The sequence below is a fragment of the Cibotium barometz genome, chromosome 53, assembly GCF_041138505.1.
Source record: "Cibotium barometz isolate CiBa-2024 chromosome 53, ASM4113850v1, whole genome shotgun sequence".
In the NCBI taxonomy this organism is placed as follows: domain Eukaryota; kingdom Viridiplantae; phylum Streptophyta; class Polypodiopsida; order Cyatheales; family Cibotiaceae; genus Cibotium; species Cibotium barometz.
The window spans coordinates 11,536,088-11,608,176 of record NC_141098.1 but is presented as its reverse complement, the minus strand read 5'-3'; the positions used below and the strand labels follow the sequence as shown (position 1 = coordinate 11,608,176).

Genomic DNA, 72,089 nt, shown 5'->3' with positions numbered 1-72,089 from the left:
GCAAGAGGATTAGCAAGAGCAAGACTCAATTGCACAGTGGGAGAGTATGTTGTATTATGAGAGAAATTCACTTATACATGGCCAAAAGTGTTCACACTCACTTAAATTGTGGCTGTCTGGGCACTTTAGGCCCCTAAGAGGCCCAATGCTATTACAATGACTACTCTCATAATATATCCATGAAGTACATTAATTAGGACTTCATCCTATCTTGCTACCACATGCTCGTGTGATGAAGCACGATTCGCCCCATAAATACTCCAACTACGGGCACCCGTCCAAGTTGTAGCTTTGGACACTACTACTTCATATCTTGAATGTATGACCCTTTGGTGTATCTATCGTGACTCCTTTTTGATGTAAAATAATGGCGGCAGATCTTGTTAACCCTAGAATTGGGTTAACAGAAGCCACTAACAATACCACCTTTGAGCCCATTGAGTCAAGCAGTCCACCATGTTAGATCCTAAGTCACTATGTGATTGAGGGAGAACACACTTGAATAACATGGCCAAACGACCACCTATGCAATGCTATCATTGTGCGGGACCTCATCGAGTAGCTGAGTGTCCGATCAAGAAAGGGATGGCTAGTACTCCTTTGAGTACTTACACCTTAACTCCCTTATGCACAAGGTGTGGAATAGACCATATTTACAAGGATTTTCCATTGAGAATGAGAATTTGGTAAAAATAAAATGAACCCTTTTTCTTTTTAAACTTATAACTTTTTTCAAAATCCTTTAAATAATACCCCTGTCTAAATATATTTTTGTAAATTTATCTCAAAAAAAGAAATAAAGAAATTCATTCACTTGAACTCTCGTGCTATTTCACATATTCTTAAAGTGAATCCCCGAGATTCTTCTTGCTCAAAGTGGTGGGACAGGCAAACATCCCCCCGCCCACTCGATTGTAGGCCAAAATATCGGAGCCGTCAGATGTGTAAAGCCCTTGATTTGGCACTAAGGGGAAGGCACATGAGGCTAAACCTAGCACCAACATTAACTTGATGAGTGTGCGAGATGGCTACATCCACACGGTGCCTCTAAATGCAGTTACCAGAATGCAAAGTAGAAGGAGAGTAGCAACTCACGTTGCCTCGCCGCACTGAGGCATCTACGTTGCAAAATCAGGGAACTTAGGGTCATGCAAGAATTATATCCCCTAAGGGAGCCCCTAAACAAGCATGTGCAACAAAGCGCTCACGAGACAGAAAAAGGCCACAAAGATCGGTAAAGGGGATAGTCATGTGGTCATAAAGAGTGGGTCCGATGATGGGACGACCACCAATGTGTCATCTTCCTCATTTGATGATGGGACGACCACCAATGTGTCGTCTTCCTCATTTGATGAGGAGAAGATGCTACCCTCAATCCCTCAATAAAGACAAAAATAGATCCCAATTAGCTACCCTGAAAGTTAGCTGAATATCCGAACCCCATTGAAGAGAAGGAAAGGCTGAAGGCTGCTCAGGATTTGATCAAGGACTATCAAGCTCAATTAGAGGAGTAACCTCAAGCAACACACCTCAAGCTCAATTAGAGGAGTAACCTCAAGCAACACACCTTGTAAAATGTCCCCCTATTCCAAACATATGACTAATTGAGGAAACCCAAGAGTGTAATAGAGGTCTCAATGACCAAGCACTCCTTGAGAGACATCCTCAAAATATAGAACCAATAGCCATGGCAACCCTACACTAGGTAGACCCTGTTAAAAACTTGAGAGGAGACAATCACCCAAAAAGAATAGACACAAAAGCTCATGTTACGATACCCTACACCCGCAAAAGCCTAATCACGAACAAGTATGATCCAACTTAAGAAACCGCATGTGCTCCGAGAGACATTACAGGTCTTTCCTCCTTCCTTTCTTCTTAAATCCAAATCCCCATTGGCACCTTACTCCAAGGAAGCCCCAATTTATGGAAATATTTGAAAGATTGGATGGAAGGATGACTTGGAGCTGGAATGGAAGACCTCGCAGAACTAGGAAGTTCCACGAGACCAAGGAGGATGGATTCGTAGAACCACATGGAATCACCGGTGTTCCCATGGTTCAAGTAAACAAGTTAGGGTAAAAGCCTAATCACGAACAAGGATGATCCAACTCAAGAAACCGCATCTGCTTTGAGAGACATTACAGGTCTTTCCTCCTTCCTTTCTTCTTAAATCCAAATCCCCATTGTCACCTTACTCCAAGGAAGCCCCAATTTATGGAAATATTTGAAAGATTGGATGGAAGGATGACTTGGAGCTGGAATGGAAGACCTCGCAGAACTAGGAAGTTCCATGAGACCAAGGAGGATGGATTCGTAGAACCACATGGAATCACCGGTGTTCCCATGGTTCGAGTAAACAAGTTAGGGTAATACTTTGAAGGAGATGAACTTAATGCAGCATTGCCCTTAACTTTCGATGACTTTCAAGTCACCGCCATCCTAGATGGTGGAGCAGGAGTGCGAATTGTTACCAAACAATCCTGGGAGAAATGGGGAGAACCTCCCATGGAGTTGTATTCCAGAATACACGGCTTCGGCAAGCTGTGTTTTACAATAACCCAAACTCAATGTAAACCATTAGACGCTCTCGAGTTCACGTCGCGCGCGCGTGCGACTAAAAAACAGCAAATTGTAGTTTTAACATAAAAAACGGAGGAGGAGCGACCCGGGAGTATTTCGATCAGGTGTCCTAGGGTTTTACCCCCCTTTTGAAGCCAACGGAGCGGTCAGAATCTCCATCAGAGCAACGTAGCAGAAGATAGATTTTGGGGGTAAATTCTTCTCGAATTGTGTTCAAGAAAGAGGTTCTGTAAGTACTTTGGTGATAAAAAGGTTCCTAATTGTTTTGGGTTTGATCTATTCATCTCTTAGTGCTTTCTCCTCTCTTTTATATCTCTGTATTGTGTTTTGAAGCTTCTTGTGAGTTGTATTATGGAATACACGTATATCTCGTGGGATCATTCATCATCTGGTAGACAACAACAAACGGAAGTTTCTTGCAGCTAGAGTTTTCTCTGTAGATTTTTCGCTTGAAGAGATGAATCCTGTTTCTACCCAGCAAGAGTTTAAAGATGCAATGATTACTCGCAAATGGGTATGGATGTCTTTCTCTTGACCTTTTTTTCATTAGTATTAAAAAAATTTCATATCTTTGTGTATTCTGGAATATGTAGAGAACTGTTATTCTTTTTCAAGTTTGTTTGAGTCATGTCCTTCCAGCTGATATATTGGAATACGTAGAGGTCTAGTCAACTCTAGTTTGCATGTATTCTAATATACATGAAGTTTGTCTAGTCTAGTTTGTATGTATTCTAGTGTACGCATAGTTCATAAAATTTCTTGCCTTTGTGCATTCTAGAATACATTGAGAACTATTCTTTGTTTTTTAGTCTATTAATTCTTGTCTTTCTAGCTCATATCTTGAAATACTTAGAGGTCTAGTCAAGTCTAGTTTGCATGTATTCTAGTATACAAGAAGTTTGTCTCTGCTCTAGCATATGCTAGAATGCATTCTAGTATACAAGAAGTTTGTCTTGTTTAGTTTGAAGGAATTTTAGCAAGAAGGAAGTTTGGCTTACTTTTTATGTCTGGTTTAATGAGTTTACCATGTATTCTAGTATACAGAGAGATGGTTATAGTAATCTTACTTTTGCATAAGTTACGCTTTGGTTCTTACTTTTAAGTTCACTCTATCAAGTCTTCAAATCTTCTTCTACTTAGAATGATTTTTTCTTTTTTTTAATGTAGTCTTTTTCTGAAGCATTTTAAGAGCATCATGACAATTTGTACAATACCAACCACTCCACTATGAAGGTATAGACATAGATGACTCAGAGGAAGATGTTGAAGTTCTTGAAGAGACTTCTGGGTCAAAGTCTCAAGATGTGAGTGATACTTTGCTTTCTGGACCTGGAGCTCCAAAGTTTGATCCTTTAGAATCTTTTGGCCTTAATACCATAAGAAATAAAGCCAAAAGGTTTCATATGGTTGATGAGAGACCCTTAATTTTACTAGTGTCTAACATAGAACGTCCTCCATTGGATCCCGTGAGACCACTAGAAGTTCGAATCATTGTCCCTGGACATGTGAGTAATCTTGAAGTAATGATGAAGGAGAAACCAACAACAAATGTTTTACTCCTTGGATCCCGTTTCAAATAAGAGACCACTAGAAGTTCGAATCATTGTCCCTGGACATGTGAGTAATCTTGAAGTAATGATGAAGGAGAAACCAACAACAAATGTTTTACCCCTTCTTGTGTCTTGTGTCTTGTGTTAACAAAGAGAGTTTTGAGAGATCAAAAATCAATCAATACAAATACTTTGTCTTGGGGGGAACTCACTCTCTCGTTGCTAAAAAAGAGTTATGTACTGAGTATCCTCATATAGAGAGCTATAAGACAGTTCTAGCATGGGTCTATGCTGGGTTAAGTGATGATGATGCAAAGCTACTTGCCCTTAATCACAACATTGATTCCGAGATGTGACTGTCCATGTCTTTCTTACAAAAGATAAGATTTTTTCACAACAACGAGTGGATCAATCATATTCAGCAAGGTCATAAAGTTGATGAAGCTTTCAAAATTAAGCTTTGTGAGCAAGTTTGCCTTGTCATCACAAAGAAGTCAAGCAAAGCTGGACGCTCCTGGAAAAACAAATGTTCGAAGTCATGACAATTTCTTTCAGTTGGCCTTTCGTGATGGAGAGATATGGGATCTACAAGAAGACATTTTCAAGCTTTGGGAGGTAAAATCAAAGGGCAAAAAGTAAAGCTCCCACCTAGAAGTCAAAAGGGCAAAGGAACAGGGAATGAGGACACTTTGAAGCCAATTCCTGAAGAAATGCGTATCCCAAATTGGCGAGCAATGCAAGGAATACGCGAGAAAAATATTATCATACCCATCTTGGCATGAGTGAAAGGAGGTTCTTTGACACTCGATGAAATGGCAAAGGAATTAGAACAGTACGTTGCTAATTCTTCTTTTTAAATCTACTTATTTTATTTCATCTAAAGTTGTTTTTTCATTTTGTGTTTTTTTGAAATAGGCAAAAGACTTTCTTGTTCATACAAAGAATCATGATTGAAAAACTTAATTGCAAGGATTGGAACGAGGTTCAAATGTTTCATCCCATCACTAGTCAGCCAAGCTCCTTAGAGCGTTTCATTTATCTTTTCAAAAATGCGATAAGTAAACTACATATTTGAATAGATTTTTTTTATATTTGAGTGTTTTTGAAGGTTTTGTAAAAATTTAGATCAAATATTTCAAAAAATTGATTTTGATTTTTGTAATCCAGTCAATGTGTATTCTAGAATACATTTAATGTTTACTTATTTTCATTTTAACAAGTCTCGAGCACCTCGTGCTCCCATAAAGAGCATTCCTCAAGAGTTTGAGCAACATTTGAGTCGCGCAAGGGCAGAGCGGAAGAGATTAGAAGAGGCACAAACTTTGGAGACCATTCATCTCAAGAGGCAAATATTTTCATTTCTGACGATGATGTGTCTGCAGAACCAGTTCAATATTTTGTTCATGAAGGCAAAGTAGAGAACATGGAATCGTTTGTGACTGCACAACATTTTACTTTAGCCATTGCTGATGCTCCATATGGATTTAAGGCACCACACTCAATACACGACGAAGTAAAGTATGGTGTAAGTGCATATAAAAGAGTCATCGACGCTTTCAAGAAGATCACAATGGTTGAGTCATGGGCACTGGTAATATATCATGCTCACGATCAACTCTCTGTTGCAGAGAAAGCATTCGTTGACAATCAAATGGTCCATCAGCTATGCATATGGTATGTTAAATTTCAAGGATTCTTTTGTAAGTTATAAAAGCTTAAGTTAAAGCCTAACTTTTTCTTTTGTAGGACAAAGCCTAACATCAAAGGCTATAAGCTTGACAGACTTTCTTTTGCTGCCGAGTTTGCTACCATTGGTTTCTGGTCTCCTGTGGGTTTGAATAGTAAAGGAAATTTTAATTTTGCTTTGAAACCTAACCGAACAAATATTTTTGATAGACCAGGCGTGTGTCAAAAGCTTAGGGATCTTTCTGGTGATTCAAATGAGATCATGAATCCTTATCAAAAACCATAACTTTTAATGATGGATTTAATTGAGCTTCTATCTTTAAAAGGAGAGTGGATCATGGATCTTTTTGCAGGGACAGGTAATCATGCAACCTTAACTTTTTACATATTTTATATTGCTCATTTAAGTGAGCTTTACCATGTTGATTCTTTTTTTCTCAGGAACAACCACTATTAGTGCTCTTAAAAAAGGAAGGAATGTTGTTGCTGTTGAGCTAGATCCAGTTCAAGTTCGTTTTATTCAACAACGAGTCACTACAATGAAAGAATTGCCGGACGAGTTTCAAGAGGTTGGAATGAAAAACATGGCAGCAAACCGAAGAGTGGTGGATGCGTCTAGAGAACCTCAGCCTCCCTTTGGACTTGATGATGAAATGCAGTTTGCAGATGTTGAGCCTTATGAAGATCCACATACTGTGGATATTGATATTCCTCTTATGGAGTCAACACCACTCATTGTAGGATGCAAGAAAATTGATGAAGAAGTCAGTCATGAAGAGGAGGAATTTCCTGTGCTAAAATAGATTTAAACACTTGTAGTTTCAAACAATTTTTGGTATTTAAATCCTCATTGGGGGTGTTCAAGGATTTCTAGATTTTGAGAGTGTTTTGAACAACGTTTGTTTGTATTCAAAACTAGCATCACAAATCTTTTTGAGGAGCTTGCGTTTTGAGATTGGTTCAAAAAATTGGTCAAATGTTATCACTATTGAAGCATTTATAGGAATTGTTTCGTAATTAGACTTGTTTTTTAATCAATGAAGATTAATTTAATCGTGACATTGAAGTTGTGCGGTAAAAGTACTTATCTTTTGCTTTTTTCTAGTAACGATAGCAATAATTTTGTATTCAAAATGAAGCTCTTTGTTGTGAGTCTCTAATGCAACTTTTGTTTTATGTCTTTTTGTTTGAAATATTCTAAGATTTTGTAGTTGATAGGCTTGTACTTAGACATCAAATAGTGAAAAATTTGGTAAACTTTTAATTTAGCGAATGAATCACTTGCAAGTATGTTTTAAGTTAAGCAAAAAAGTCTCTTTTTAAAGTTCTACTTTATTGGGTACATCAAAGATTCTTTTGGTGCTAGATTTGGATTGTTTTTAAAGGATTTTTTTGGTGTCTCAAAACTACAACTCACGACCGGTTGTATTTTCAAATGGCTGGGTGTTATCCTAGGACGTCCCCTCATGAGGGAAACCAAAATGATCATGACTGGGACACGGATCATATCTACATCTGAAAGAAAGACCAAACACTAAAGGTCAACCTACACACTTGGAAATTCCATCCTATGAGTGGGTGACCCTTTGCAGAGGATTTGGTATAACGACCAGATCCATTGCATTCCACGTGTGTCAAACATGCCATAAGATGATGGATGAGGAATGATATTTTGTGGAATTTGCACCCCTCCTAGAGCGAGAAGACTTTGAGAACTGGATGCATATCCTTGCTACCCTGGACATACTTTCAAAACACATGGGTACCAAATTTGGTATGGCTAATGGGCAAGAAATCACATCCCTCTATATGCTCATGCATGCCCGATGCCACAAGCCATGAGCCTAAGCATCAAAGAGGAAGAGGGAAACCATTCATGCAAAATACATAAATCCAACGGCTTTCTAGGAAAAGAGGCATACGTCTTCCCAATCAAGTCGAAAGAACATTGGTTGAGATACATTGAGGCCGTCGACACACATGCATATTTCTTCCAAGTTTGGCAAAAGGAGCTGGACAACATCCCCATTCTAGTTAACATTGTAACCACAAAACTAGAAGAACCAGCCGCCCGCCGCCGCTGAACCTCAAAGCTTTTCCGCTATGTGCGCAAAGCACAAAGCAAAAAGCTGGCGCTAGCTGCTGCTGAGAAAGAATCCAAAAAGCTGATGGAGGAAGAAAGAACTAAAGCTAAGGAGACTAGACAAGTCCCCAAACACTTCAGGGCCTTCAAGGTTACAGACCATTTTGTATGATATGACACGGCCCAAAGAACCCACGATGGGAAGCCAAGAATATCTGAGTGACATAAGTGGTGGTGGAGTGATCCCCTAGTTGCCTCACATGAGGGAGTTAACCCTCGTTAGGGTTTGCTAGTTTCCAAACCGACCCTTGCATATTCTTCTTTCTCTTCTCCCCACCCTTGCATATTCTTCTTTCTCTTCTCCCCACCCTCTCTTTTGTGCAAGGAAGCATATTGATTTTTGTTAGCATCCTATATTGTAGCATCCTTAATAAAGCTTATATTGTGGCTTTTCTCCCAATGTCAGCCTTGACACCATCCTCCTCTTTTGCCTAAAGCAAATCAATGTGGAAACCCCTTGAAAGATGAACATTTAGACAACTTTATAGTAGAAACAACCCATGTTCAGGTAGTAGATGCAGGACACACACAACAAGGGGAACTCAAAGTAGACACTCTTCTACATGTAATCAATAAAGAGTGTGAAGATGGTAGTTGACCTCGGGCTAAATTGAGGTACACCTGCAAAATTAAGCAACACCCAACATGAACATCATAAAGTTTTTTTAATAACAAAGGTGCAAATTATTTTTGCTACTAAGCACCCTCTTATGAATGTAGACCCTCTTATGAATGTAGACACACATGTAAGCACAATGTTTTAAAAACCTTGGCATATACAGGAAGTTAAAATCAACGGATAAGAAGACATACCTTGGAAGAGGAATTGGAGTTGTTTTTGTAGCTAAGGTCTCGGCATAGCTACTACTAGTGAAGAAGCAAGATGGTAGAGTCCATCACCCTACATTTTGTAGATGGTGTCTACTCAACTACTACTAGTGAAGAAGCAAGATGGTAGAGTCCATCACCCTACATTTTGTAGATGGTGTCTACTCAGCTACTACTAGTGAAGAAGCAAGATGGTAGAGTCCATCACCCTACATTTTGTAGATGGTGTCTGCTCAGCTAAGTTGTCTAAGCCTAGGCCTACACCTTCATATTCTCCTGCTCCTTCCTTGATTCCTTATAGAAGCTCTTAAAATTCTGTGATAGAAATTTGAAATTAGCCTTTGCAGATTGATACTTTTATGTAAGATTTCTCCCTTCAACTTTTGAGGTGTAAAGGAGGAAGAACCTTCCCTTCTAATCTTATAATTATTCCCCTCTCTGAAATAAAAGAAAGATCTTGTTTTACTCTGTTTTGGCATGGAGAGAGAAAATGTCTAGAGGGAGGTAATCCAAAATTGAGATATTTTTTGATATAAAAATCCTCCTAGTGTCTAAAATGGTTTCCCATGGAAACAAAAATTCAAAAAGAACTTTCCAATGTGAAATTAGAATCAATTGAAAATGTGTATAAAGGACCTTAGCCTAAGGGTCTAGATTTTCAAAAATTTTTGGATTATGGTCCAATTAAGGTTCCTATGGTGGGGGGGCCAATAGGATCAATCCAAGTGTGGGGAGGAGATAAATCCAATGAATAAAAGAAAATATCCAAAAATGAGTAAATTCCCACATAAGATGAAGAGTTGACTGAGTACAAGGTTTATTAGTAAAAAAACTATGAGATATTACTAAAAAAATGAGATATTCTGGGTATAATGATACATTTTTGACACCTTGGTAAGGAGAAGGGGGCACTTCAAGGAGGCACCTATTTCACACATGTGGTGGAGTTTTTAACTCAAAAATATTGTGATATTTTTATCTCTCCTCTCTCCTGGATCAAACCAAATCAAAAGGGAGCCAAACTAGGTCCAAATCTTGTCCAAATTCAGCCAAACTGAACCTGGAAAATTCTAGAACCTAGTTGGACTTGGTTAGAGGCCTCCCTCACCTATAAATAGATCCTTAGTCCTTTGTAAAAAAATTTGTGAGCTATACCATGCCAGTATTATACTAAAATAATGATATTTTATATTATCCTCTAAAAATCCTCTACAATTTTGAGAGATTGGAGCTTCTCTCTGTCTTCAACCTTCTTTGGAGCCTTCCTCAGCATACTAACCAATTGATTGGTTGGGGGCCTCTCCAGTGAATAAAGAATCAAGCAAAACAAGAGGTAAAGTGTGATTTTATGGTCTTTTCCTTAATCTTCTAAATGTTTTTCACTTCTCAACCCCTCTCAAGCTTGATAAGTATTCAATTGAATGGTTCTTTAATGCACATGAAGCTCTCTAATGAATTTTAGTGATACATCACATAAAGTTTACATTTATGCTTAAATTAGAATGCTTTTATGTTTATCTCTCTCTCCCCCAAAGAATGGTCATTCCTATGACCAATTCTCTATTCAATTAATGCTTCTCATGGAGAAATTCTCTATTCACAAATCAAACTCTAGGCTTGCAAAGCTAGAGGTTTAAGAAAATGGTTTTTATACTTATATGCTTGAAAAATATGGTAATCTAACGAGATAAATCCATAAATTGGATTTAAGGCTAAAAGATAGTTATACTATCATAATTACTTTACTATGTCTTAATCTTTTTATAAAAATAAAAAATTGCCAGTAAAATAGCAGCAGCGGAGCTATGGTAAAATTTTTAAGAAAATTGATACATAATTCATTCTTATGCATAACATGAAAAGAGGACTTCCTACCATATTCTAGGATTGAATATCCTAGGCTAAAAGAATGGTTTTTGTCACATTCAATGGAAAACTAATTTTTAAGTTTATGTGTAATTAAATAATTAATAAATGAGAAAATTATGGTAATTATAATAAAATGATAAAAGAGAAATTCCTATGACATTTGGAATTCAATCATTTAGATGGAAAAAGAGAAATTCCTAACATATTGGAATTAATGGATATTTTATTTAAATTCAAAGATGAATTTTAGATAAATTTATTTTATTTATGAGAAATATTTAAATGATAAAAGAGAAATTCCTATGACATTTGGAATTCAATCATTTAAATGGAAAAAGAGAAATTCCTAGCATATTAGAATTAATAGATATTTTATTTAAATTCAAAGATGAATTTTGGATAAGTTTATTTTATCTATGAGAAATATTTAAATGATAAAAGAGGAATTCCTATGATATTTGGAATTCAATCATTTAAATGGAAAAAGAGAAATTCTGGAATTAATGGATATTTTATTCAAAGATGAATTTAGATAAATTTGTTTTATCTATGAGAAATATTCCTATGACATTTGGAATTCAATCATTTAAATGGAAAAAGAGAAATTCCTAGCATATTGGAATTAATGGATATTTTATTTAAATTCAAAGATGAATTTTATATAAATTTATTTTATCTATGAGAAATATTTAAATGATAAAAGAGGAATTCCTATGACATTTTGAATTCAATCATTTAAATGGGAAAAGAGAAATTCCTAGCATATTGAATTAATGGATATTTTATGAATTTATTTTATGAGAAATATTTGATGATAAAAGAGGAATTCCCATGACATTGGAATGCAATGCAAAAAGAGGAATTCCCATTATAATTGAGGTCCAAGAAATTAAATGAAAAAAATAGAAATTTTTAGTATAATTCGATTTATGATTATTTATCAAAAGTGGGAATATGGGTAGAATTGATTTTTGTAAATCCCATGAATTCTTTTATTCAAAAGAGGAATATTAAATATAATTCATTTGAGGAATTGAGAAAGAATATGGAAATAGTCGTCAAGAAAAAGAACCTTTATCTAGGCCAAGCAATTGGCAAAAATTTAGAAACAGTCCCATTATCGGTATCAAAGTAGTAAAAACTACTAAATGGGAATAGGATGTGGAACGAATGTGATAAGATGTAAATGGGATGTGATAAGGTGTAAATGGGATGCGATAAGATGTAAATGGGATGTGATAAGATGTAAATGGGATGCGATAGGATGTGAATGGATGTGAAAAGATGTAAATGGGATGTGATAAGATGTAAATGGGATGTGATAGGATGTAAATGGGATGTGATAAGATGTAAATGGGATGTGATAGGATGTGGTGTAATGAAAATGAATGTGGATGAGAAGTGAAGTAAATTGATGTGGATGTGAATGATGAGATGAGAGGATATGTGAAGGGGTGAGACGGAAAGTAAATGGAGGTGGATGTGTATGTGCAAGAATGTGATATAAATGAATGTGGATGTATATGTAAAAGAATGGATGCGGATGTGTATATGAAAGAATGGATATGGATGTGTATATGAAAGAATGGATGTGGGTGTGTATGTGAAAGAATGTGATGTGAATGAATGTGCTGGATGTGAATGGATGGATGTGATGTGATGGATATAAATGGATGGATGTGATTGGATGGATGTGATGTGATGAATGTGAATGAATTTGATGGATGTGAATGGATGGATGTGATGTGATGGATATGAATGGATGGATGTGATGTGATGAATGTGATGGATGTGATGTGATGGATATGAATGGATGGATGTGATGAATGTGATGGATGTGAATGGATGGATGTGATGTGATGGATATGAATGGAATAAGGAATAAGAGTTGTTTTCTCAATTCGGACATGGATCTGGTTGATTGACCTTGATGGTCCTCAACGGATGAGTCCATGGCTCTTTTATATGGATCTGTTGGTTAATCTTGCTGATCTTCAACAGAGAGTTCATCTGGATTTTTATAAGAACTATTAAAAAGGCCCCTTAGTGGATAGGTGGTGAGCATTTTGGTTGCCATAGGTACACCAATGAAGGAATGATTGGAAATTAGAATTCAACCGGATATTTTGGAAGATTATGATCAGTGATACTATGGTTTCATTAAAAGATTATTTTTAAAGACAGCTGAATCTGTGGAAAAAGGCAATTTCATATTGCGTGTGTAAGTGGTGTGAGTAGCTTGAAATTTGCATGAAGATCCGGCTAGGGAGCCTGGGAACTCTTTTCCCTGGTACTCAGAGACAAAACCTAACCAAATGGATCCCATCACTACAGTGGTTGGGCGGTTGGCTAACCCATGGGACTGGATGGGGTTAGGCTGGACTGATGGATCCCTAAAATGAGACTCAATTCCGTTATGGTGTACGATAGATGAAGTAAATCCCGGATAGAAATTGTTATATGGAAAAGAATCAATGGCAATGCCTCTCAATGAGGAAAAAAGCCTTGGTCTCTATGATCCAAGTGCAAGTCTTTTCCTTGATTTGACCATGGGACTTACGGGTTCGGTCGGATTAGTTCAGTTAGTTAAAGGCTCTTGACTACATATAGAGTAAAAATATCCCGAAGGAATCGCCCGTGCTTTCCGGGCGAGGGAAGTTTTTTCGAGTTGTTTCGGAAGAACCAAGGGATTAGTCTCTTGTCCTGATATCCGTGGGGGCAAGGCCCTGAGTGAGGAGCCCCGCCCCACGCAAGAAGTGCTACTTCCGCTGCTAGCACCTCCGAAGCTCGTTGCGTGGAGGGGGCAGGGATCTTTCAATTTACAATTGAAAAAGACGGACTTATTTGAAAAAATTAGCCCACTTGATACTGAAGGTCTGATAGCAGCTCCGAGGAACAGTTGTAATAATTGGTGTCATAGTCTTCTTGCAATCTCAGTAGATCCTTGACATATAATTGCACAAGCTTTCAAGCGAGTATATTTTTTTGGCGAGCATTTTTGAGCAAGCGCTTTTTGGTGTTTAGGCAAGCGGTTTCTCTCCCTACACTTCATTCTAAGTGTCTATCAGCTCTCTATGGTCTCAAACATTATGACTCATGGTGATAGCAGAGGAGAGGAGTGGATGGATACAAGAGTACTATACACATTGCAACTCATTTACAACTATCAATGCATATCAAGTTATAACTACCATTGCAACTCGTTTACAAAGTCACCATATTATGATCTTAAACTTCCATTTTATATTCCCTAGCAAACTTACAAGGCCACAACATTACATGGCAAACACCTATGACATGACACGATCATTTGTACTTCTTTACAAAGATACCATATGAAAGCATTTTGGGCCTCAACTATTATCTTTGCCTTTTCTGTTGACCCTAGCTTGCGAATGAAGGTGGAAACTTCAGCTCTTAGAGGATCCTCCTTTGCCTCTTCAATGATGCCGAAAGCTCTCCACATCCCAATGGGCTGAAGCTGCTTTCACCTCTAGCATGTTCTTGTTTGCAAGGTCTACCACTTGGCATGTTTCAACTTCTTGTAGAGCTCAATAATTCAGACTTTTTTCTCCATGCCTCCAAAACGACATCTAATCTGGGTTCCTTTTCTTTGAGTTGCATGAAAGATTTAAGAGCTTTACTTAAGATGGTTACAAACGTTGTAGTATTAGAGGGACTACTAGATGAAGCCATAACCATAGAGTTCACAAGGACTCTGTTGCAATATGAAGCCTTATAAGGGGAGAGTGGTATGGGATATATCTAGAAGACGAGTGTCTAGAAGAACATGGTAATCTCTACTGTTTATATAACTTCAAAAGGAATAAAAATTTACTTTTTCAAGAATTGGAATTCTTATTTTAAGCATAACAAAAAATACTTGAATCACAATTGTTATTGTTTTAATATCTCCATCATACTCTCTCTCTCTCTCTCTCTCTCTCTCTCTCTCTCTCTCTCTCTCTCTCTCTTTCTCTCTCTCTCTCTCTCTCTCTCTCTCTCTCTCTCTCTCTCTCTCTCGTGTTGTTGAGATCTCACTCCAATTGCATCATCTCTCTCAAAAATCTAAGCCATGAAAGAAGCAAAAAACATGGCCATTGTCATAATATGAGTGAACAACAACAATGTCTAAAACCAATAAATTTCAAACATTACAAGCTACTAAAATACATCAGTATGGACGTAGGACTCCCGAGTGGAAGAAGGGAGGTAGTATGGGGTAGGGACCTCTACCAAATGGTGCAAGTGCGGGTGGAAAAAGTGGCCTTGCAAAATCAGGCCGTGGTGCCCATGAGGGAACTGCAAATGAAGCTACGGGGGATGTATGTGGCAAGACATGTCGATATTGGGGCTCCATTGGAACACCAGGTGGCCATGACGAAGCACTAGACTGTGTTGGGCTCATGGGTACCGGGAGGACTGGATGATATGGTGCCCCCACGTCCACCTGCTGTTCTCGCTAAACAATCTCACTGACCTCACCCCTGAAAAACTAGTTACCCAAATCATCATGCACAGCGGCAAGTGGTTATAGACATGAACTAAGGCACACCTCGTCACTCTCCATGCTGATGCAAAGTCATTTACAGTGTCCTACATACTCTAGCCATGGACCTAGTACTAGAAACGCAATCTAAATAATGTCCCCACCCCACAATCAGTGAACGTCCCGAGTAACCACCTGCCATAGTAGAATCCCACAATTACCATATGTACAAATGGACGACAATGTCTAAGACATTGATTATATAACAATTTCACTACTTGAATCATGCACATGATTACCTTGCCAAAGGCTTACTATGCTCAACAGTATATCGGATGGGATCCTCGTCTACATCCAATTAGTATGGGGAGGTTTCCTCCTATGCTTTTGGCTCCAAGAAGATATCATCGCCAACCTCAAAACCTCTGCAATCTGCAACTACCTCGCCTCCCCATCTATCATACTTTAGACAAGTGGACGTACTCTCACTGGGGTGCATGAAGATAGCGAGATGACCAAAGCAGAGACCTACTTGTTGCACACACTAGTAAGTACTTTCGGGAGGGAAATCATTGAGCTTGACTTTCACAAAAACCAAAGACTCCTGCACTCACCTCTTCTTGGCCATCTTCTGATATGACAGAGATATCGCAGGACACATAAGAACAAAGTCCTTTGCAATGTGAAGTTCCAAGTTCCTGCCTCTCGCACAATAATCCCCAAGTTCTCCGCACGTAAAGTGCACACCATAGTGCCATCGGCATGTAGGAACTCTGCGGCAAGCACAAAAGCTGACTCCACAAGTATCTCCCAAAAAACATTCCACCAACGAGGAACCTCTAAAGCACCCTTGTGGAGACATGTATCTGTAGGAAAATCAGCCCACACAAGCGCATGCCTCCAAGGCTATCGAAGGTGTCCATGCTTCCCCACCTCGTCAGAGATCCCATGAATCGTTGCAATACTACAAGATTCCTAGAACAACAAAGCATGTAAGGGGAGTGCAAATCCTATAATGGCGATGAATGGAGAGAGTCACTCACACTTCTGAGAGATCGTACTTGTGTTTTTGCTTTCCCATAAGCGCGAGACAGAGGTGATCAATGTTCAAGCTCAAAACTAAGTGCAAGGGGTTCACCACAATGGGATGGTAGTCTACATTTACACAACACCAAATACATGTTATGAGCATTGATGAATAAATGATCTAATGAATCCTTTAACACGTTATCTTTTGAACTCTCCAACCCTTTCTCTTGGGTCTCACCATGCGAAGGGTTCACCTGCTCTTTTCCCTATGCATGGGACTGTCGCTCATCTTCATGCTCATCATCCTTGGAATGGTTGTCCTCAGATTCCTCATATGAGTCATCCCCTTCCCAGTCTGGCATTGAACTTTTTTGGGACGATGGAGGTGTGGATTTCTTACCCTTTTTCTTCACGGGGTTAGTTCTTGCTCGGTGGCAGGCTTCTTGCCCTTTCTAGCCACTGCATTCAACCAACATTAGAGCTATAAACTCCCAAAAAACAGGCTTCATACCTTGTAAAAATTCAATAATGTGCACAAGGAAACGTACTTTGAAATTGCTTTGCCTCCTCTGGAGGGAAATCCCCCTCTGGGTAGTCTAACCACCATGGACAAAGTATCCATGTTTCCTTACCCCAAAGCTCATCGATCCACTCTTCGAGGTACAATCTTGTCTCCTCCACCTCAGACAACACCCATGCGTCTGAAGGGTGCTCGGGAATGTAGACCCGATCACGTACACTACTTCTCCACCACCTAATACACAACCATTAGAAAGGTCTAAGAAAACAATATAAGAAGCAGGAGAGCTTCTCCACCATGCAAGGCAAAAAAAATAAAGAGTTGAGGTACTTTATACCTGTACAAGAAGCGTCGTGATGTGCATGATAGGTGTGGTTGCTGGGGTCAAGATCCAAGGTAGCACGCATTTGTCCTTTCCACCTAACAAATGCCTTCTCAAAATGAGACTTCATGTAAGATTTCAGGGCATCCGTGATACCTACTCTAGAGTCTTTTGTGGCTCTTTCATGCATGCTAGCTAATGCAGGTGAACCCGCCTCCTCCAGCTTCACGTACAGTTTGAGCGTGTACTCGGTCAATTGGAACTAGTACACATGATGATGGATCCACATGAAGAAGGCTCTGTCGGATGGCGGAATCTGCGCATCCCTCATAGCAAACTTGCCACTAGCCAATATGTCAAGCAGCCTACATTTCCTACATTGTAAACAAGCACTAGGTTTCTAATAACTTTAAAAAAAATGTAATGCATCAAGAGAGCTGAAGATCTTACTCTTTATTTGAAACATGTGCTTGAGCAATCTTAGCTAGCTTCGGTGTAGTGAATTTGCTAGCCTTTTCACCCCACCCTTGGTACGAGATCACTTTTTTAAAGAATGCTTTCCCACAATTGGGGTTGGCAATTTGTGCCAGCTCATGTCCCCTTTTAGTGAAGAGTGCCTCCATCTCCTTTAGGGAATCCCTATAGCTCTTGTCAAACAATTCTGCATCCATTATGTATTCTCTACTCCCTCACTCAGGCAAGCCACTGATCTTGGCCTAGAAGGTGGCATCAAATTTTGACTACAATGCATTCATATTTATTTAAGAAATATACTTCGAATTGAAAACATTAAGAAAGATATTTTGAAATCAAAACATACTACAATGCACACACACCTTGAAAACTAATTGTGGTAAGAGTGCCATGGGAAGCTTCAACCACATCTGTTGGGTCCCTAATGAGTAAGCGCTTTCTGGACCCATGCATGATCATCATCACTAAACTTTGACAACAATGATTGTGGATCGGCAAGACCCACACGCTACATCATAAATATATCATGTGCCATTGTGTTTGGCACATGAATGGTGGTGACCCCGAAAAAATTTGCATGCATTATAAACAAGGCAAAAGATGACATACACAATGTTTCTTCATTTCATATACACATTTTACAACGCACTTACTTGTTGATCATGCGCAGCACCAACAAGAACTCTACCTCCTCTTCCTCAAGGAACCAAACCACTCTCTGCAATTCACCTTGGTAATCCTCTCTTTTTTTACTCGATTGGTATTCACCCATTCTTGCCAAGCTTTGAGTCGATGGTTGCCATCCCACACAATGAACATCTTGCCAACCATGTGTTTCCATCCTTCGGTCTCCTCCAATATCGTATCAAATTCACGTGACAATGATAAATTGTGGCCGGCTACACTTCGACAATCAAATGGAATGGGAGATTTGCTTGGGAATTCCTCTAAGACAATGAATGCTACCATTGTCGATTGGTACTTTCTCTCCTTGATGCTTCTGATCAGTCCCTCGACAGAATCCTTGTTCGTGTAGATTGATGGGTTTGCAAGGAGGCGACAAAGCAGCACTCTAGGAAGGTGGTTTTGGTTGTTGACCAAGTGGTCCTTCACCCAATTTGTAGAGATGGGTCGATCAACCACTTGGACAAAACTCTCTTTCACAGAATCCTCTTCTTCTACAATCGTGGCACTAATAGTGGCCACACGATTGTCGAGGCAGCGTTGAAGAACCAACTTCCATAGTCAGCTGCAATTGTGAGGTGTTTGTCTCCTTGCTTGATGTGGCCACTTGTGACATGCCCACATCTTGTGAGAGAATAATCTCATCTTACGATCCGGTGAACCCTTTTGATTCCAAACGAGGCCTTTTGTCTTGAATACACATCCATATTACCATCAATACTTGTTAAATTAGTCTTTTGTCCTTTAACATGTGATGCAATTATCTTAAATTTGTATTTAAACTATATTAATTTTTTATTCCAATTGCATGTGATGCTATTAGAATTGTTATGCTATCCATATGAAATCTACATGGAGAACTTTGATGATTTAGAACTCTTCCTTTGACATTTAGGGAAAGTGATGACCGTTACTGCTTGAGGACGTTCCAACCATTCAGACCGCTTCCAAAACCATTGAGGCGCGCTTGTTGAGAGAGAAAATACGTCTCTTTATGGTGGGAGAGAGATCTCGACTCTGTGGGGAGGAGTTGAGAGAGAGAGAGAGACGGCAGCTATTGAGGGGTTAAGAGAGAGAGGGGAGCGAGGGAAAGAGGAGGGTGAGCGAGGGAAAGAGGAGGGTGAGCGAGAGAGGGGGGCAAGAGGGGGAGTGAGGGAGAGAGAGAGAGAGAGAGAGAGGGTGAGTGAGGGGGGAGTGAGAAGAAGAGGAGGGGGAGCGAGGAGGGGGACAAGAAAGGGAGCGAGGGAGAAAGAGAGGGCGAGTTAGGGGGACAAGAGGGGGAGAGAGTGGGCGAGTGAGGGGGACGAGGGAGAGAGAGAGGGCGAGTGAGAGAGAGAGAGAGAGAGGCAAGAGGGGGAGGCAAGAGGGGGGAGCGCGAGAGAGAGAGAGAGAGAGAAGCGAGAGGCTGTTGAGGGCTCTTTCATGAGCCCTTAACAGTGGCTATGCAATAGCTTAATAGCCATTGCATAGCCACCCACATGGCCATGCAATGTGGGCCTGTGTAGCCCACATTGCATGGCCATGCTGATTGGCCTACGTGGCCAGCTCTACGTGACCTGTGTGGCCTTTGCCGCATGCCACGCATGCGGCAAAGGCCACATGCCTCGTGGCAAAGAAGCATCATGGCCTTTGCCACGCAGGTGGTAATGGCCACATGAGGCCGCCGTGTGTAATGCCTGTATGCGCGGGCATTACACTGCAGCGTCACCACGTGGTTAGTCCATGTGGACTGGCCAGGTGTAATGCCCGAGCGCGGGCATTACACTTGGCCATGCCATGTGGACAAAACAACCCATGTGGGCTGTTTTGTCCACGTGGCACCACGTGTAATGCCCGCACTCGGGCATTACACGTGGCGTGTACATGTGGCTCGCCATGTGGACTAAACATCCCACATGGCAGTGCCACATGTAATGCCCAAGCGCGAGCATTACATGTGGCAATGCCACGTGGCCAGCAAGGCACACGTGGCACCATCTAATGAGTGCCATGTGTACCTAGCATGGTGCCCACGTGGACTGGGCCACTGCACAGTCCACATGGATGCCACGTGTAATGTGTCGTGCACATGGCGCCACATGCACAACACACTACACGTGGCTACTACCACGTGTAATGCTTGAGTGCGAGCATTCCACATGGTAGCTACATGTGAGGCCCATAATCTACGGCATGGTGGAAAGGGTAGCTATCATCCTCTCTCTTTCACGATCGAGTGTCCACCACTGGCCGGGGGAAGGGCTATTCGCTTTTATGTCCTCTTAGGGGTTGCGCATATGGCACTTCCCTATTATGCTTTCGATTTGATCTCACTACATCCGAATTTGTTTGTGCAACCATGGTGTAATTCCGTAGAGATTTCTTACTGTTTGCAAACGAACCAAAAATCTAGAAAGCAAACATCATTTTCTTTTCTTTAATCGATTTCAGATCAATAGAACACGGGTTTGCTGCCCATTCGATTTGTCCCTCGATTGGTGAATCAAATTACACATGCTATGTGATTAGATTGGGTCCTTGTACACCCCTTCATTGTTTTGGGTACATGGTAGTACCCGACTTTGCCAATGAACTTTTCAGCCACTTTCCATGGAGCTTGAAAAACCAACTGCGAAGCGCGTTTCCCAAGGTCCTCAGGGAGGAAGGGGGATTGTGGGCCACCATGCAGTCCATGTGGATGCCACGTGTACAGCACACTACACGTGGCTACCACATGTAATGCCTGCATTTGGGCATTACACATGGCTGCCACGTGGGAGGCCCATGATCGTGGGCCTAACATGTGGCACCACATGTACTACCTGAGTGCAGGCATTACACGTGGCAGCCATGTGTAGTGTGCACTGCACAGTGGCCCAATCCACGTGGGTGCCATGCTAGGTACACTCGAGCATTACACGTTCCTACCATGTGTGAGGCCCACGATACACGTGGCAGGAACGTGTGAGGCCCACGATCGTGGGCCCAATACATGGCAGCCATGCGTGGGCATGTGAGTGGCCATGCATGGCTATTTCAACCCTCTTGAGCCCTCTCGGCCCTCTCGAGACCTCTTGGCCCTCCTCTCATGCTCTCTTGGCCCTCCTCTCGCATCCTCCTCTCGGCCTTCCTCTTGCGCCCTCCACTCCACCTCCTCTCGCTCCCTCCTTAAGCATCCCCTCCACGCTCAAGTGCTCCCTCTTCGAGCACGTCTTCCTCAAGCGCCTCTTCAACTCCTCCCAAGTGCCCACTTCTGTGTTTATTTACGCATCATGACCATGCCATCGTTAGAGGAGATTACCATGGAGTGTATCATCTTGTAAGGATACATGGCACTTGATGAGATGTACAAGAATGACTCAATCAATCTCGACTTGTACCAAGCTAGAGATATTTTGGGGAGTTTATTATTGGAATTGAAGCAAATAATCCAAGGAAAGGATAACGACTTGGCAACAATAGATATGTTTGAGCTCAAAATATCAAGTGTAGTTGCTTATTGGAGGACATACAGAGTCATTAACGATGAGAATGAGTAATTAATTAGGAATACGGCCCAAAGAAACTTATGAGTGTCTTTCCTACTAAGTTTTGAGGTTGGTAATAATGTTGGCATTCCTTCATAATGCAACTTCTTTGATGTAGAAACTTCATAGTGCCAGCTTCTTTAATGTATTTGTTGAGTTTTTTAGATGGTTATGTTTTTTGATGTTCATCTTGTAAACCATGATGAAGGAGAGTACGGAGAGAAATAGGAGAGAGATCATTGGATGGTAATTTTAAAAAAAAAAATTAAAAAAAGTTAATATATATTTATTTTTTAGATTTAAAATAATAAAAAATATAATTAAATTATAACGGTCTAATTAAAAATGACCAACTTGCTTAAGGGTCTTAATCACCATTCAGTACTTGTGTACTCCCTACCTCTTGTACCATTCTTTTTTGTTCTTGTGTACTTCATTTTTGCTCCTCTTTACAATGAGTTGCACAATCACATTCCCATCTTCTAAGAAAGAACTGAGTTTCATCAATGGATGGGTTATGGTGGTGAGTGCAAAGTTTTTACATGAGCAAGTAGCTCCCCGCTCATTTTGTGGATTGCAAGCCTTAGTAAGTAATGGGACCCAAGAGTTGCACATCCCTCTTGAGGCAACCTCTAATCATGAGGGAGAGGAGTTCTACATACTTGAGGACTCTCTATCAGCCAACTACTTGGCAATAGTTGATTCTTCATTGAAGTCAAACCCAGAACCAATAGCCATCTTAGACAGCCCGCCCGCCGCCTAGAGGCACCTAGAGGTTTTCCAACTCTAAAGAATGTGATAGATTTATGCAGTGCCTTTCAAGATAACAAGAATATCGATGCATCAGGCTCATCCAGTGTTGCAAGAGGACAAGGTAAGAGCATTTTAGAATACCTTTTCAGCATGAAGAAGGGAAACACATTAAGAAAGATTTTGCTAAATGTCAAAGACGTTATCAAGGCCGTGGGTATTCCTAGACAATACAATGGTGATATTACATTTGAGTTCCCACCCCGACCATGGGAACACGCCCAGGAATGGACTCCATGGAGCATAAGTATGATCCCCACTGGTGGTCAAAGCTGCAAACCTCTAACATTGCTTTCCTTGGAGTATGTCGGCGAAGCCATTGTCTAGGTAGTTTGAAGTGTGTTAATGAACTTTGCCCACATTTAAAGAACTATAGGGTATCAAATACATCACATTTTACTAGAAGCATGCTAAAGGCACCAACAACTGGAGAGGAGTGCAAAAATGCGTTTGGGAAGCTCCTTTGCCATTACTACTCAGTTCTAATGATGTGCATTACTACATGCAATTGCTACATCTATTATGTGATGCCCTCCGACGAGACACTGAGCAAATTAATGATACACATCGGTGCCCACCATCAATATAATGTACGTGCAGGCACATCAAAGGCACTAACTGCTGATAGGACCACAAAAATGGTGTCCAGGGTGCTAGGGGTGGATCGCAATGCTGGGGCAAGGAACGTTCAAATGTGTGCGGCAAAAGAGATAGTCATGGCAGCACTAGTGCAAGAAGGTGTTTCCTCTCATTTCATTGGGGAACAAGAGTTCATCAACATTGCAGAGGAGATGGGACCACTAATGGAAGACAACTGGTAGGCTAATCTGGTTGGCAAATGTGGTTGACAATTGTTAGGCTAATCTGGTTGGCAAATGTGGTAAGTGTTAAATAGTTATTAAAATCTTGATAAGATGCATTGTAATATTTGAACAATTTATTTTTTAGGTTTCGGAGGTCAGTTGCGCTACCGGCAAGGCCCTTCAAAGGAGAGTTTTGGATTGGATGCACTTCTAAAGCTAAAGCGAGAGTGCACTTTATGACTTCTTCCATAAAGCAGGTTCCCAAGTCAAGGGTCCTCAGGTGAGAAGTGCTATGTTTTCAAGATGTCCACCATTGGACCACTTTAGGGTTGGATTTGGTGAATAGAATGCGATGAACCAGCTTTGGCGACCTACGACATACATGGATACAATTTGACCACAACCCGATGAACATCAGCCGATGAACATTAGATTGGGGGGTGACCATGGCTTGTAAGATTCCTCCTTAGCCTGAATATTGAATAAGCCTTTACTTCAATCCCTTGTAATCATTCCATGTTTCTGAATACAAGAAAATATTATTTTTCCTTATTTTGCCTAGTGAGATAAAAATTTCTGAGAGTGGTAAATCAATATTGAGATATTTTTGGATATATAAATTCTATAAATATCAAAAATATGTTTCCCTGAAATAAAAAATCAAAATAAATTTTCCAAGGTGCAATTGGAATTAATTAAAAATGATTTAAAAGACCTTAGCCTAAGGGTCAAGATTTTTTGAAAATTTTGGATTATGGTCCAATTAAGGTTCTTATGGACCAATAAGATTAATCCAAGTGTTGGGATGAGATAAATCCAATGAATAAAAAAAATACCCAAAAATAAGTAAATTCCCACATAAGATGAAGAGTTGACTAAGTACAAGATTTATTAGTTAAAAACTATAAAATATTACTTTAAAAAATGAGATATTTTGGAGTAATCATTCATTTTTGACACCTTGGTAAGGAAAGGGAGAGCCTTCAAGGAGGTGCCTATTTCACATGTGTGGAGGAGTTTTAAACTAAAAAATAATAAGATATTTTTATCTCTCCTCTCTCTTGGATCAAACCAAATAAAAAAGGGAGCCAAACTGGTCCAAATCTTGTCCAAATTCAGCCAAACTGAAGAGCTGGAAAATTCTAGAACTTAGTTGGACTCAGTTACTGGCCTCCCTCACCTATAAATAGACCCTCATTCTTTTGTATTCTCATCTGTGAACTAAACTATGTCGATATTACTCTAGAATAAGTATATTTTCTATTATCCTCTAAAAATCCTCTACAAATTGAAGAGATTGGAGTTAAATTTATTTTATGCATAGATAAGTTTAAATGATGAAAGAGAAATTTCCATTATATTTGGAATTCAATCATTTGAATGAGAAAAGTGGAATTTCTAACTTAAAAAAATTAATGGATATTTTTATGTAATTTTTAAGAAGAATTTTAGATAGATTTAATTTATGGTAAAAGAGGAATTCCCATGATAATTGGATTGCACTCATTAAATGAGAAAAAGAGGGATTTCAAGTTTATTCAAAAAAATAGGTATTGGTATTTAGTTAAAAGAAGAATTTTTATGATATTTAAGAAAAGATGGATTTGAACCATAATTCTACCTAATGAATCAAGGTTGAGAAATTATGTGGTAGAAAGAATATCTTTGGATATTTTAATTGGTAAAATCACTAAATTGATATTTACCCAAAACTAAATGTTTATCTGAAGGGAATCCTTGTTAAAACTAAACTGAATGAATTTTCTTAGACTACGAGAGGGACGGATAGTAACCCTACGAGAGGGACGGATAGTAACCCTACTTGTCCATCTCTCGATCCGAATCAAGCAAAAACTTTGTGACCAATTCCAGTTCCTAAATACAAAGAATAGACAACCAAAACTAAACTAGTTTTTCCTTTGACCGAACTCACCAAGAATCTAGTTGGACAAACAGACAAAATGATGGGTAGATTACCCTCATGAGAGATCAAGGATCCTCATTATGAAACTAGGAATTATGGAAAAAGGGGTTTTTGGAACCAATCTCAAACTAGAATTTCACTTGCATTGGAACCTCTGTTTTTCATTTCACTTGCATTGGAACCTCTGTTTTTCATTTTACTTGCATTGGAACCTCTGTTTTTCATTTCACTTGCATTGGAACCTCTGTTTTTCATTTTACTTGCATTGGAACCTCTGTTTTTCATTTTAAGGACTGTTTTACGCCAAATGCTAGAGGAAGCATTTGGCATGTGTTTTACTAAGAGGAGTTTTGTTGGAACAGCTGGTGGGGAGTCATCAAGGGACGTCGCTCGCGGGCAAACCCTACCGAGGTCTTGACCAGCCTCGGTACGGTTAAAATGGTGCACTTCCAGTACGATGGGCGAGGATCAACGAAGCGGTCCTTGAGTGAAGTGCTGGGACACCTAAGGAGGATCCCAGAGAGTTCTGACGAGGTGATGCACGGGCTCGCGGTTGCTAGGAAACCCATGCGTATGTCAAGGAAGATTTGAATGGACTAAAAGGAAAGATTTTTAGGAACCAAATTTTGATACTGGATCTCGTTAGTTGGCCAGCTGGTCTTCAATGGAGAGTCCAAAGGACACATTTTGTAATACAATGGACTCGAAATTTCGGAAGATGATGATCAGTAATATTATGATTTCTGTTGAAGGATTGTTTTAAAGCGAGCCAAATCTGTTATAAATGGCAATTTCATATTGGGTGTGTACGTGGTATGCCTACTTTAATTTTTGCATAAATTGTTGGGGCTAGGGGGCCTGGGAACTCTTTTCCTCGGTACCCGGGCAAAAACACAACCATATCTTTATAAAGGAATCCCACCAATACAATGGTCAGGTGGTTGGCTAACCCATGGGCCGGATGGGGTTAGGCTGGATTGGAGGATTCCTGTGAAACAACTAGATGTGATTAGTTTACGATGGCTAGATTAAGTCTTGAGAAGACCTTGTTTTGTGGGAGGGGATCATGGGCTGTGCCTCGTTAAAGGAGGAAAAAAGCGGTGATTCCATGGACCAAGTGCAAGTCTCTTCTTAATCTGACCATATGTGACTTTAGGCTTGGTCAGATCAGTTTAACTAGTTAAGACTTTGACTCGTTAGAATAATTCCCTCGTTAGAATATTTTCCCATGGTGGAATCGCCCGTGCCTTCCGGGCGAGGGGAGTTTTTTTGGGCCTCATTTCGGAGGGACCGCCCGAGCTAGCCTCTCGTCCGAATATCCGCAGGTGAGGCACCGAGTGTGGATCCCCACCCCACGCGGGAGGACGACGTCGCTTTCGCTGCCGATAGGGTACCGCAGAGGGGGCAGGGGTCTCACATGGCTTGTCATATATATGATCCAAGGTAGAAAATTACCAATGTAGAGTATTTAGGTGGTGATGACAAATTGGATGGAGACAACAACTACCCACTTTGGGCATACATGATGCAGCATGTTTTGGTTGCAAAAGGAGTGTGGAACATTGTGCAGGGTATGGATGTACGTCCAGGTTCTGTGGATGTAGAATCTGTTGAGGATGTTGCAGGTTCTAGCAGCTCTACTGTTGCTGCTGTTTTACCCACTGCTGAACAAGCTCGTTGGGATGGTAAAGATGCGCAGGCTCATGCCTTGATTGCACTTTCTGTCAAACGTAACATCACCCCACATATTCGTTCAGCTAAAACAGCAAAACAGGCTTGGGATATTCTAGCTGGTTTGTATGCAGGTCGTAAACGAGGCAAAAATCGCTTACCTGCGTAAAGAGCTAGAATTGAAGATTATGCAAGAAGATGATGACATGAATGTTTTTCTTGCTGAGATTAAAGATCTCAAAGAACAGTTGATTTTTGCAGGTGAGATTATTCCTGATCATTCTCTTGTGCAGACTGTTCTTGATGCTTTACTTGAGACATATCAGACTTTTGCTTCCACGTGGAGACTTCTTAATGAACAGACCTGATGCTGTCAAGTATGATACTTTAGTCAACAAGCTCTTGCAAGAAACGTAGTCCAGGCAAAACAGGGCCAGGCAGCGTGCAGTTGATCAAGCATTTATTGCTACCCAATAGCAGAGAAGAAGTGGTAAGGCAGCCCCCTCCACTGTTTCTTCTCCTATTAGTAGGTCTGCAACTTCTTCTCCTTCCACAGGTAGCAACAAGAAGTCTGAGAAGGCTCTTGATAAAGGCAAGAAAAAGACCAGGTGCAACTATTGTGAGGCAAATGATCATGTCATTAAGAATTGCCCTAAGCTAAAGGCTAAAGAGACAAAGAAGAAAGAGTCAAATGCAGCCACAATAGCGGATGCTTCTACAAATGTAGATTCTGCAAATGTTGTGCAGGATACAGAATGGGCGTTTAGCGTGTATTGCCAGTATGACCCATCTGTACATGATGCATGTTTGGCAGTTTCTGTTGACTCTCATGTATGGTATTTTGACAGTGGTGCTACAAAGCACATTACCTCGCATCGTGATATGTTCACTTCTCTTGAGGCTGTCCCTAATGGGAATACTGTCACATGTGCCAATAATGCTTCTTACCCAATGAAGGGCATTGGTAAAATTATGCTTACTGCTGCAAATGGCAGCGCTTTCATACTTTCAGATGCTTTGTATGTGCCAGGGATAAAGAAGAATCTATTGTCTGTCTCTGCGCTTGCTAGACTTGGACTTGTAGTCAAATTTGTGGATGACAGATGTACTGTTCATGATTTGACTTCTGGTGATACGATTATTATATTTGGCACCTTGTTTCGTGGACTGTATAGACTCAATTCTTATGACAAGAGTGTGGAAGATTCAGCAAATGCAGTTTCTGATGAAAAGGTAGTTTCAGATGGAAAAATATGGCATGCTCGTTTTGGTCATCTGAACTTTGCTAGTTTGTTGCATTTGCAGAAATTTGATATGGTTGCTTCATTGCCCCCTCTTGAGGCACCATTGAAACATGTTTGTGAAGGCTGTATTTTGGGCAAAATGCAGCGTTCTGCGTTTCCAAAGGATGGTTCTGTGCGGGCCACTCGCAAATTGTAACTTGTACATAGTGATGTATGTGGGCCTATGCAAACTCCGTCATTTGGTAAACACTTGTACTTCGTGACTTTCATTGATGATTACTCAAGGCATGCATGGGTATATCCACTGAAGGCAAAGTCCGAAGTGTTTTTGTGCTTCAAACAGTTTTTTCTTATGGTTGAAAATGTATCCAATTGTATTGTGGGCACCCTCCGTTCTGATCGAGGGGGGGAGTACTTGTCTAAAGAGTTTGATGCATTTCTGGCTAGTCGTGGGATAAAACACCAATGTACAGTGCCGTATACCCCTCTCAGCAAAATGGTGTTGCTGAGAGGAAAAACAGGTCACTTATGGAGATGGCACGATGTATGGTCAAGAGCCAAGCTTTGCCACATGCGTTTTGGCTTGAGGATGTCATGTGTGCTGCATATGTACTCAACAGGTGTCCCACTAAGGCCTTGCAGTCTATTACTCCATACGAAGCTTGGCATGCCAGGAAGCCTTCTATTGGTCACTTGCGTGTCTTTGGTTGCTTGGCCTATGCTTTAGTGCCTGTGCAACAACGTAAAAAATTGGATGATAAGGCTGTCAAATGCATTTTTGTTGGTTACAGTGCTGAGAGCAAGGGTTACAGGTTGTATCATCCGCAGTCAAAGCGTATCTTGATTAGTCGAGATGTTGTTTTTGTGGAAGATGCTGTGCAGCCCTTGTTATCATGTACCAAAGAGACAGGTGTGAGCTCACGGGATGTATTTGATACATTGTTGCCTCTGTTTACAGGTGGGAATTCAAATGTAAGTCCTAATGAGGCAAATATTCAGCCTATGTAGATTTCAAACGACATCATAGATCAGCCTATTTCTGATGCAGATTTACAGGATGTAATTTCTGAGGATAGGGCTGAAAATGAGCAGGCTAGAGGTATGGCTGGTGCAAACCTTGCGTGATAGTAAAATTGATGCACCTATATCTAGTCGTACTCGTTCAGGTTTTCAGCATGCCTCTTATGCATCAGATTGTTATGCTTTGGGTGTGTCTAGTATGTGTGAAGAGGAAGAACCTCTTTCATTTGATGAGGCACAAAAATCAGAAAATTGGTTAGCTGCAATGCAAAGTGAATATGATGCTATAATGAAGAATGGTACATGGTCTTTGTGTGATTTGCCTATTGGTAAAAAGGCCATTGGGATGTAAGTGGGTTTTTAAGTTGAAACGAAAGCCAGATGGCAGTGTTGATCGCTATAAGGCTAGACTTGTTGCAAAGGGTTATGCTCAAGAAAAGGGCATTGATTCTGATGAGACCTTTGCTCCCACTTGTCGTATGACTACCATTCGTAGCATTTGTGCATTGGCAGCTCATAATGGTTGGAATGTACATCAGCTGGACATAAAGACTGCGTTCTTAAATGAAGATTTGCATGAGGAGGTGTATGTATCGCAGCCTCGTGGTTTTGTTCAAAGAGGGCAGGAAAACAAAGTGTGCAGGTTGAAAAAGGCTTTATATGGTTTAAAGCAAGCTCCACGAGCTTGGTATGAAAAGATACATGCATATTTGACTGCACATGGGTTTCAGAATAGTCCAACAGAAAGCAGTTTGTATGTTAAACGTGTGGATGGTGTACATCTAATCATTGCTCTCTATGTCGATAACATGCTGCTCACAGGACCAAATGAGAGTCATATTGCTGATTTTAAGGCTGATTTGAATGCCTCTTTTGAGATGTCAGATTTGGGGCATTTGCATCATTATTTGGGGATACAATTTAAGCAGTGTGATGGAGGTATTGCTTTGTGTCAGACAAAGTATATTGAGACATTGTTGCGGAGATTTGGCCTTGAAGACTGCAAGCCTATTGCTACTCCAATGGAGACAGGTTTGAAGTTGAGTCTTCATGATGCTGGAGATCACTTTGATGTCACACTCTATCAGACAGCTGTTGGTTGCCTCATTTATGTATGCATTATGAGGCCGGACATTCAGTTTGCAGTCTCACAGGTGAGCAAGTTTATGCATAGCCCAGGGTCTCAGCATTGGAAGGAAGTTAAACGCATATTTCGCTACTTGAGTGGTACCATACATCTTGGGTTGTTTTATCCCAAGGGGGGATCGTTGCCGCCAGATTTACATGCTTTTTCGGACTCAGATTGGGCTGGTTACTATGACACAAGAGTGTCCACAAGTGGTTTTTGTTTCATGCTCGGTAGCTCATGCATATCTTAGTTGAGCAAGAAGCAACCTACTGTGGCCACTTCTAGTTGTGAAGCTGAGTACAGGGCAACTTTCACAGCTACGGTTGAGTGTGTGTGGCTCAGACGGCTTATGGGGCTGACTTGGGTGTTGGACAGGAGTCTGCCACCTCTATCTTCACTGACAGTCATAGCGCATTGACAGTTGCGAGAAACCCAGTTTTTCATACTCGCACAAAGCACATTGAGGTGCATTATCACTATGTCAGGGAGAGACTCTCAACAGGAGAGATCAGCTTGGCCTATGTGCCAACACAGGACAACCTCGCCGATCTTTTCACCATTAGGAACTCAATGGAGTCTTTTTGGGCCCTTTAATTTGCCATTGCCTAATGGAGGTGATTAAGAAATAGACAAATAGGGAGATTACATGTGGACTGAAACCAATGGTTTGTAAGAGCCTAGAAGATAGTGGTCAAACTTAGAATAATAGGCTAAATAGGCTCTTTTTTTAAATTTTCAAAATCAACTAAAACTCAAAAATTCAAAACGTATATGCATTTTTCCCCTATTTTATATAGAAAAGGATAGCTGCAGCCTGCCAGCAGCCTGCAGCCATCATTAACTAAGGCCTCCAAAGTGATAGAGGCCCAAAAACGAGTTCCCATGCATTCAATGCACATTCCCCTTCACTTTCCACTATCCCTCTCTCCCACGTTCCCTCCAAAACGCTCTCTCTTCCCCCTTTCTCATAGCAAGGCGTTTTTCACTCTCTAGACTACTTCTTTTAGCTATCTACCTCTTGATCTACCTCTCTCTTCACTCAGAAACCTAGATCTATAGCTATGGAAGCTTGATCTGCAACCTCCTCTTAGAAGCTATGGAAGCTTGATCCTCTGATCTGCAACCTCCTCTTAGAAGCTATGGAAGCTTGATCCTCACTTACATTTCCTTCCTTCATCCTTCTTCCTTGTCCAACCTCCTTTTACAGAGTGTAACAGCAGAGCTTAGCTATGGAAGCTTGATCTGCAACCTCCTCTCAGAGGCTATAGAAGTTTGATCCTCACTTACATTTCCTTACTTCATCCATCTTCCTTGTCCAACCTCCTTTTACAGAGTGTAACAGCAGAGCTTAGCTATGGAAGCTTGATCTGCAACCTCCTCTCAGAAGCTAGGGAAGTTTGATCCTCACTTACATCCTTCTACCTTGTCCAACCTCCTTTTACAGAGTGTAACAGTGGAGCCAAGCTATGGAAGCTTGAGTTGCAAATGCTTTGGCTCTCATAATCTTACTCATTGTCTCCTCTCATCCCCTCCAATATCCTCTTTCAAAGTGCAGTAATAGCACAGCCAAGCCCTTGGAACTTGCTCTACAACTCCTTCTCTTTTTTACATCTCCCTAGTCTAAGTTTTTTTCTCACCATTCTATTTTTCTTTGCCATCAAGGTTTATAATCTCTCTAATATATACATCTGATGTCTTCTTCTAGAGCTCGAAGGCCTCCGATCAGTATTCAATCTCTCTCTTGTAGCAGTGGTCAAGATGAGGATGGGCACTGGGGAACATCAAACAGTACGAGAAGTGGAACTGGATTACGATGCAGCCTAGTACAAGAGGAAGCCACAAGGTGTCAAAGCGATACGTTGATATACAAAGTCACCATTGGAAAGGGCGGATATTGGAGCTCAAACAAGATCGTGATGGAAAAAAGCTAGCCAAGGTCCAACATGTTTACAAGGCAACAGAGCTGAAACTAGCAGACCATGACCAACTCCTACAAATTGTAAGTTATTTCACCACTTTATATTCTTGTTTTTAAATCAATTGTGTGCTAATAATGGTATACTGAGCACTGCTTCGATTGTTCTTGGGTTCCTGTGCGTAGATATTTTTTCCTCAAACTATAGTGAATGGGAGCCTATTGAGGCAATTTCAGGAACCTTTGAAGCATACCATGTGGAGCTTGGTAGTTTAATCTTTGGAGGGTGTCCAGCTGCACAACTTCTTGCACGAAACATCTTCTTCTATGAGGATACATATGTGGTTCCCACGACAGCAAATGGTACTGGAAAATTAGTTCCAAAACCTACGCCAACTCTCACATCTATTGAATGGCCAATTCCAGACAATGCTTCAGTGGCCATGGCTTGTTTGCAGATCGAAAGCAAGGTGCAAAATGCTATGAAGTGCACATATGGATCTCACAAAGCAACCATAACCTGCTTCATACCTCTACACCTCTTTGTGTACCTGTTCCGTACAAGTGACACACATCGTACCCCAACTTTATGGATTGCAAAGGGGGAGAGAGCTCTGACTTGTTTCTTATCACCTGCATGGGATAAAAAAGTTGTTCAACACAATGGAGACACCATCAGATGGGGAGTAATTGTTGAGAAGGTTGTGATGCGCTATCATATTGCCAAGCAACAGTTGTCCATTGCGTTTCCTTACAGGCGATGGAAGCTTACAAATGGAGAATGGGAGGCGTTAGACTCCGACACAACCTCTACAGAACAGGGTGTGCTACATATATCCATGCAAGGTGGGGATGTAGAAGATGTTACTGTGAATGATGACTGGTCCCTTGCCAACTTACGTGACTACTTAGTTCTTCACTCAGTGGTGATTTTGCTTTGATAATCAATGGTAGAGTAGTGCACAAAAGGCAGGAACGATCTTTTCTTTGTAGAGAAATTACTTTCCCTGGCTGTGTAGCTATCAGATAACCACTGGATATGTAATCTTGAATTGAAGTAAATACAATTTCAATTTTTTTGCCTCACTGTCTTATTAAGGTTTTTCAATTGTCTTGTGCAGTTTTATTTTTTTGTGATAGTGTAAGGTTGGTCACAGAAGCATCTGTGGCGTGAGCCACTAGTAAATTGGAAATGACCTTGCGATGGAAGGATACATTCTTGCTTTTGCATACCATTTTTTAAAAATTTTTTGGTACTTACAAATTTTAAAAGTTTTTAAAAATTTTATAACAAGGTCGCCCATTTATAAACGATACTTTACTCATTTACATCAATTGACAATTATCGTTCTCTCCTAACACTTGCTCTCAATTTCGCACACCTTTCTGTATCACACACTCTCTATTTCCTCCAATCACTCATAGCATGGGACCTCTACTTGATGCACTTATTGCACAGCTAGGAAAGCTTGAGTTACTTCATAGGGTTGATGAGATCGTCCCTATGTTTGAGGGAGCAATTGATGTACGTGCAACAATGCATCTACACGCGGATGCTTTTATAGATGTCATTCAGTATATGGATGAACACATCAGCACGTACTCCATCATGTTTGAGGGTGATGAGGGCTTATGGGTTCCAGTTGACCTCATCAAGGGAAGAGAAGAATTTTAGATTTTGCCTATCCAGGTTTTTAAAATCCCTCACAGAAAAGGACTACAGAAATGAGGAGGAAGACTTACTCTTGGATCTACAAATGGGCAACATCGGCACTTCTTTCCTAAGCTGGGACATGGTTTTGGTCCTTCTGTTACAAGAGGGTGTGGCGAAAGAAAGTGGCAAGGAAAAAGAAAAGGGCAAAGTAAAGCTAATGGAGCAGGTTCAAGAGGCCCATGCTGAGGAAGAGAATGTTACAGAACAATGGGAGGCCTCAATGGCATTGGTGGCTCTACAAGATAATGTCCCCGAGGAGGTTCCGGACCTAGTTCTAGAGGGCGATGAAGTACTCGGGAGGTCCCAGACCTTGTTATCATGTCTTTGCATCCAATCATTATTGATGGGAAAGAGTTTTTGTTTTTGGATGACATTGCCAAGACACTCGGGTTTCGTGAGGATGAGGCACTTTCTATTATTGCCGTGAATGCTGGGGGTCAAGACAAAGGAAAAGTGAAAATTTCTTTTGAAGATGACAACCTCACAAAAGCGCTTGCATATGATATTGGTAGCAGTACCTTGGAAGTTGTAGTGGCCAAAGCGCTCGTTGAAATAAAGCAAGAAGTGCAATTCTATGAGAGCGTAGCTGCCTTTGAACCACACATGCCCTTGGTTGCTGGCGATGCTCAAGACCAAGGAATCATAAACCTGACGAATGAGCAACTAGTTGCAAGTGACGATGCAACTGAGGTATGTCCTTACTTCTTAGTTGTAAAGCAAATTATTTTTTGTATCATTTCACGCTTCCTAACTTCTATATTGACATGTTGACAGACTGCTTTTGAAGTGGACAAGTTTGCTATGCGCGTAGGAGGAACGCGGCCAAAGTCAAAGGGTCGAGATGCATCCCTTTGGCACTACATACCTGCCCTCAGGGCCGACATAGTGCGGGTTTTTCATTTAGAATATGCAGAGATCGCCTATGCCGAGCTCCTAAAATGTAAAGCACTTAGTGCAGTCTTGTCGGAGAACCCCTTAGCCTCGAACATAAATAAATGTATTTTGGTAGCTAGGGAAGCTGCCTTGTATTGCTTCACGGGCAACCATCCCGGCTCAGTTTTAGGCCATTGTGCCCTTTCTCAGGCTCAAGGAATCAATGAGCCGCGAGTGATGTATTCCAAAGCTTAGGCCAGAAACCAGCCTCTAGAACTCTCTCTCCTGAGCTCTTCCAAGAGCTTATTAAAAAGATGTAATGCAAACTTCTCTTCCAAGTTTAATAAAAAAATTTTGTTGTGCATTGTAAGTTGTGATTTTTCCTGGCGTACTTGTGATATACCATTTCAAGCCTCGCAATTTTAAGATTTTGTTCATGTGTTCATAGAAAAAATTGTTTAGGATTTATTTTAATTGAGATCGTGATTAAAAAAAGTAATCGAGATTGGGTTAGAGCGGTATGAAAAAATATTGTATTTATAGATGTAAACACACTCACATATATGTATATATATATGTACATATATGTATATATATACATATATATATGTGTGTGTGTGTGTACCTATATATATATAAGATTCTGGGGCTATTGAATGATATATATATACATATATATACATATATATATATAAAAGATGTATAGGATATATATATATATAAGACATAAGATATTATAAGATTTTAAGGCTATTATCAGATATATATACATATATATAATATTTTATATAAATATATAAGATTTTAGGGCTGTTATGGCACCTAAAGGGTCTTATGAGCCTCACCAGACCATGTGATATCAAAAAAAAATAAAAAAAATACCATGTGCGCTACGGCGCGTAAATCGACATTTTGACCTGGTCAAAGTGCCGATTAACGCGCCGTAGCGCACATGGTAATTTTTTTTAATTTTTTTTATTTTTTTGGCCTTGAGGCTCATAAGGCACTCTATAAGGGTCTCTAGGTGCATTTATAGGATCTACCTTTTTTGTATATATAAATAAACATATATATATATGTGTATATGTATATATATTTGCATATGTATATATATGTGTGTATATATGTTTGTGTGTGTATATATATATATATGTGTGTGTGTGTGCACCTATATATATATATATAAGATTCTGGGGCTATTGAAAGATATATATATATATAATATATATATATATATAAAAGATATATAGGATATATATACATAAGACATAAGATATTATAAGATTTTAAGGCTATTATAAGATATATATATATATATATATAAATAATATCTTATATAAATATGTAAGATTTGGGGCTGTTAGGGCACCTAAATGGTCATATGAGCCTCACCAGACCAAAGATATCAAAAATAAAATAAAATAAATGCCATGTGCGCTACGGCGCGTCTCCTGGTCAAACTAGAGATTAACGCGCCGTAGCGCACATGGCATTTTTTTTTATTTTTTTTTATTTTTTTTGCCTTGAGGCTCATAAGGCACTCTATAAGTTTCTCTAGTTGACTTTATAGGATCTACATTTTTTGTATATATAAATATTCATATATATGTGTGTGTGTGTGTACATATATATATATATATATATATGTGCATATGTATATATATTTGTATATGTATATATATGTGTGTGTATATATATATATATGTGTGTGTGTGTGTGTGTGTGTGTGTTTGTGTGTGTTTTTTCCTGTGTGTATAGTGCTTTTATAATTTTTAAATGAAATGTTCATTGGCACGGAGCATACAAAAAAAATGGACTCAACAAAGAATGTAACACAACTCACAAAGTTTTCATTAATGTGTGAAAAAGCTACAAAGGAATTTGGGAACATTACAAAATTTTGTAGGGAGAATTACAAAATTTTGTAGGGAGAATTACAAAATGGGTTAGCCTATTGAGGTAGAAGGCTACGCTCTAAACGTAGACGTAGGGCTAGGGACATATCTACAGGCTTCAAAGTAACTCTCTTGGCATGTACCATAGCCAGCACTGAGTCTTCAAAAACAGAAACTACAATATCTTCAGCAGCTTCTTGAAGAGCTTCAAGAGCTCTGCTCTGTATGCGGTCAACCCTGTCAGAATATTTTTCCATTGTTTCTCTCACCAGTCGAGAGAATGGTGCCTTGGGGATGAGAAGATCTGTGCTTTTCTGATATTTCCTAATCTCTCGTAGCGCGACTGTCCCTGGCCTCCATTTTCTCTTCTTCTTTGTAACTGGTGGAGGCGGTGGTGGTCTTTGATTCTCCCACGGTGGTCGTTCAGACCTGAACTTCTTTTTCTTTTGTGCACGCTCTTCCTCTTCTTGTTGGTCCCGAAACTTGCCCTCCATTCTTTTACCACACTTCTTGACTGGCCGCCTGGATGTTGTGGCTGCCTGTGGCTGTGCTTGGCTTGCCCTCCTTGCGTCCTCTTTGGGCTGCTGTCTCTTTTGCATTTCTGTCTCCCAAGCTGCCCTCACAAGAGCAAACTCTTTGTCAATGGTATCTTTCGTGATGCCGTAGGACAAGAGCTCAACCTCCCTGTTCTGTAAGATAACCTCTAGCTGTTCTAGGGTGTCGACCTCAATAACAATCTCCGGTGGCTGCCCTTGACCTTCCTCGGCTTCTTTTCGACGCCGCTCTTCTTCTGCTTCTCTACTAGGCCCTGCTTCTTCAGCTTCCTTCCTGCGTTGTGCTTCTTCGGCCTCCTTCCTGCGCTCTTCTTCTCTCATCTCCTTTGCCTCTTGCTCTGTTACGATAGGTAGACTTGTCCTTTTTGCTGTAGCAGGTAGTGGGCCGAGTTGATCGAAAAATCGCAAGTCTTGCTCCTGTTCTTCTGGCATGGCCTAGGTATTTACGAGTGCAAGAGATAGTGGGAGGGCAAGAGAGAGTAGAGCACAAAGAAGAAATTGAAATGTGGTTTCTATAAATGAAAAATGACTTAAATATGTCTATAAATATAATTTTTTAAAACTTTTAGAAAATTTAAAAACACAAAAAGATTATAATCAGAGAGTTTAAGCCCATGAGGAACCACACCGACGCTTGCTTGCTACCCACTGCCGTAGTCTCTCCCTAGCATTTGATCTGTTGTATCCTTCAGTTCTTCTTGCATTAACAGTTTTCATTATTTGACGCCTAAGAGACAAATTACCGCGACTTTTCTGCCTTTTTTGCCAACCAGAACGCGATAGAACCAGTTGAACATTTCATGGAGTGCATTACTCTTGACTTTGCCACCACCATGGCGAGTGCCCTTAAAATACACGGCCTTTGCTTGGTAATGTGATTTCTCCATGCCTTGATTGCTCCAAAGTGCTAAAGAGCCATATCTATCGAGAAAGTATGGCCCATGTGCATACAATATATGCTGCATAGAAAATTACAAAAAGTCAACAAACAGTATGAAGAACATACTACAAGGACACAATAAATACAACATTACCATGTAGTGAGTAATGTGTGTTTCTCCCCATGCCTCGACCATTTCTTCTGTGAATCTACAAGTGGCTTGTTTAAGTGCCTCAATACCATGGTCATCCAGGTGAGGTCGCTCTAGAAGATCGACCATTTTATTACACACCTCCCATACATGTGCACGTTTTAGGCCAAGCCTGGCATCATTTCCTCGATATGTTGTGACATCACATATCTTCTTCCAAATTTCAAAGTCAGTGTGGCTATGAGAACCCAAGTGGTTTGATAGCAAGTGTCTTGCCTTTGATCCACCCATGCAAATTTTATTAGGGTTGTCTTGTGTAGGGTTTGATTTTCTGTCCTTTGTCAAGACCACTGCTCCAGCATGTAATCCCATAGAGGAAAGTACACCCTCTAGTGCACGTATTGACTCTTCTCGTCGATCTTCGGGCTCCATGTTCCAGACATAGTTTATGTGGAGCATCAATAGCTTATCCAAAATCCTCAGTCTTGCATGTAATGTGCACACATGCACTTGACATAGTGGAATTTCCAAGATTGGGTTCCAAGCATTGTCCTCCTGGTCACGACTAGGTGGCTTGCTCTGGTCACAACTTAATATGCCATTATGCCATACCTTTGATCCTTTCCTCTGTTCAGCATCAAAAACGATTGCTTTTTTTGCACCCACCTGTTTTTGACTTTTGCCTTTGCTAGGTTGTTTCCCTTTTACTCTTGAGTCTACTGCTGTCTTGGAATGACAACAGTAAACACATGAGAATATAGTATTCGCACCTGTTTTACAACCCAACATACACTTTAAGGTTTTTAGATCGCCACCCAAGTGCCATTCAACGTTAAAGCAGCCTATTCCGGGAACATCAAGCTTCTGACCATTGACCTGACAAGAGACGACATGTTGAATGCCACATGGTTCTCTTTTGGGAGGACCCATGCTGCTTGCCACCAGATGTTCTTCTCTGATTGAATGTCATAGTAGTCTTGCTTATGCCCTTGACCCCTATTGTTGCTGTCTTCAGTTGCATCCAACTCTTGGGTCTCTAAAGGCCTTCCTCTAAGTGCTCGGCTCATCAAGGTTAAACTAACACGCTCCAGTCTTTGACCTTTAACCACTCATCTAGCTTCAAGACAAACGCGGCATTTCCACCTGTCTCTTCAAGTGTGAGGCCATAGTACTGAATCATTGCTTTTTGTAGCACTTCCATGTCAATGTAGACATTGTTATATGCATTGTATTCAAAGGGTTTGATTGTTGGCATTGGCATAATATCCTCCACCCACTTGTACCCACCCTCGAACATGGATGCAATATCACCATTAGCACACTTCTTTGCCATCTGTAAGCTATAAAGTGTTGGAAGCAAGGATTGCGTAACTCCCTTTGCTCGCAACCCTAAAGTGATTGACCTGTACATTGCTCTGTAACCTTTCTGGCTAATACCTGCTGAGTCACATATATCAAGCATCTCTTTGGGGGTGACAATTTCTTTGATTTCCTTCAAGAAATGTTGACGAAGGGTCTCCCGCAGCTTATCATTACCAGAACCTGTTATCATTTCCATAATATCCTTCTCCTGAAGGACATGCTGAAGAAGGGAGGCATTAACATTGTCCTCAGCGTTGTTACATCCTAGTATATCTGTTGCACAAGCCCTACAATCACAATGGTCAACCATGAGAGATGCTTTATTCATTAATTGCTTCTCAAAGCTGCTATAATTCCTACAAAAATTTTTACCTGGTTGTTTGTTTACGCCTCTTGCATGCGCCTGCTGTCTTTGAAAGCAACCCAACAGCTTTACGTTTTCTTTGCCTTGCGTGATATCCCATGGGAAGATGAGTGAAATGGTGAACACGACGCCGAAGATTACGAGTGGAGTGTTGAAGACGAACATAATTATCGGTAAATTGATTTATTGTGCGCACACGATCCGCTAGATTATTCTTCTGCACCTCAAGCTCCTCTGAGAGCTCTTTAATCCTCTGCATCAAACCATTGATCTGCTTAGTCGATGCTGCTTGAAGCTGGTCGAAGACAAATTGTGTTTGCCTCTTTTCAGCTGCCTCATCTAGCCACAACATGTGTAATCTCCTACAATAGCCAAGAAGCCCATTGAAACCATCACCAACAAACATAAGAAAACTTGTAATGCTTTTGAATGGTGGAGGAGCACCAGATATTGGATCTGGTGGATAAAGATTTCCATCAATCCAAAGATCAATGGCCTTTGCTCCTTGCATTCGAAGCTGATCGTATGAAATATTGGGTGCAACATGCCTACTGCGTAGGGTTGCGTATTCTGTCTCCAAATCAACCTGAAGGCGGATCTTAGAAGGCTTATTGGTGATGTCTTGTAGTGCCATCTACAAGAAAGTAGGCTTGTAAGCTTGGGTTGAATAGGAGTGGAAGGAGCAGGATATGGTATCAAAAAATAATGGGAAGAATGGAGATGAGGGTTGCTTCTCTAGAGCTGCATTGTGGATAGAGAAAGAAGCCAGAAAGGGAGCCAAAGAAACATAGAGAGGGTTGGCAATGGTGAGACGAAAATGCAAAGGAGACAATGCATCATGGGAAGCTTCTTTAGTGCAAGCTATGGCTGCTAAGCAATATAGAGAGAGAATACTTCATGAAAAGGTTCTTCTGTGCTACTACTGTGGGTTTGGAGAGAGAACCAAGTATTGTAGAAAGAATGCTCCTGGTAAGCTTCTTCCTTGCAAGCCATGGCTACTACTGTGGGTTTGGAGAGAGAAGGCTCATTTAGGAGTACAGACCTGCTAGCTATGGAGAGAGGACCAAGTACTGTAGAGAGAATGCTCATGGTAAGCTTCTTCCCTGCAAGCCATGGCTACTACTGTGGGTTTGGAGAGAGAAGGCTCATTTAGGAGTACAGATCTGTTAGCTATGGCTTTTGGAGTAGAGAAAGACGCTTTTTTCCATGGAGAAGGAGTGCAGGGCGTTTTAGAGAGAAGATTTAGAGAGAGAAAGAGATCTGGTGTACACACAAAAAAGGGGGGAAGAAAGTGACAAATTTTTGGAATGTTTGGAGTTCGAAAAGGTTGCTGCAGGCTATGATTACTGACTGACAGCCCATTACAAAGCTTTAAAGTCACCTAGGTGGCCAGATCTAGGAATATCTCCTTTTTTTTATTTTTTTTTGTTTTTGTGAAAAATCAAATATATGCTTTTAGGACTAGGCTTCTAGGCTTGGTCAAAGATGGATTAGCATTTTAAGCATTTCACTAAACGTCCAAATTAAAGGGCCCAAGAAGACTCCATTGAGTTCCTAATGAAAGGCGCTTCCTCGTGAGAAGTTCGAAGCTTTCCGCAAAGCTTTGGGCTTGCTCCCCTTTGTGGATTGATCTACTTTGGGCATGGCACTCCCCTATACATGAGTGCCAGCTCTTGTTCACACCATCACTCCCAGGGGGGATTTGTTGCCATATATATAGGCAGTGATGTGTGTGAACACACTTAGGATCGCTGGGGCACTTTTTCCCTCTTTAGGAGGTTTTTTCCCCCGGCTTGTATATACGCCCATCATTCTAGGGCTAACTTATCTTTTGTACATTGACACATCTAATACACTTTGTGTTGTGTGCATTCTTGCTTCTTCTTTTCCAAGCTTTGTGTGCTTTCCTGCAACCCTAATTCCAACATAATACTCCAAAAATACTACAATTCTCTCGTAGAACTTGTTTTCAAATTCTTTTTCTAGCACATTCAAAAAAGAGCTCCAAAAATTAAAAAACTCATTGACATTTTTCAAAAAAAAAGTGCATGGTTTGATAGTGATGGAAAACAAGTTTTAAGACCTTGGGAAACCACTAGCATGCGCACATTTCAAAAAAATATTTCTTAGAGAGCATTTACATGCCCTAGCACACCCCAGAGAAAATCCATACAAACGAACCATAAACGAAGCCTCGTTTGAGACTTAGGGGGATAGACCAAGCATACAAGGAAACCCAAAAAAAAATAGAGGAAGAAGATAGAAAACGGTAGATATAATGGCTAGCCTAGGGGGGTTTTAGCATGCCTGTTGAAATATACAAGTGAATAGGGTGTGTGTGGGAACAAGCTCTTGGATAGAGGCTGTAAAAGAGGAGATGTAATTGTGAAAGAACCTGTGAAAAGGTTAGAAGAATCTACTGGGAGAGAATAATGGGTAGCATGAGGGAATTTAGGAGTGTGGAGTTATTCTGGGAGATAATCAGGGAAAAGAGAAGAGGTGGAGAGAATCAGGCAAAAGGTGGAGATATTTTGGGAGTAAATCATGGAGAAATCAATGGGATTTGATGCTTGATGTAAAATCTATAAATTGAGGCATAGCCCTAATGAGAATTTGCTGGTTTTTGAGTATCCATGCCTACATTAATCTATGTGCTAATTATTCACTAATTATGTCTTAATAATCACTTTGTTAATTATGTTGATTCTAGTGTTTGATCCACCATAGCTCATCATTTTGCTCAAATTTCAACATGGTATCAGAGCCATGCCTAGAATCAACTAGATTTATGAGCCCATTAGTTAATTAATTAGGATTAGTAGGTAATTAGCAAAAAAATCAATTTTTAGTGAGTTTTTCACCTTCCCCTTCACCCCCAGCCAGTGGAGGGTCTCTAGCACCTTGCACACATAAAATTAGGGCACAAGCTTTATACACAAGCTAGCTAACATCTCTAGCTTCAAGCTCAGCAAGACGGCGTAGCAAACCGCGCAGAAATGAAGCAGAAATCAGCGATTTGGTCGGCGCATTTTTTCTGGAGGAGAATTGAGATTTCTTCAAGCTCAGTTCAAATTGATTCAATTCCTCTTAGCCCAAGGGGTAATCAAGCATGCTCTACAAGCTGGTGAAGACAGAAATCAATTTCATCAAGTCTACAGAGAGATCCAAGCTCTTCATCAAATCTGTAGGTGACTTTGGTAAAACAGAGATTAAGCTTTCATTATTTGGTCAAATCTTGTGTTTCTTGGCTTAATCCTCTACTAGACTCATTGCTATTGATGCCTTTGAAAGCATTTGAGCTCATTTGAAGTGGAAGGCACCAGATCTGGGCTCCCCGCATACTCTGTTTTTTGCACACAAACCAGAGCATTAATTTGCTAATCAGTGATTAATCAGTGCTAATCACTGTACTTTGGTGCAATTGAGGGTTCAAATTAACCATTAGGTATCTGATACAGATCCCTAAAGCTTCAGATTGCAAATCGGAGTTGGTTTGATACTCCAACCATCCCGTACAAATTGGTTATCCTTAATTTAATGTAATTTCTGGTGATTTTATGCTGATAAAATTGTTGTAATCATCTATTAAACACCAGATTGAGTTGTAAAAGGGTAGACACTACCCTTGAATCTTGAATTTGGATCAAGAGGTAAGACCCCCTTCACATCACCATGAATTCAGCACAGGAAATAGCCAAATTTAATGGGGAACAGTTTTATACATGGCAGACAAAAACCATGTATTTGCTGATGAGGAAAAATCTGTGGGGATTAGTTGAAGGGAGAGATGAATGCCCAGAGAGAGGAGAAAATGAGTGGAAGAGTAGGAATGAAAAAGCATTGGGACTTATTGCACTCAGTTTAAATGATGAAATCATTCATCATATCACAGGGATACAGTGGGCAAAAGATGCATGGGATGAACTCAATAAATTATTTGGTACACAAGCGAAAAATTCCAAGATAAATCTATTAATGCAATTCTACAAATTGGACATGAAGGAAAGTGAACCCTTAATCACACACTTGAACAAATATAAAAGCATTAAGCAGCTATTGGCAAAAAGGTAGAAGATGATGAAGCATTAGCTGTACTTTTGAAGAGTGTGGACAAAGGAGATTATGAAAACATTGTAGCAACACTAAAGAATGTACCTGAATTGAAGATACATGAGATAGAAGCAGCTCTACTGGAGCAAGAGAGCAGAGAGAGCAGAGGCAAAGAGAAGAAAGGGCTCGACTCAACAGCAGGAGAGGAAAAAGCATTCTTCACCCGAGGAGGATTCTCTCGAGGACGAGGACGAGGAAGAGGCAGAGTAGGAGGGAGGACCTTCACTTGCCACAAATGTGGAAAGCCAGGACACATGGCGAGAGACTGCTACAGCAAACCCAGTGAAGAAGGAACGACATCGGCAAACTTCATGGAGGCTCCAAGGGAAGTGGAGTCGGATCATCTTTTCTGAGAGAGAGAGAGAGAGAGAGAGAACCCACAACCTAATGTAACCTGCCCCAACAAAGTAAAACCACCTCTGAGCCACCGATGATGTAGGCCAAGTGGTAGATGTATGTGTGAGCACTTTAGTCAAGGTCGCGGGCACTTATAGTAGCCTTGGACACATAGAGAGAGAGAGTGTCAAGGACTATGGAGTTTAGGGACTTGAGGCATTGGTCGCGGGCTATCAAGTAAGAGGGAAACTTGATACAGGGTCCAGGTGTGCTAGGATTATTCACTTGAGGGGAGGTGTTGAAATATACACGTGAATAGGGTGTGTGTGGGAACGAGCTCTTGGATAGAGGCTGTAAAAGAGGAGATGTAATTGTGAAAGAACCTGTGAAAAGGTTAGAAGAATCTACTGGGAGAGAATAATGGGTAGCATGAGGGAATTTAGGAGTGTGGAGTTATTCTGGGAGATAATCAGGGAAAAGAGAAGAGGTGGAGAGAATCAGGCAAAAGGTGGAGATATTCTGGGAGTAAATCATGGAGAAATCAATGGGATTTGATGCTTGATGTAAACTCTATAAATTGAGGCATAGCCCTAATGAGAATTTGCTGGTTTTTGAGTATCCATGCCTACATTAATCTATGTGCTAATTATTCACTAATTACATCTTAATCACTTGCTAATCACTTTGTTAATTATGTTGATTCTAGTGTTTGATCCACCATAGCTCATCATTTTGCTCAAATTTCAACAATGCCAACATAAAAACTTAATCCAACAAAACAGAAACCTACCAGCCCTTGGGGCCCATGCCTCAAGTTCCCAATCACGTCATCTATCACGAATTAGACTAATCTTATGCCTAGCAATGTAAAGCATTTAGAAATGTGTATTACCCTACCAAGGTGCATGCATTGAATCTATGCTTAGTGGGCAAGGCAAGTAGATGGTTCATCACGTTGATTCTTGTGTGATTAAGGTAAATTTTAAAACTCTAAAGACTGCTTTTATTTATGGATTCATAGACAAGGCCCTAGGTGAAGTGTTGCAATGCTTTACAATAGACTAGAGACTTGAGGAAACCATATGGGATTATATCTTATACACAAAAACCATTAACTCACAATGTAAGGCCAGGAAACTCAAAGATGCACAAATGAAGTGATGTTTCCTCATGGGATTAAAGAAAAACACTTTGCACAATTTGATTATAGTCTCAAATTTAGATTCTTTTGATCAATGTTACAAAGAAGCAATATGTTTAGATAATAACATGATGGAAGATACCATTGAGATAAACTCTTCCTCATTTAAACTCATGGAAAGCAAGGAGTAAAGAGACATTGATCTCTGAGATGTCCATTACAGAATTCTATGATACCTTGCTTGAGAACTTTTAAAGTCATTACAAGAAAGGGGAAGACCTAAATTGTCAACAACCCTTACGATCGCTTGATCTTGTAAACCAATTTTGATGTGCACATTACAGGCAGCACCACCATCCCAATTTGCATTACATGTATCCTAAGTCATTTTTTTAATATTATAGTCATTGCAAGGTGTTTGGTCATAATATCTCACAATGTATGTATTCACATGCACAAGTACACAATAATTACCTTAAAACCAGGGATCCCCATGCACACATCTATATTGGATGTAAAAGAAGATGCTCAACATAGTCTCACAGACATTAACATGCACATTAGCTCAGAGAGCAAAAGAGACGATAATGATAGTTGGAATGTACTCGGATTAGATTATGAGTGAGTGGAGTACGACTCTAATAGCCCTAGCACTAGGGTGGACGTGGCTGATAACACACTAAGGGTGTGTTCTCATTAGGGAATAACCCCTACTAGCACAGGGTAAAAAGTGCCCGTGATGATCAGCTCATTTCACACTTAAACTTCTTGGAGACAGAAGGTTAACAAACCCCCCTGAAGTGAATGGCGTAAACAGATACAAGGTGTAGCAAACTATCCTGGTAGAGGTAATAAGTTCAGAACTCGTCAGAAAGCTTCAAACTTCTCCCTAGAAAGGGGCTTAGTAAATCCATCTACCACATTGGCCTATTTTGGCACGTAGGTCAAGGCTAGCATGGAGCCATTCCCTCACATAGTGATAATGCACCTCAATATGCTTCGTACATGCTTGGAAAGCTGGATTCCGCACAACTGCAAATGCGCTCACATTGTCAGTGTAAAGGTGGTAGCAGACTGTTGTCCACTACCAAGATCAACCAAAAGATGGCAAAACCAAACACACTCCACAGTAGCTATGAAAGGTTGCCTTGTATTCAGCTTCACAACTGGACGTGGCTAATGCTGGCTTCTTCTTGCTTAGCCATGAGATGCATGAGCTACCACAAGAAGGAAACAATATCCACTAGTTGACACTCTTGTGTTAACATCATGCCCAGTCTCACTGTTAGTGTAAGTAGACAAACATAAAGAAGACTCATTGCTGTAAAATAATGCATAGTTCTGAGTGCTACATAGTTATGCTGTGGTGTATAAGGAGTAGTACACTGATGAGAAATTCCATGGGATAGCATGAAAGCAGTAAAGTCATTTGACAAATATTCCCCCCCTTGTTGGTACATAATGTCAGCAGCTTATGATTGCAAGAATTTTTAGCAAAAGGAAGAAACTGACAAAAAGCTGAGAAGTCATATGATTGACTTTCAGATCATACACCCAGCAGAAGTGTGTGTAGTCATCATCAATAAAAGCCATGAAATAGAGATGTCCACCACCGAAAGAGGGAGCCCACATAGGACCACATAAATCATTGTGCACTAGTTGCACTAGTTGCACTAGTTGGCAATGGGTGAGTAGCACAGACAGTGCCATCTTTCAGAAAGGACTGACGATTCATTTTTCCCAATATACATCCCTCGCATACATGCTTGTGGGGAAGCTGCATAGGCAGCAGCTCATAAACCATAGCTTGACACTATAATTGTAGAAGAGATGGAAAATTCAAGTGATCAAATCAAGCATTCCAAAGCTTAGTATCATGGAATAGGTACAGGTTGTACACTGCCACTAGAACCAGATTCACTAGTTCCAACACCAAATCTAGAAGACATGCGGATAGTAGATGCAAGCCCAAGGCCGGGTGTCAGCACCAAATACACATACCCACAGGTTATTTTCCACCACAGAACATGCCGCATCATACATACCCACATGGGATAGTTGGTTCCGTCTACTTTGTCCCTTCAACGATAGCATGCTAAACAATTCATTGGTGTACTGACAAAAAGCTAAGAAGTCATATGATTGACTTTCAGATCATACACCCAGCAGAAGTGTGTGTAGTCATCATCAATAAAAGCCATGAAATAGAGATGTCCACCACCGAAAGAGGGAGCCCACATAGGACCACATAAATCATTGTGCACTAGTTGCACTAGTTGGCAATGGGTGAGTAGCACAGACAGTGCCATCTTCAAGAAAGGACTGACGATTCATTTTTCCCAATATACATCCCTCGCATACATGCTTGTGGGGAAGCTGCATAGGCAGCAGCTCATAAACCATAGCTTGACACTATAATTGTAGAAGAGATGGAAAATTCAAGTGATCAAATCAAGCATTCCAAAGCTTAGTATCATGGAATAGGTACAGGTTGTACACTGCCACTAGAACCAGATTCACTAGTTCCAACACCAAATCTAGAAGACATGCGGATAGTAGATGCAAGCCCAAGGCCGGGTGTCAGCACCAAATACACATACCCACAGGTTATTTTCCACCAGAGAACATGCCGCATCATACATACCCACATGGGATAGTTGGTTCCGTCTACTTTGTCCCCTCAACGATAGCATGCCAAACAATTCATTGGTGTTTCTAGACATGCTTTACAATAAATGAATATACATACTGAAGTGTATCTAACACATGGATTACCTACAAGGGAGTCAAAGTACTTCAAATGAATATACATACTGAAGTGTATCTAACACATGGATTACCTACAAGGGAGTCAAAGTACTTCAAATGTCTGTAGATGGATGCACAAACTTACCATAAGCAGGTTACTGAATCGACAAGTGCAGAGTCGGATGGGGAAGCATCAAAGTAGGTCAGAATTAGCTTATCGGAAGCTGACATGGAATCAGCAAGACGGAAGCAGATGTGGAATCAACAAGTCTACTGACGTGGAGACAGCAAGCCTGATGCTAATGTAGAGATAGATTTGAAGCTAACAAGGAATCAGCAAGATAGAAGCTGATGTAGAATCAACAGGTTTAATGCTAACGTGGAGTCAAAGGGTCCGAAGGTAATGTGGTGTCAGCAACTCCAAAGCTGACAGCAGCAACAACATCTGATTCTAACATGGAGTCAGCAGTTTTGAAGGCCACATGGCGTCAACATGGAGGGGACGTGGAGTTAGTAGGTCTGATGCTAACATGGAGTCAACAGTTCCAAAAGTGACGTGTCTTTCGAGGCATTTGGGTCTTTTTAAGACCTAAGACAAGATAAGAAAAATATTTTATTGGAAATGGATGTGGAAGGACATACATGCATGTGTCAAAGTGCATCCTTGTCAACTCAACAAGGATGCAACACATAAGCCAGGGGGTTTGCTTAAGGCCTTGCCTATTCCCAAAGGGAAGTGGACTCACATTGCCATGGATTTCATCATGGGACTTACTCATATAAATCTAACAAGACAAAAATATAAGAATATGGCACAACGGAAAGAGAGTTAGCAAGACAAAGCACAATAGACAATGCAATAGATACACAATGGAGAGAATTAAAAATTCTGATTATACCAAAGAGTTACAAGTGATGGTGTTGTCCGCCCGTGCGCTCTCAAGTAGAGTTTAGATGCGATCTAGACACAGACTCTAGATGGAGTATGTACTAAGTGTAGAAGGCAGTGGATACTCTCACGAGCATTAGATGCCTTAGCTCATCTCGGTCGCAACCATGTCCATATATAGTACTGTAGGCGGTGTGGTAGACGCATATACAATGAGGGCGGTTACATTGTATAGACACGATCACTGTCCGCGTATCAAGAACGCGGCCCACCGAGCACCGCCTACTAATGATGGACTTGGTATTCGAAGGAATATTCTAGGGAATATATCTCATACCGTCGCGGGGCATTGGGTTTACACTAACAAAATTGCTTTTTTATAAACACATATGCTTCTTTTTTGTAAAGACATATACTTCTTTTTGTAAAGGTAGATACTCATATTTATATGAAATGGTCAATATATCAACTTTAGGTATCTTAAGCTTCTTATACATGCCAATTGTTTAATTAAACACTTTTGTATATGTCTGTAAAATGTTTCAGGTCTCCTCTAAACCTGTAGAATATTTGACAGTCAGACAATATTTGTGCTTTATAGCAAACAAAATCTTTGCTTGATAGCATGCAATCAACTTAGGACAGTGATGGCAACACTTACAGTACCACGTGGTTCAAATAACACAATCCATAAATGCACATTCTTGTGGTTTAGATAACATCTAGGTGGTTTGATAGCACACTAACCGTGAGCTTTACGACATTGTTGTGCTTTGAAGCACACAGGTTAGTATAAGTATCATGAATGCATAGATAGCAGAGATCTTTGTGCTTTGCAGCACACTTATTGTGTGCTTTACATTTAGAGTTTTTGTAGGATGTAAGCTTTATGCACACACAAACATGCTTGCCGATAGCATTTGTTGTAGCAAACCCTAAGCCTAGTTAAACTAATGTGTAAGATAGTTGGCAAGACTGAGAAGATGTACTCTTGTATTTGATAACATCATGGGAAAAAGAATGAAGTGCAAGAGAGCACACACAAAATAGATTTTGAAGGATTGAATAAAGCATAAAAAAGGCTTGGTTACAAGTAACCTGATGTGTTATTCAACATCGGCAACATCATATGGCATACTTTTGAGAATAGCATCATGAACCTTAGAGGACAAGTAGTATTTGTTAGACTCCTTGTCCATCTTTTCCATTAGAACCTTAATGGATTTTACTAAATGAGATACTACTACGGCAACTGGTTTATCATCTAGTAGACAATAGTGTTGATCATCGAGCTTTTTGTAATACCACCCTGTAACATAATAGAAACACTGTCTTCCATCCGTTCCACTGCGTTCAACCATTTTTCTAGGGCTACAACATTTGAGAACACATAAATCGATTCTTCAAGCATTCTTTGAATTGATCAGCTTCTTGCCATCCATATATAAAAAATTTCTTGATAAATTGTGTAGTGTGGTTCTTTAGCATCTTCAAAAGCTCATCTATTGATACCTCTTTGTGAGATAAAACCTTCCTCTTTGAGTCCTTCTCCTGTTCATTGCAAACCTCCTTTCCCTTCTTATTGTTGTTGTCATGTCCTTCTTTGTTACAACCATCCTCTCCCTGTTTGTTCGTGCTTTCCTTTCCCTTGTCTGTCCTTTCCTTTTTTGCTGCTACCAACCTTTCTCTTTTTGCTACAATTACTTCCCTTTTTGCTATTTTCATTTCCCTTCTTGCTACTACCACCAACATCACCATTACCCTCTTTGTTGGTCCCATCTTTCACGCATTGTTCTTGTCTTTTAGAATTGATGTCCCCTTCTTTTTAATGGTCATAACAATATCCTCAACAAACACTTCAACATGGATGACTCTTTGTATGCTTGTTGCTTCAAGAGGGCATATAAGAAGTTTCCTGTCTGGCCCACATGCATACACTCACCCATAAGGTTTTTCAATCTCGATGATACTTTGAATTCTCTTCTTTGGGACAAGCATAAGATTCCCACAATGTTGTCACACTTGTGAAGACATGCTTACGAGCCGCACAATTTTCTATCTCCACATTAGATATACATAAACTACATGTATAGCTACATGATGATCCATGAAGTCTAAATGCAAAAGATCGTACTCAATTCAAGGCATCCTTGTCATAGATCATCTGCATGTGTTGTATCAACAAACGTTTCTATCTTTCAACTCGCAAACAAAGAATGGTTTTAGCTTCTCAAAACTCTATTGTCCAATATCTACATTAAGATTTGCCTTTTTTAACCTCAATAAAAAATTTATCTGCACATTCAAAGCCAAAGGCAGCGTGTTAAAACAAGCAATTATCAGTAAATTACACCCTTATATCTCACAAAGAAAACATTAGCACCACATAATGTACTTCTTTAAACACCTAATAATACATGTGTCATGAAAGAGCATAGCCTACATGCCAAGAAGGACACAAAAAGACATCCACCATCTAGGTATAGTGGAAACCACACGACAATATGGTTCAACTCACATGATAATATGCTTTGAAGCACACCACATGGTGCTTTTAAGCACAAACTAAGAATATATGATGCTTGAAAATAGATTTCAAGCACACAATATATGATTATAAGCATACACATAGATTGTGATTTCTAGCATATAAAATGCAAAGAGTGAGCATCATGTGTTTGCTTTCTAGCATACACATAGATTGTGATTTCTAGCACATAAAATGCAAAGAGTGAGCATCATGTGTTTGCTTTTTACTTTGCAGGTTATAGCATGTGCTTTGCATGTGTTTTCTTTGTGCTATGCAAGTTATAAGATGTGATTTCAAGCACACAAATTATGGTTTAAAGCTTCTTAAATGTGCTATTAAGCACACTAACATCTTATTATGTGTTTCGATTGTGCTTAAAAGCAAAAGGGGTGTTCTTTCAAGCACAAAGAAGGATCCTTGTGTACGTTCATTATGTTTTCAAGTAGAATATACATGCTTTAAAGCAATAGAGAAGGGCTCATGTGCTATATTTATGCTTTCAAGTAGATTGTCAACAATTTGAAGCACAAAGGATGTAGTACAAGTGCTGAGAGGTTGTACTTGGATGTGCTTCTTCTATGTTTTGTAAACTCTATAGCTCATTCCACAGAATATACAACATATTTTATTTGTTATAAAGCATGTTTTATATGGTAGAGAGCATATATTCTCTACTTAAGAGCATAGATAAAGCACATTAAACACATACTTGGTGCAAAAGTACATGCAGCTATGTGCTAATGAAAGTGCAGTAAGAAGCCACTCATGTAGTAAAACATATGCTGGTAATTATGTTGATTACCTTAAATCTTACCTGTGAGTCATAAGAAAATGGATAGGGTGATCAACATATACACTTTTTCTGGTAGCAAATGTCTTTCTTATTCAGTGACACACGAGTTTGCTCTGTCCAAAAGCTAACCACCAAATCCTTTGCAACATCCAGCTTGCTTGAATTTGGACGTCGCTTGCACAACTACAAGTCGCTCACTCCATCGCAGATAATAGTCTATTTTAGGCTTTGTAAAGGGTTTGAGGATGTAAGTCTAATAATCTAGATGCATGAGTGATGGTAAGGTCATCCCTTGATGAAAATGCACTAACTAAACAAGTTAGTGGTGCTTCTCTTGATAAATAGTTCATCGTCGTTAGATTTCAAATTCTTTAGCAATTGCATTGATTCCATAAGTGCCATAAGCAATTTCTCCCTTGCATGATGCTCCTCCACCAATAGTAAGCTGCAAACAATCTTGTCGACAAGTTTTGCCTTCTTAGTACTCTCATCAAATTCGGGCTCTAGCTAAAATTTTATTTTCCTCTTCTCCCTTTGTTCCCTTCTCCTACTTCCCATATGCTTTTATGACCTCCCTTTGAGGTGAGCTAAATGGTAAGAGTGAGGCAGCAATGCTAGCCCTCCTCACCATATGCATGCTACACCTAACCTGATTAGAATTAGGCATGCTACACCTAACCTGATTAGAATTAGGATCAATATGTACCCCTTCCAAACCTTGCAAAGCTGAATGTAAGGTGTTCATTCACACTCCAACTTCAAGCTCTTGTATTGCTTTTCCCTCAACCCATGGAGATAGAAACTCCCTTAGCATCTTCCTCTTGTAATACTAGCATGTCTATGTCGAGTGCTGCATCTCTATATGTCGCATATGTGTGTGTGTGTGTGTGTGTGTGTGTGTGTGTGTGTGTGTGTGTGTGTGTGTGTGTGTGTGAGAGAGAGAGAGAGAGAGAGAGAGAAGGGGTCCACGATGGTTATAGCAAAGAGAGGTGGGGGAGTGTAACGACCCACGTCCCCAAAGGTTTATTTAAAATTAAAGCTTTAACTTTCATTTAAAATTCAATTTGCATGTGTGTGTGTGTGTGTGTGTGTGTGTGTGTGTGTGTGTGTGTGACATTTAATATTATATAACCAGATATGGAGGCAAGAAGAGAAGCTAAGATTTCTTGTCATGGATGGGAATGCTTTTCCTAGAGTGCTTCTTGTAACTAAGAAGAATGAGGACTTCTTCTTTAACATCGGCTTGCAACTAAGGGGAAGGAGAGCTTCTTCTTTAACGTTGGCTTATTCTTCACATGTTATTGCACCCCATAGTAAGGGAAACACATATCTACTTCCTTGTATTACATTTTTTTCATCATTTGAATCTATTATAATGTAAGGGTAGGCTTAGCAAGCGGAGAAGGGGCAACAAGTCAAAGACTTTACTTGAATCTTCCTTTCCATGAGTGTTTTGGTAAAGTGGTAAGGAAGATGATTAGGTAACTTAGCGACGAGGAGGCATTGAAAGAGATGCATGGCATCAACATTTCCACTTGAAGTCATTGGCTACATGATACTTGCCTTATCAATCAATATGGAAAAGGAATGATGACAATGTCAATTGCAGTACAAAAGGCATGATGGCACATGTATGAGCTATTTTTGTGGGCAAGGTACATGTCACGAGGTTACATGTATGATGCCTTCAGAGAGCCAATGTTGATGCTCATTTCTTGCTAAAGCACACTTGAGGTCCTTATCCCTCCTCTCACCTTAAACCACTAGCATGCATTAGAGAAGGTAATTAGCAAGAGGGTTAGCAAGAGCCAAACTCAAATACACAATGGGAGACTCAATTGCATAATGGGAGAGGGTTAGCAAGAGCCAAACTCAATTACACAATGGGAGACTCAATTGCATAATGCAAGAGTATACTGCATTAATTAGCAAGAGCCAGACTCAATTGCATAATGCAAGAGTATACTGCATTAATTAGCAAGAGCCAGACTCAATTGCACAATGGGAAAGTATATTGCATTATGAGAGAAAAATGACTTATTTACAAGGCCATAAGTGTTCACACATAATTAAATTATAGAGTTGACCGAGCATCCAAGGCTCATCAGTGGCCTATTGATTATACAATGCTTAATCTCATAATACATGCATAAAGTACATTCATAGGGAATCCATTCTAGCTTTTTGCCACATGCTCTTGGAGCGAAAATCACTATAAGTATTCTATTAGACCATTTTTGGGCACCCATCCAAGTTGTAGATTTGGACACCATTGCTTCATAGATTGATCGTACGTGCTTTTGGTGTCATCATCTTTGCTATTGATGTAGAATTATAATGGAAACTCTTGTTGACCCTAGAGTAGATGTTAACCCCAAAATGGTTTAACACCTTTATTCATAGCACAGATACATTCCCATGTGAACACTCACTTATTCTCTTGGCCCCCACATTTGGCCATGCACATGGCCCCTTTGGTCCCATTATTTACAAGGCTTGACCACCTTTACAAGGCATGTGAATCTATCCCTTTACAAATTCTTTGTAAAGAAAGATTATTTGTTACCACATGCATGTAATACATAGTCATTATTCACTACTATATGGGTACTTTTGAATAAAAATGAATTTAATAGAATACTAACAAGATTGTGCTTTTCTTTCACACTTCAACATAAATGCCACTACTTGATAAGCATGGTCGCTCATGTTGACACATCATTGTGTTCTATGGAATTTTTGTATCCTTTGAACATAAACTCTATTCAAATACATCATGTCATCAGAGTTTGTATGTTGATGCAAGGATTGTGAAGGTTTACACTGTCATGAAAGTTGTTTGCTATATGGTTTCAATGAGTCGAGAGGGAAATGATCTTAGAATAGTAGAGAAGATGGAAGAGATCAAACACTCTATACATGACATTTTGACATGTTTAAGACTCGATCGTTAAGGTTAGGCTTGGGATTGTTCTTACAGGTTTCTTTTTCTAGTTCTCTCCTAGATCCACAATAGTTATCTCATAATTTGTCTAAAAGGTTTTCACAAGACTCGGTTTTCCTATTCATACATGAGAACCTACTCTGCTACTTTTTTCAATGTTTATTTTGATTAACTTCAATTTTGTTGTACAAAACACGTTCACAAAGGCCTTCCCAGAGAGAGAGAGAGAGAGAGAGAGAGAGAGAGAGAGAGAGAGAGAGAGAGAGAGAACGGTCTAGAGAGAGAATAGGATACCAATATCATCATCAAGGGTTTTTTAAAAGGGCTCACCATGAAGAGATGGATACGTGATTTAATTAAATTTTCTACGTAATAGGGGCCTATAATGAGTGAAAAAAGAAATTCGATTAATTAGTTAATGGCTTTTTTGTTACCTTTGAGCGAAAACATTAGAAAGCAAACAAATAAAATTAAGGGTTTTTCCCCAACTAGCAGCGTGCACAAAATGTGACCCTTCATAGCGCTCATGTTACATGGTATCATCAAGTGTATTAAACGCTCGTGTGGCCTTCCCTCCTTCTATTGCGCTCGTTCTCGTTGTACCCAATCCTGCCTTTACCTTGGCTCAACCAACCGGTCATCTACAATCTCATGGCAGCATGCATGACATTGAACCTGCACAAAATCTTGCTGATGAAGAAGATAGCGGGGGCGCTCTTCTACTCTAGCCTAGAATCAATTGAGAAGCTCTCTTTAATGCCCCTACATGAACAAAGCGTTGTCTCAAAATCTGACGTTGGCTACATTGCTTGTAAGTGCACTAAGTCAAGAGCTCTGATTTTTTCTCTATGGTAAAACAATTCCCTAACCAAGAAGCTTATTGTGCCTAGAAAACTTCCATACCCAAAAACCTCAAGTGAACACTAAGGCCTTTACATGGCAGGCCAAAAAGCAAAAGGCAAGGTCCTATAAGAAGGGGTCAAACAGACGCGACTGCCCATCAACGATCAATAGCAGAGGCCACGCACATTTATATATATAGAGGGTGAGAGCGAGAGAGAGCAGCGCAGAGCAGAGGTGAGCTATGGACGCGGTAGAGAACGTGATAACGCCCATCAAGGACTTCGCCAAGGACAGTGTCCGCCTGGTTAAGCGATGCCACAAGCCAGACCGCAAAGGTGCCCTTCTCTTCCCCCTTCCTCTTATACCAAAGTAGGTAGGGTTAGGTTTTTTCGTTTATGCTGTTTAGGGTTGAGATCTGCAGCATGATTTCCGATCGTGCTTCTGCTGGCTTGTTAGGCCACGTACAGATTTGTTAGGGTTTTTCTGTTTAGTTTTGGTGATTCATTTCTGGCAAGTGTCCAAAATTTGAGGGGTTTTTCTGATTTGTATGCCCTATCATGTGTATGCATGGTGATCTCCCTGCCCATACATGTATGCAATAGGTGGGCGTGGGCACTGGAACTCCCGCCTGTGGCCCAACGCCACCCCCCCCCCCCCCTCATAGGGATCAACTCCCCTTCTCGATGCATACTTTTGGCAATTTGTGAAAAGAAGAAATTTAGTTTTCCCCCTAACTTGGGTGCTTTTTTTTCAGGAAAAGGAAAATGCCTTAAAGGGTAAAATATGTACAAAATGGCAACCTCCTCCTTCATGTGACTTGTTTTGCCAGCCAGCCACCTTGTATAGGCTTGCTTTACCTAAGTCTGCAATCTTTTGTTCTAGGCACTCCTGTTGTTTGTTTTAAGGGTTGCCATTTTGTATATATTTACCCTAACTTGGGTGCTTTGCTAGATACTATGCATTTTCAGCTTCGTTTTCCTGTAATTCATATATATGTGTGTGTATGTGTGTGTGTGTGTGTGTGTGTGTGTGCTACTCTAATTTCACTCTGGTTTCTTGTAACTAATTTTGGTAAACCTTGTGATCTTGTACTCATTTTTTAAAATCTTGCCTGCAGAGTTTACCAAAGTGGCTTTCAGAACAGCAATTGGATTCGTGGTCATGGGCTTTGTTGGGTTTTTCGTCAAACTGATATTCATCCCCATCAACAACATCATTGTGGGCTCAGGATAGGTGTGATTTCTTCCATTATTGATTGCTTTATGTTCTTCTACATGTCAAGCTTTGCCAATGGTGCCGACGGCACACTAGAAGCCACTCCTAATAAGACTGTGATAGTAAAACTAAGTAAATATTACCGGTTCATGCTACAGAAGGTGTGTGTAAGATGCAAGCTGAAGTCAAGGTCTTGCGAAGGAGTCTTACCAAAGCCAAGGAGGTCAAGAGACTCACTTGTATACTTGCTTTTGCATAGAAAGAGAGAACTTATCTCGAATATTGTGTGGAATTTTTGAGGACTAATTCAATAAATTCTAGGTTATGTGTGTGTGTGTGTGTGTGTCCCGTGCGTGAACTTGTGCTCCTAATGCACATGCATGCTCGGCACAAAGGTGATTTTGTGAACAAGCTAAGATGGCTCTGCATATATTGGGCAGAATTTCCATGATATTGACATTTGAGAAGTATCTATTAGTTGCAATGAGAAAGCAAGAGGCAAGAGCAGGCTTGAAAAAAGACCATGGCAGTCCAGAAAAGACCAACTTGAAAAAATGTGATTTATTTTAATTTGATGGTGTGACATTTTGATTTGCCAGCATGGTTAAGACATAGGGATATGAATGTCTCATTGAGTTTTGTAAGTATCTTTTTAATCTAGTGTTCAATTGTCATCACTCACCTTGGCATCGTGGTGCTCGTACCTGGAGTGCCTTTGCTTCAAGGCAACCTAGGCAGTACACATTTTCTGAATTGAAGGACTGGCAATAGTTTGCCCCTGTCCAAAGACAATGAGCAGTCATGTTGGGAGTCCTTTACTGGGCACAAACGATGTGTAGGCTTTCCACTGTTGAAATCTGAAGCTGGTCAATGGCAGTTGAGTCTGTCTACACTTGCTCATTTGCGAAATACAGGTTGTATTTGTAAAGGCATTTTAGCTCGTAAGAAGATACAATGTGTTGTTGCTTCAATAAATGTTGTTTGGAAGACTACACTTTATCTCTGCACTGGGAAGTGTAGAGACTTTCACATCTGCAAATCTTAAATTCAAACTTGAACAGTGGCGAATCAAAATTGCTCAATATAGGGATTTTTCTGTCACAATAGATGTCCAAATATAGGGAGCTTTGATGCATTGATGGGTGATTTGAACCTAATGAGATGGAGGTTGTATGGTAAAGGGTGCAATAGTTTGGAAGATAGGTTAATGGGGCTAGTGCATGGCTTTATAAATAGTCTTTGTAGAATAGTTGGTACTTCCAGTCCTAAACTATTAGTAAGGTAAGATGCCAATTTGCTCATTGGCCAATAATGGCAGTCATTGAACACACAGCTAGATAGGTTGGTTGTTTGGGCCGTGTGTCTTAATCTAGGCTGTCTTAAGAATATCTTTACCTACCTTACAGATCGAGTTATAGGGATAGTTGCATTGTGCTGAAGCTTCCTACACCATCTACAAAACATTTTGAGCATCTAGGTTGCTTGGAATCTTTTACAAACCATATGGAAAGCATCTAGGTTGCTCATTACCAATACCTTACATACATGAGCTAGTTGGAGCGTGAGCAATAGGATATGAAACAATGATTTCTAATGCTTGTTTCTATTGTTGACGCAATGCCGATAAGTCGTTCGTTTTGAATTTATATGATCCCTAAGTTATGTCTACTACGCACATTTTCGAACCTAGGCTTAAGGTAGGGTTTCATGAGCCTTAGCTCACATGGTTATGTAAGATAAAACTAATACGAGTAGAAAAGTTAATACAAAATGGTCATTTTTTGTCAAATAAAAAGAGTCCTGTTAAGAATTTTGCTACAGAACTTGAGAAAATTTTGATAAGTGATAAGTCAATCTAATGTAGATTACTATCAACACCTAATTATGCTACTGCTCTAATGAAATGTGTGTCACCATATTTAGCTATATCCCTTCTCTAAGGAGTATGGATAATCTAAAAGAGTGAAATGAAGTTACTTTGTTTTGCTTTTGGAGCCAGGCTCACTAAGTTATCTTGCAATAAAAGCTATCCAAGTTTAAATCAATAAACCACCTAGTTATATTTCTTTTTATTGTAGTCTAAGTGTGGAGATTTAAGTAGTTTCAAGAAATTATTATCAAATCGAAATTGTGAACATGTAAGGGGCATAATTTGTTACTTTGATTTTTAGTTCTTTCAGTTTTCATGAAATCTAAACCCTTGGGGATTCTTAGCTAAACAATTTGACTAACCTTCAACTTTCTAGGTGAACCTATTTTGGGAGCATCCTCTTGTTTATAACATTTTATATTGGTGAAGACCATGAAGAGGATCTATAAGGTCATCTATCTTTGACAAATAATCCATCCATAGCTGCATGGACTTAATCCTTTTTGCCTACATAATCATTGTAGACTTGCTTGTTTTAAAATTCCTCATTCGGAGATATTCACGAAGTTGCCCTACAATCTTATCCTCTTCCTTCATGCATAACCACTGCAAGCTCTTTAAAAAATGTAAGTGATCTAAATGTGCTCAATTTTTATGAAAAATAAACTCCTAATCTATATAGCTATGCTGTAAATGCATCCAAAAACTCTACAAGTAACTCTTGCAAAATCTTCCATTTCTCTAATGGTAGGACTCAAGGTGTTGCAATTAGTTATAAGCATGGCTAATTTTGTAAAGTTTCAGCATGGTGACGTAGAGAATTATGAGTTCTCATAGAATTTACTTATAAGACCAATCACAACAGACTGCAGCTTAACTAGTTTGCATCCACAACCAAAGAAAGAATGTAATCAAAATCCAGGTTTTAGCTGAAAACACACTCTTTTCCAAGTAGAACATCAACCGATATTAACCAAAATTAGAAAGTCCAACTGACTTCTCATAGTCCTGGATACAAGGGAGATTTCTTTGACACTTGATGATCCCCTTTGGAATTCTATTGTGTTCATATTCGAGGGAAATTGGAGCCAATGCTCTTTCTTTTACATTACATGTGATTGGCATTCATTTATAAGTTTATGGACAATTAGAAATTAAAAAATCTATAATTGGAAATTAAAAAAAATCTATAGAGGCCACTCGTTAGATTGTTGAGAGATTTTTCAAGGACATATCACATATGAGAAGAAGGAAACCTAACCTAGTTAAATCGTATGGTGCTAAACTGAACCTAATCTAAAGCCTAATCACATATGAGAAGAAGGAAACCTACCCCAATTAAATCATATGGAGCTAAACTAATCCTAATCCAAAGCCTAACCACATATGAGAAGAAGGAAACCTACCCCAATTAAATCATATGGAGCTAAACTAATCCTAATCCAAAGCCTAACCACACGTGAGAAGAAGCAAACCCACCACAATGTCTTTGGCTTGATCAGAAGCAAGCATTTCACGAGGTACAAGTTGTCACATGTAGTTCAAGCAAACGTCTCACTTTGGCTATGCAACAAGCTACCAATCAAAGGGTTAACAGCCAATTCTAGCTTTTGCCTCTTTTCACAAATTAGTTTTTCAGGTTATTCTTCTTTAAGCTCTAATTAAGCAAATTTCATCATTTGATTACATCCTTATCCCTATTTTCATAAATCTTGTATCTAGATGATCTACTTTTGAGATGTGTAGAATACTTAATTAGAACGCCAGGTATGTATAGAATACAAGCATCAAGGACATAAAAATTTATAGGTAAATATGCACAAGTTTACATGACAGCTACATCTTACAATCATGCATTTTGTTAACTCAAAAGGTCTTTGAAATGACAGGGAATTGTGACTTCATATCCTAAATTGAAAAGATGATACATATGTAAACAAAATTATCTTGCTTAATGTGTTACAACAGGTTACTTTCTAGTGAAAGCTGATTGAAAGTCTCAGCTGTTAAGTCTCATTTGCTTTATCTGGATATATGACACAACAGACACTTGAGTGCTCCAAGAGGATATTGGGGACAAGCAAGCACAAACACAAGCTTTTCCATGATACAATCCTATGTGAGAGGGGCACACACTGTGTCAGAAGAGTAGAGACAGTTGATATGAGCCATTGTCGGCAACGTCCCTCGACATAGAAGCCGTTACGGGCCATAGTGGCACATCAATGACACTCACAGTAGGCCAATGATGTGACTTCACTGAAGGCCGTAGTGGTATGTGTAATGCCCTCAACATGATATTGCAATTTGCAACCATGGCTTACTCCTTCCTGGCCCTTACATCTCCCAAAAGCATTCTCCTGTATGGCAAAAGAACAGTCTGCAAGCCTGTGCATTGCAGAGGGTTAGCATTCAGCAAGGATCCAAAAAACAATAGTAGAAAATTCCTGCAAAGGTGAAACATCACAGAGCTTGGGCCTGCTCAAACTAGGGCTTGTGGCTTTGGTTTTTCTAGGGTACGTGCCTGTATAAATTAGGGTTTCTTCTATGGCATGTGCCTGCACAAATAAAAGGTCCTGCCTGTGAATATTAGGGTTTCCACCTTGTCCAGATTGAGATTACTACCTGCGATGCACACGCTTCTATAAAATTCGGCCATGACCGCATCGCCATGGGGACGTCTCCCGCCAGATGAAGGCATCTTCTGCAGGCATTCCAAGAGGGCGAGGTCTGCTTTGTAGAGCTGAGCTTGGTCGTGGCTGTCATAGCCGACATCATGGCAGAAGCAGCAGTGATCAAGCCAATCTATGGGCCGCTTGTCCCAGAGCAGAGGTCCATTGCTCCTGCCGCTGGACCAGTTAGGTCCACAGTAGTGGCCATGCTTAGGGAAGAAGTGGGAGAAGAAAGCTCGCAGGCCTGTATGCCATGGCAGTGTTGCAGAATAAGGGGTAAAGGGAGGCAGAAAGCAGCCTGCTTCTTGCAGTGATGGAGGGCTTTGCTGTGTTAAAAGATCTGAAGAAGAAGAGGAAGAGGAAGGGACGGTCAGAGTGCTTCGTCTTGTGGGATGAAGTGAAGGTGGAGAAGGTGGTGGGTTCACAGAGCTTAGAGTGCTCAACAGATTCACATCCATAAGGCTTGATAATGGCTATCGTTATGATGATGGGCACTCTCTGATGGCAGCGGGTGTGATGGTGAGCAGTCTCTGATGGCAATGGCTATGAGCAGCTGTAGATCTGTGTCTGTGGCTATGGCGAAGGCTATGAGCCCTAGATCAATGGCTATGGCTATGAGAACTTGATGTCCTGCTTGATAGCTATGGCTATGCTATGCCGACTGATCTCTGTCATGAATCTGCTACTCCCAGTTCTCAAGTGTGCATGTAGTTCCACCCCAAAAAAAAAAGAGAGAGAGAGAGGGAGGGAGAGAGCGGGGGTATTAACGTCGGTAGAATGCAACACGAGGGCATATACGACCAACGGTGGGACAGGAATACCAAGAGAGGTGTGTCCCAAGGGATATTTCCTCAATTCTAACGGGATGTTCTTTTTGTAGCGTTTTGTGGTCTACTACCTTATGTAAGTTATGTATATGTTATATTTGAAAATATCATAGAATGTTCTAGAGTTTGATCGTTAACGAATTTTAGGTCATTGTAATGAAGCAGTGGATACATAAGTGTGGACACAAATTGTACATGGGCCAAGCATAAGTTGTATGGGGCCAAAGGGCCAAGTGTAAGTGAGGGGCACAAGGCTTATGGGTCAAAGGCCAAGTAATAAGTATATGTGAAAAGGGGACCATGATATATAGACCAATGTGAATTGCTAATCACAATTAACTCATACTAATCCAAATTACAAGCTAACAAGCTTTCATGGCAATCTTGCCCTTTTTCTTACTTATGGATGGTGATCCTACACCCATGTTATCACTCCATGCCTTGAGTGATCAATGTTAGTTCATTGCAATGGTATCAAAGCTTCTGATTGATCCTATTTTCCTCAAATCACATCACTTGTACCCCACATTTCATCCAATTGAATCTAGAATGTGTGAGGGTACCTTGGCAATTGGTCGAGAAGCCAAGGGAAGCATGTCTTGAATCCGGTGTGCCATGGTGCCTTGGAAAAGTGGGAGGATTACGAAGAATTCGAGCAACTACGTTCGAGCAAGGTGGCGGTTTGAGCGAGGACTTTTATTGATTTTCACAACAAAGTGCAAGTTATTTATGTTCCAAATAGAGGTATCTCTCATTCATTTTTGGAGAAGAGCTTATGTACATGAATTTTTTTGAATATGAAAAATCCACAGAAATATGGGAGCAACGGTCTTAAGAACATATATCCAATATCAAACAGTATGGTTAGTTAGCTCTGATTGCATCTATATGTTATAAAAAAATACATAGTAGTTATATCCCTAGTTGAAATTTATTTATTGAAAACATCTCTAAATATAGCCCTCTATGCTTTATTTATGGTTGATGTTTTGCCCGTGTTATTTTTAATGTCAAGAACTTTAAGGATTAAAATTTTAGTAATTACTTTTCCTTCATTCAAACAACAATAGTCTCTTAAAGATTGAAAAACCACTTGAGCATCTATATCATTGTCAATATGTACAAATCAATTCATTATCCTCAAGTCATTTATGTTCCAAATATAGTTATTTCCCATTCATTAATGTAAAATCCAAAAGTCCACATGATTTTATTGAATACAAAGAAAGCCATACACATTTAGTCCACATGATTTTATTGAATACAAAGAAAGCCATACACATTTAGAAGCAAGGGTTCTTAGACCGTTACCCAACATCAAAATAGCAAAATTACATCAAGGGTAGCTTTGACGCTTCTATACATTCCCAAAATTAGATTGAAGATTTATTAGAACATATATATAAGTGTTTCTCAAATTCTTCTTCCAAAATAAGCTAACGCATCCTCATACCTATACATAAGACTGGTCCAAAATGATCCTATGCAGTCTCAAAATTCAACCAAGTGGCCGACCAATACTAGGTTGGTCTCTATGAAAAGTTAGTGCTTGGAACAATTCCACCTTTGTAAGAGCTGATTGGTGCATAAACTCGTGCACTTTATCACTCAATCCCAAAACACCGATGAAGATAAAGTAGATGTTTTTGCATGGAATATACATCCCTTTCTTTGCATCTCGTTGCACGAAGTCCTTTGCAGGAGCAGCATGGAAACTCAGATATTGTCACTGTGTATGTCAGACTCTTTGTAATAGAACTTTCTGTACACACATAGAAAAGATGCATTTCATTTGGATTTATTACCTTCTCTTGCACTACTTTAGCATTCAAACATTGAGCCTTTTGAATCCTCTCTTGTTGAAAATCTTTACCTAGCTTGGATCTCCACTTCACGATCCTATTATCCCTTCGACCAGCCCGAACATGACTCAATGTTGCTGCACTCCTCTACATGTTTGGTCCTTGCACATGCAAACTCTCATCCTCCTCAAGCATAAAACCTGCATGCTGTAATTGCTCCTTTTCATATTTTTTGATGGAAGTCCCAACAGAAACCTTCCACACCCTAGGGGAATGGCCAGGCACACCAAGGAGACTGGTCAACACTCCATGTATGGGCTACAGAGGTGTTGTAAAACCACACAAAGTGCTCTTTAATACCATTAGGATGTTGTCTTCTCCCCTTGAAGCAAGGTGCAAGGACACCCTCAATTGCACTTCGATCTAATCACTTCGATCTAATGTATTTATGAGTGCTCCACATCTAGCCTTTGTGGCAGCAATGAACCCAAAGCACGTCACCACACTACGTGGCTTTGTTCTTCTAATGGCCCAATTAGTGTCATGAACAACACTCTCCTTGCATAGAATCTCCTCTTCATGTACATTTGAAGAGGTAGGTATCCTCCCACCAACTGGTCGCCTACCTGTAACATAAATGTACTCCGGCCTATGACTGTCATGCTCCATCACTGCAACAGGAGTGGCAGAGCCTCTTCTCCTTCTAATTTGGGTTTGCTCCATTGATGGCCTTTGCATTTCAGGTGTCTGAAGCCTGGCCTCTTCTATAACATTGTGGACAACATCAACTAGTCTCTTTGTTGACATATTGCTTGAATCTCTTGTCATAATCCTCTCCCTTAGTTTGTCCAAATTAGGTCATGTTCCCAAATGTTTGCCAACATGTAGGCATTGTAGTGTGCACTTTGAAGCACAAACATTGCCAGGTCTAAAGCAGTGGCCTCATATAAGCTTAAGTGTTTAGCATATCCATGAGCAGCCCTCATACTTGAATGCTTTGTCTCTGATAAATTCATAGAAGGAACAAATCATAAATCCTTATGTTGTTGCATGAATGATCCCCCCCCATTGGGAAACCTGTATATCCCACCATGCCAACCATGTCTCAAGGGCAGATAACTCACTATCTTTTACATGCATAGGTGTCCACCACTTCTTTAAAGCATCTTTACAAATCTTTGCACTAGCATCCAATGTCGCTCTCTTCCAGTTTCTACACAACTGCTTATGCTTTTCTTGAAAAGGAGGCCTAATGCATTTCCTTGCATGCTCTATCATGCTCATTTCCCGATGAAAACTACATGTTCTCTTTTTACCATCCATCACATTATCAGGTCCACCATTATACACTGTTCTAACTGCAAGCCAATTTGCACCTGCTCCATCTGCCATAAAGCCTCTAAATTCTGGCAAAGTTTAGTTCTAGTTTAGTTAGTCTTTAGTTTTGAGTTAGTAGTTTGGTTTAGTTTAGTTAGTCTTTACTCCTCTCTCCCCTTAGTCTTTAGCCTCCCAACATTTTGTTTACTCATCCACTCCCCTTACTCCTCTATACCCTCCCTTACTTCTCCACTTCCCTTACTCCTCCATTCCCCTTACTCCTCCAGCACAGAGCGGGTCGCGGGACACCACATCGTGGGTCGAGGGTCACAGAGTGGGTCGTTAGCAAGGGTCGAGGGTCGTAGCAAGGGTCGTGGGACACCACTTTTGCACGTCACAGCAGTGTGGGTGGATCGACACCACCACGACGTCCTCCAGGTTGGTCTTCTTCATCCTCTTTTTATGCATTCCAATGTGCCAAAAAAAGGTCAGAGAGGGCTCCCCAGAGGCTGCGATATTGCGGCCTTCTAGGAACCCTCTTTGCCCATTTTTTCGGCCCATGAAAGGGCACCATGATGGTTGTGAGTGTGCCAGCAACAAAGGGCTCCACTATGAACTTTCTACATGGCACCATGATGGCTTTGAGTGTGTGACCGGTTGCAGGCACTAAAAAATGAGCAATATTGTCCTTGAGCTTCTTTGAGAAGGGCCATAAAAAATGAGCAAAGGGGGCTCCCGAGAGGCCACGATATTGCAGCCTCTTAGGAGCCCCCTTTACTCATTTTTTATGGCTCTTCAAAGAAGCTCAAGCGTCCCATAGTCCGCTCGGTGCCATGTCAGTCATATGTTGCATGCTCTACAGTGGCCGCATGTTGTGCATATGCAAGGGCTCCATGGATGAACTTTCTACATGCTACAGTGTGCACATGTTTTGCATGCTACAGTGGCCACATGTTTTGCATTGAGTTTGCAAGCTTTGGCTATGCCCAGATCCCTAGTAGAGAAGTTCTTGCACAGAGGGTGTGCACATGCCTCAACATCCAAGTCTTCCAATAAAAAATGAGATGGGACTGTGGGGGGCTTGAGCTTCTTTGAAGGGCCATAAAAAAGGAGCAAAGGGGATCGCGGCCTCCTAGGAGCCCCCTTTGATCCCTTTTTATGGCCCTTCAAATAAGCTCAAGCCCCCCACAGTGGCCGCATGGTGGCATGTCAGCTGCTGCATGCTGCATGCTATAGTGGCCGCATGTTTTGCATGCTACAATGGCTGCATGCTGTAGTAAAGAAGTGATGGCCATCATGTGGCTGAGCAAGGTGGAGGTGGGCCATCATGGCTAAGTGAGTCAGGGCCATCATCAGCAAGGGGGGATTGAGCTTCTTTGAGGGCTCTAAAAAATGAGCAAAGGGGGCTCCCCCTTTGCTCATTTTTTAGAGCCCTTCAAAGAAGTTCTCGAGTCATGAGGCACAACCAAGAGGAGGTGAAGGTGGTGCTAGCTATCTCTCAAAAACACTAATAAGAGCCCACTCTCTCACCCACTTTACTTTCAAAGCCTTGGTAACCATGGTTTCTCTTAGCCCCTTGGCAACCCACTTTACCTTCAAGTATGCAATGCTTAGCCTCTTTGAAGGGCCCTAAAAAATGAGCAAAGGGGACTCCTAGGAGGCCGCAATATCACGGCCTCTTGGGAGCCCCCTTTTCTCATTTTTTAGGGCCATTCAAAGAGGCTTACATAGGATTGATGAAAAATATTAGGGCATAATTGAGGCATTGTTCGGGCCCTTTGAAGGGAAAAATAATGAAGGCTTTTTTTGATATGTAATTCTTTTCTATAGATGGATATGGGCGAAAGTACAACTCTTCCTTTAAAGACTAGAGAGGGAGGGGCAGAGACAAAGCCTTAACACCTCCAACGAAGATTGGGAGAAAGAGAAAGCCTCCAATTCGTGCAGACACTGAGGAGGGTGATCATGGTGGGGATAGATCCGAGATGGAGGCTCCTACAGGCACAGAGGACACATCTATAGATGTCCATGATTTAGATGGAGGGGGAGATGAGAGAGCTCTTTCATTGAGGAAATTAGCTTGGATCTTGTGGGAGGGGGTGACATCATTTCTAGATGTAGGCTACTCAGTTCAGATGAGTGCCCTAGAACCCCTTGTGTAGACTCATTATCTATGCTAGAGTAAGGGGATTGAGAAGTGATGTTGTTGCACTTAAGAGTCCATTCCAGTATGAGGGATACCTCCGAGAAAAGGGTGCATTTATAATTTCTATCTGCAAAGGCAGTGGGGAGGAGACCCAGGCTACACGAGCACACTAAGGGAGTCTTGGTCACCCATGTGGTGGAAGGTGGATGAACTATTCGAGAAGGAGTTAGAAGTTAAGCCAGAGTTCCAGTACCTTTCTGGGAAGATGTTCTATGTGTGGGAGGGCAACCATAGAACCATGGCTTGGATGTCCGTGATTGCAAAGTCGTACAAAGAGGCTCAAGCACGGCATATTCAGGTCATGTGCACTTTGATAGACCCACGGAAGACAAGTGAAACTACGCTGCTTGTAGGGCTACATAGGATGAACTTGTAAGCCTTTTTCTCTTTTTCCTTTCTTGTTTGTGTCTACTTTAATTTTGATTCATTTAATTTTGAAAATTTATGTTTGTAGATTGAATGAGCATGCGGTTATCAAAGAGGGATGTACTCACACGAATGCTAATAACATTTATGAGTGCGACGCTCAAGTTTTCATGAGCTCCCTGATTCCCCAAGAGCATCAGGCCATAAACAATGCAAGAACCAGGGAGGTGAAAGGAACTATAGGCTGGTACCCTTTAAGTAGAGGGTACTTAGCAAGGCTTGTATTTCAGGTAAGAGCAACGTCTCTTTTCTTGCCTCTTGTTTGTTTGGGGTATTGACTCGTATTTTTGGAGGTACATTCTATTTGCTTTGTCAATGTGTTGCATGTTGAGTTTAATGCAGACATCAAGAGGATAAAGGCTACAGTTCCTGTGGAGGAGAGAAGAAGGAGATTGATGCAATGTAGTGGAAAATATCTGATCGGATGGGCAGGGTATAGTATCTACACTCTATGTTTGACATTTGTAAGTGGTGTTGAGTGTGAGAAGTTTGAGTCTTCTTACTATTGAGTTAATGTTGTATAGGTCTTAAATTGCCTTGACCCATAGCTTGGAGATGTCTGGAAATCGAAATTATTTTTCTTGAATTTTGAGATTACAGATAAGGTCATCACGCTAGAGAAAATTAAGTGCATTGCACTTCTCCCCTTAAGGTGGAGAAAAAAATGCAGTATCTCTCTTTGTTGGAGGCTAGTGCTATCATGTGAGGAATACGCATGCCTTCAGCAGATATTCCTTATAGAGGGTGAGCTTTATATTTGGTGTCTTTGTTTTGCATTGAAAATATTGTTTGTGTTAAATTCAATCTTCTGATGCATTTCTTTAGAAAAAGAGAGATTTTTTTGGAAAAGGTGGTTGGCAAGAGAGATTTTTTTGGAAAAGATAGAAAAACACGCCCTTGTAGAGCTTGAGGAGCTCAAGACTGTAGCAAATATAGGGCATTTGTTTACTCTACCTCAAGACTACACTCTCACTCAGTATTATGAAGACATCAAGTTGGAGGGTAGAAAGTATATGTTCACCTCTCTGAAGATAAGAGAGATTAGTGAACTGAGAGGTGTTGGGAAGGCTAAGAATTTAGTTGCCAAGAAGACAGAGCTCGATCAAGTAGCACATAGGGTTATCTTTAGGTAAGAAATTCATTCATTCTTTTTGCTAATGTCCATTTAAGTTTCATTATCATTGTGCCATATATGAATTTAATAGTTTCTTTTGGTTGGAATGATCTAGATATCTCACGTACTTGAAGAGTGAAGGCAAGATTGATGACCTTCCTCGACATTGCAAGGGGTGGACAAAGATTGCAACCCTTGCAACATCCATGTATCCACAGTCTCCATGCATGGCTGCTCCCAGTGGGAGTTGGCCAATTGCCCTTGGTGGTTGGATTTTTCTAGTGGAAATGTGCTAACAACAAGAGCTTGATCTCTATAAACGGTATTCTACGACCACCAAGAAGACCAATGATCCTCCCCAAGGGTCAAGATACTCCCGGAAGGTCGAGATCACAGAACAAGGATAAGAAGGACTACAAAGAAGGTTGGTTCTTGTTCAGTGTTTGCAACATGCTACATGGAGTGCAATATAACAAAAGAAGTGTGATTATATGGTGTTTAACCTTTCTTTTTAGCTCTTGCTCTGCTGATAGTGGTGGATGTGGAGTGGACACCATCTCCGCCACCTAGGGATTCCACTCTTGATATTCATGATGGCGGTGATGGTAATTTAACTACTCATTTTATGTCATGAGATTCGAATTGGATGTGATATGGATAGGTAGTTTGGTAGATGTATATGTTTATTGATGGATTGTTATGAATATTTCATTGAATTCAGTCATTGGGTTTTTAATCAGCTAAAAGGGTAGTGAAAGTTGTTAATTCATTTATCTATTATTCGCCACCCTCACTAGATAGGACACTGGGCCATGGAGGATTGGCCACATTTGGATGCTCAGTAGGCGACTATATCTCCATGGGTCATCAATGACCTTTCTCAAGGCAAAAACAATGACATGTATGCCAGGATGCATGACTTTTTTTTGCTAGCATGTGACCCTAGGGAGCACAAGAAGAAGAGGAGAATAGTTTGATGGGCAATATATTTCATTTTCTTGGAGCTCTCCATTGTCTCCTTGGAACTTTCTTTCAGATGACCATGTCAAATACGGTTTAGCCACAACCACTTCTAGTTTGGGAGATAGTGGATGGCTTGCCATGCTTCTCCCCGTTGCAGGTAATGTAGGATATTCTTCCATTTTCAGCCATTATGCCAAGGGAATGTTCATCTAAGCAAGCAATGGAGCTTCAAGAGATAAGGGAAGACAGGGAAATGGTGAATGAGGATCATGTGGAGGTGGTTGGTGAAGAGGATATGAATTTACAAGGTGACAACAATAATGCAAATGTGGCACATAGGACAAATCATGTGTAAATTGGGCCAAGTTTTACAAATGTGGGCAATACATCAAATTAATTGGGAGGAGAAAATGCACAAGCAATGCCCGCTATGAAAAATGATATGTCACAAGTGATGATGATGAGGTGATGAGAAGCATGACATAAACACTTGTGCAAGAGATTAGGGGCATGCGTGATGACATGAAGACCAAGGATGAAGACAAGGGTGGAACATCTCACAAGGTTCAACAAGCTTATGTTGAAGAGAAAGAGAATCATCACCCAAGTCTTCATTCTAATCATGGTGCTATGCACAACCCAACGTTTCTATACACACCTAATGAAGCCAAAGGCAAAGGTCATCCATCTCCAAATGAAGGCTCAAGAGTCCCAAAGGAGTGATTGTGACGTTCCATTCAAGGGGAATACTCATCGAGGCGGTGCTTCAAGACCTCATGTTGAGGAAGATTTGTTTGGTGAGTTTGAGGATTACAATCATTAATGGATGGGACTATGCGTAGGCATGGGGACCATCATGGGAATGGAGATGAATTTAAGGGTGTGAAGATAAGATCATCCTTTCAAAATTTAGTGGTGAAGGCACTAGCAATGACATCTTCAAGGAGTGGGTGAACAAATTGGATCTCTATTTTGAGATGAACCTTGAAGTGAAAAAGCTATGGTTTACTTTGCTACCTTACACTTGGAAGGGTATGCTCATGCATGGTGGAGGCATCTCCAATCACAAGGTTATGAGGCCACAAGTTGGGATGCATTCAAAGAAGATATGAGAGACACATTCACTTCCAAGATGCACAAAGATAAAATGGTTTGTGAATGGGACGATCTACAACAAATATACTTAAGTGTGAAGGAGTATACACATAAGTTTCTCAAACTTATGATTCATGTTTTTGAAGGGTTTAGTGAAGAGTTTAAAAAAGTGAAGTATATCAAGGTCTTAAAGAATGCAATTGGAACAGATGTGAAGGCACAAAGAGCAACAACTCTTAAGGATGCAATGATCTTG

At 40.4% G+C, this 72,089-nt stretch overlaps 2 protein-coding genes across 2 annotated transcripts; one reads left to right on the top strand and one right to left on the bottom strand.

Annotated features, from left to right (window-relative positions):
• The first annotated feature begins 56,472 nt into the window (after nucleotides 1–56,472).
• LOC147608290 (protein transport protein Sec61 subunit gamma-like) lies at nucleotides 56,473–60,106 on the top strand. The gene is made up of 3 exons (XM_086789166.1): nucleotides 56,473–56,661; nucleotides 57,444–57,559; nucleotides 57,700–60,106. Exons 1-2 carry the CDS (start codon nucleotides 56,568–56,570, stop codon nucleotides 57,557–57,559), a joined length of 210 nt encoding a protein of 69 aa, XP_086645292.1. The 5' UTR covers nucleotides 56,473–56,567; the 3' UTR covers nucleotides 57,700–60,106.
• Nucleotides 60,107–61,200: 1,094 nt separating this feature from the next.
• Nucleotides 61,201–62,806, bottom strand: LOC147608289 (uncharacterized). Its single transcript, XM_086789095.1, has 2 exons — nucleotides 62,037–62,806; nucleotides 61,201–61,799 (listed from the first exon to the last, which is right to left on the bottom strand). Exons 1-2 carry the CDS (start codon nucleotides 62,539–62,541, stop codon nucleotides 61,732–61,734), a joined length of 573 nt encoding a protein of 190 aa, XP_086645221.1. The 5' UTR covers nucleotides 62,542–62,806; the 3' UTR covers nucleotides 61,201–61,731.
• Between the last annotated feature and the right edge of the window lie 9,283 nt (nucleotides 62,807–72,089).

What these genes read in the sequence shown, in the direction of transcription:
- LOC147608290 (XM_086789166.1), top strand. Translation starts at nt 56,568, where the DNA reads ATGGACGCGGTAGAGAACGTGATAACGCCCATCAAGGACTTCGCCAAG. An exon ending in CCACAAGCCAGACCGCAAAG is followed by an intron (nt 56,662 to 57,443) that starts GTGCCCTTCTCT and finishes TCTTGCCTGCAG; the next exon opens with AGTTTACCAAAGTGGCTTTC.
- LOC147608289 (XM_086789095.1), bottom strand. Translation starts at nt 62,541, where the DNA reads ATGGATGTGAATCTGTTGAGCACTCTAAGCTCTGTGAACCCACCACCT. An exon ending in TAGAAGCGTGTGCATCGCAG is followed by an intron (nt 61,800 to 62,036) that starts GTAGTAATCTCA and finishes TGCAATGCACAG; the next exon opens with GCTTGCAGACTGTTCTTTTG.